The sequence below is a fragment of the Bombina bombina genome, chromosome 8 (genome assembly GCF_027579735.1).
Source record: "Bombina bombina isolate aBomBom1 chromosome 8, aBomBom1.pri, whole genome shotgun sequence".
Classification (NCBI taxonomy): Eukaryota; Metazoa; Chordata; class Amphibia; order Anura; family Bombinatoridae; genus Bombina; species Bombina bombina.
Window position 1 is genome coordinate 83,806,822 of NC_069506.1, and position 72,089 is coordinate 83,878,910.

Here is a 72,089-nt window from a genome sequence, read left to right on the forward strand (position 1 = left end):
CGCCGCCTCCAGGGCGGCGGATTGAAAACCAGGTACGCTGGGCCGAAAAAGTGCAGAGCGTACCTGCTAGTTCTTTGATAACTAGCAAAAGTAGTCAGATTGTAACATAGTAACATAGTAACATAGTAGATAAGGTTGAAAAAAGACTGAAGTCCATCGAGTTCAACCTATACAAATCTAAAATACTTACAAAAAGCTCCAGTTAAGCTTAAATAACCCCATTAAAATGTGACCCATTTAATACTAGCAATCATATCCATGAATTTTGTTTGTATACAGAAATGTATCCAGACTATTTTTAAATGTATCTATGGTATTGGCATTCACTACCTCCTTTGGTAATGAGTTCCACAATTTTATTGCTCTTACAGTGAAAAAACGTTTCCGTTGCAGGAGATTAAATCTCCTTTCCTCCAACCTTAAATTATGACCTCTTGTCAGAAACAATTTTCTTGGAATAAACAGAGCTTCTGCCATCTCTGTATATGGGCCTTGAATATATTTATATAAAGTAATCATGTCACCTCTCAAGCGCCTTTTTTCTAAAGAAAACAGACCCAGTTTGGCTAGCCTCTCCTCATAGGTTAATTTCTCCAATCCCCTTATTAGCTTTGTGGCCCTTCTCTGAACTTTTTCTAGTTCTGCAATATCTTTTTTAGCAATTGGTCCCCAGAACTGCACTCCAAACTCAAGGTGAGGTCTTACCAGGGCTTTATATAATGACAGAATTATGCTTTCCTCCCTTGAATCAATGCCTCTTTTAATACATGCTAGTATCTTATTAGCCTTTGAAGCCGCTGCCCTGCATTGTGCACCCATCTTTAGCTTGTTATCTATTACTACTCCCAAATCCCTTTTCCTCCTGTGTTTGGCTAAGTCTTGTCCCATTTAAAAAATACGTAGCCTGCTTATTTTTACTTCCAAAATGTAGAACCTTGCATTTTTCCGTATTAAATCTCATTTTCCATTCACTTGCCCATAGTTCTAATTTTAGCAAATTCCTTTGTAAAGAGAGTTCGTCCTGCTCTGACCTTATGACCTTACTTAACTTAGTATCATCTGCAAAAATAGAGATGTCGCTATTTAATCCTTGCTCCAAGTCATTTATAAAAATATTAAAAAGAACAGGGCCCAGTACTGATCCCTGGGGGACGCCACTGATTACCTTTGTCCAATCTGAGTATGATCCATTTACTACTACTCGTTGCTCCCTATCTTTTATCCAGTTATTTATCCATGAGCTAACATTTTCAGCTATTCCCAGTCCCTTAATTTTGTGCATTAATCTCTCATGTGGCACTGTATCAAATGCCTTTGCAAAATCTAAGTATATCACATCAACTGATTCCCCTTTATCTATATTTTTACTTACTTCCTCGTAGAATCTAATTAGATTAGTTTGACATGATCTATTTCTCCTAAAGCCATGCTGATTAGAACTCATAATCTTGTTTACACGAATATGCTCATCAATATAATCCCTTATAATCCCTTCAAATATCTTACCCACTATTGATGTCAGACTAACTGGTCTATAGCTTCCTGGATCATCCCTGCTTCCCTTTTTGAAGAGTGGCACCACATCAGCTTTACGCCAATCCTGGGGTACCATGCCTGAGGATAATGAGTCTTGAAAAATTAAGAGTAAAGGTTTGTCTATAACAGTGCTAAATTCCCTTAACACCCTTGGGTGTATTCCATCTGGGCCTGGAGTTTTATTTACCTTAATATTTTCCAGTTTTTTCCTGATATCCTCTAAACAAAACCCTTTAGTGGTATGGACTGGCATGTTCTATTCTGTTCCAAAGTATCATTCAATGGTTCCTCTCTTGTGTATACTGAAGAAAAAAAACTGGTTTAGTACCTCAGCCTTCTCCCTGTCATTATTTATCATGCTACCCTCCATGCATTTTAATGTACCTATATTATCCTTCTTAGATTTTTTGCTATTTATGTACTTAAAGAACCTTTTAGGGTTAGACTTAGAATCCTTGGCAATTAATTTTTCATTTTCAATTTTGGCTAATTTGATTGCTTTTTTTTCATGCTTTGTTACATTCCTTATAAATGTTGTATGCTGAGTCTATTTTCTTTTAATAATTTAAATGCCCTACGTTTTTTCCTAATTTCTCTTAACACAATTTTTATTTAGCCATAACGCTTTGTTTTTTTATTTTTATTTTATAACATATGGTATGTGTTGATATGTATATTTATTTAACACATTTTTAAATATTATCCATTTTTTCTCTGTATTTTTATTAGAAAATACATTGTCCCAATTTATATTATTTAATGATTTCCTTAAATCGTTGAATTTTGCTTTCTTGAAATTAAAAGTCTTAGTTAAGCTTTAAAACACTGCATATGAAAAGAGATTTCAAATGTGACCATGTTATGATCACTGTTACCCAAATGTTCTTTAACTTCTATGTTTTGATATTATATCTGTATATCATATCATATATACGCTTATTTAATCCTATATTCCTGTATGCTATACCATATATAAAGGACCATTTTGTTATTATATGTCCTTTTTAATAGTAATTCTACTAACAACATATTTATTTTGTTGCATCATGTCCGATGCTACATAGGTATATCAGCCTATAAAATATCCAATAGAGAAAAGATCACTAATTCCAATTACATTTTATCTAATGCTATATGAGCATATATAGATATCTTAAAGCAACAGGTCTAACCTTAATGTAATTCTTTAATGGTAATTTTGTGTATATTCAAAGGAAATGACAATATAGGAAGTACATAGTAAGTTTTTATGTCTTTAAAGGTAGCTTGCAAATTCTAGTTTTCATTGAGGCCTCTAGGATATAATGTCTTAAATGTGTACATCCATTTTGTCTCTTTTTGTAGGAGACACTTGTCATTGTCTCCTCCTCTTCCTGACATAATACCCCTATCAATACCCACAAATCTCAAAATTTCAAGGTTTGAATCATGGCACTCCAAGAAATGTCTTGCCACACTTGTGTCCCTTTGGGAGGTTATGTCATCTCTGTGTTCTGTTATACGGTCTTTGATTTGTCTTTTCGTTTTTACCTACGTAGAATTTTTGGACAGGAACAAGAGAGGAGATAAACCACACCAAAAGAATCACAGTTAGTAAAGTGTTTAATCTTAAAATCTCTTTCCCCCTGTATTGAATGTTTTGGTCTTAATCATAAATGGACAATAAACGCATCTTCCGCATGGAGAGTTGCCTTTTATTTTATGGGAACTAAGCCAATTTCCCATATGGGGAGATCTTACATAATTACTTGTTACCAATGTGTCTTTAAGATTTTGTGCCCTTTGGCTGTCATCTGGGGGTATGTTCCTACTGCTTCTTTTATCCTTTCATCTTGAATTAAATAGTGCCAATTCTTTTTAAAAATAGACCTCAGTGTTTCCCACTGACAATTAAATTTACTTATAAACCTAATTGTTTGGTTTTCATTTCCCAAGAATTTATTTTCCTTATATAAAAGCTTATTTCTTTGTGTGTTTCTTTCTCTTATTTGTGCTTTTTTTATGCACTTTTTTGAATACCCTCTTCTCAAAAATCTGTTTTGCATCAAATCAGCATGTTCTTCAAATTTTCTGTCTACGGCGCAATTCCTCCTAAGTCTCATAAATTGGTCCAGTTGGGACCACTAGCTGGATGACCACTGGAGGCTTCAAGAATACTTTTGTGGCTGTATCCGCTCTGAAGTTTTTTGTGATAAGCATAGTCCCTTGTTTCTTAATCTTAATATCCAAGAAATTTAACTCACTCTCATTTATTTCAGATGTTAAAAAGATATTTCTATCATTCTAATTTAGTTTTTCAATAAATTCCTTTAGGATATCCACCGGGCCATCCCACAGAAGCAGGATGCCGTCCACATACCAAACCCATAGATACACATACTTCTCTACAATGTCACCATGTTTATCAAAAACATCTGCTAATTCCCATGCACCCAAGTGTAGGCAAGCATATGTGGGGGCACAAACCGCTCCCATTGTGGTTCCTTTAAGTTGTTGATATATCTGATTGTCAAACATGAAAACATTGTGGGTCAGAACAAATCTCAACAATTCAATGACAAATTCTGTGTGTTTTGAATATGGTTCACCTCTTGTCTCCAAAAAATGTCTGGCTGCCCCAATTCCTATATCATGAGGACTTGAGGCATACAGACTCTCTACATCAAGTGAGGCCAAAACTGTTGTACTTGAAACCGTTAGACAGTCCAATTTTCTTAACCCCTTAATGACGCATGTCGTACAGGGTACGTCACACACAAACTGGTCTTTAAAGACCAGCGACGTACCCTGTACGTCGTTAAGGGTTTCAAGCGTCTGGAAGCGATCATGATCGCTTCCAGCTGCTTTCAAGATATTGCAGTTATGCCTCGATATTTGAGGCATCACTGCAATACCTTTTTTGGCACACTCCGATGCAGAGAGGGCCACTCTGTGGCCCTCTCTGCATCAGCCAACGATGGTGCCAATCGTTGGTGGGTGGGAGCCATTTCAGGGAGGTGGGAGCCATTTCAGGGAGGTGGGAGCCATTTCAGGGAGGTGGGTGGGTGGCCCATCGCTGGGGAACTTCCTTCTGGCCAGCAGATATGTCGGGTGCGTGCAGGAGGTGAGAGACGGAGTGCGCGCACGTGTGCACCCGTGATCTAGCAGAGGACCATTTAAAATTTCAAAGTGCTGGGCAGTGGGAGAGAGGGTGTTGGGTGGCAGAGGAGGAGGGGGGTTACTTTCAAAAAGCGATCTGGAGGGGGGAGGGTATGGAGGGGAGCAGCTACACTACAAAAAAAGTGAGTGTTTTTTTATAAAAAAATGACATTTTATTGGCAAAAATCGTGGGGAATAGTTAGTGGGTGGGGGAGGGTTAGGAGAGCTCTTTGGTGGGGATCAGGGAGTTTGGGGGCTAAGGGGGGATCCTACACAACAGAATATGATTTTTTTTTAAAATAAAATAAAATAAATAAAAACCTTTTATTTTAGTACTGGCAAACTTTCTGCCAGTACTTAAGATGGCGGGGACAATTGTGGGGTGGGGAAGGGAAGAGAGCTGTTTGGGAGGGATCAGGGGGTGGGATGTGTCAGGTGGGGAGGCTGATCTCTACATTAAAGCTAAAATTAAACCCTGCAAGTTCCCTACAAGCTACCTAATTAACCCCGTCACTACAGGGCATAATACAAGGTGTGGTGCGCAGTCGGCATTTAGCGGCCTTCTAATTACCAAAAAGTAATGCCAAAGCCATATATGTCTGCTATTTCTGAACAAAGGGAATCCCAGAGAAGCATTTACAACCATGTGTGCCATAATTGCACAAGCTGCTTGTAAATAATTTCAGTGAGAAACCCAAAGTTAGTGAAAAAGTAAACGATTTTTTTTTATTTGATCGCATTTGGCGGTGAAATAGTGGCATGAAATATATCAAAATGGGCCTAAATCAATACTTTGGGTTGTCTACTACACTACCCTAAAGCTAAAATTAACCCTAGAAGCTCCCTACATGCTCCCTAATTAACCCCTTCACTGCTGGGCATAATACACGTGTGGTGCGCAGTGGCATTTAGCGGCCTTCTAATTACCAAAAATCAATGCCAAAGCCATATATGTCTGCTATCTCTAAACAAAGGGGATCCCAGAGAAACATTTAAAACCATTTGTTCCATAATTGCACAAATTGTTTGTAATAATTTCAGTGAGAATCCTAAAGTTTGTGGAATAATTTGTGAAAAAGTGAAAAATATTTTTTATTTGATCGCAATTTGGCGGTGAAATGGTGGCATGAAATATACCAAAATTGGCCTAGATCAATACTTTGGGATGTCTTCTAAAAAAAAATATATACATGTCAAGGGATATTCAGGGATTCCTAAAAGATATCAGTGTCCCCAATGTAACTAACGCTGATTTTGAAAAAAAAGTGGTTTGGAAATAGCAAAGTGCTACTTATATTTATGGCCTTATAACTTGCAAAAAAAGCAAAGAACATGTAAACATTGGGTATTTCTAAACTCAGGACAAAAATTTAGAAACTATTTAGCATGGGTGTTTTTTGGTGGTTGTAGATGTGTAACAGATTTTGGGTCAAAGTTGGAAAAAGTGCATTTTTTTCCCCATTTTTTCCTAACATTTTATCATTTTTTTTATAGTAAATTATAAGATATGATGAAAATAATGGTATCTTTAGAAAGTCCATTTAATGGAGAGAAAAACGTGTGTGGCTACAGTAAATGAGTAAGAGGAAAATTACAGCTAAACACAAACACCGCAGAAATATAAAAATAGCCCTGGTCCTTAAGGGAAAGAAATTGAAAAATGGCCTTGTCCTTAAGGGTTAACAGATCTAGGTATCTTTCACATATGAAACCTCTTTGTAGAGGTAACAATGTAAAACAAAGAAGAGGAGGAGTTTTACTCTTTAAAAGACTAAAACACAGTTTGATGGACAGGCCCTGATGAAAGCCCTTTTTTCGCAAAGGATTCTGGGGAGAAACATACGATGGCTGTTTTGCGTTTAATTGTGAAGTACTCCACATGAATGCAGTTTCCACAAGGAGTAACTCACAGAGCTGAAGAAAAAGTTTGCTGCTGTGAAGTGGAGCAACACGGAACAACAGGTCTGGCAAGACTACGCTGAAAGCGTTTGGGACACAGAGGTACAGGCTAAGCAGTGTGGTTTTTTGAAATCTTGGAGAAATACTGCAGGTAGCGGAACAAAACCTAAAGTGTGGCAAAGGAAGGGGGCTGGAGGCTTCAGGTAATATCATACCATGTTAGAAGAACTATTACGGTAAATTCCTGTGAAGCCCAGTTGCGGAAGGTAATGGGTCCCCCTATTATTATATATGCACCATAAGGCTTAAGAAGCATTGTAATAAGTAAGTGGAGCATACATATGCTAATTCCTGCTTATTAACCTGCTGGCCTGCTTACCATACTAACGCTTTTACTGACATAATTGTTTGGAGACCTATTCTGACTTCATCAACATACAGCTATTACTTGACACCACTATATTAATTACTTTTTGGAAATGGACAGTTTGCATGGTACCATAAAATTATATATTTTTTATTATCTTTGCAAAGATTTTTTCTTAACGTAACAGCGCTGTTCTTTCCTAGTCATTGTGGCCACATATTATATTTTGTGATTAGGTATAGATTTCAGTGCCTATTTGTAGTGTGTTTCAGTATGTATGTTGAATGACTGCAGTATGTGGGGTACTTGATACTTTGTGTGTATATATATATATATATATATATATATATATATATATATATTTGTTCAGCTTTACCTATATTTGCTTAATTTGTTTCAGTTCTGGAATTGGAACTGTGTTATAATAAATATGTGCTTTATATAAATTTAAAGAGTGCTGGTATTCCTTGTCTTTTAGAGGCCTAATATCAGATTGAGGCCTCCTCTTCTTTTCTTATAGTAATTTTGAATAGTAGAATCCATACCCTTATATTTCCCTGCTAATATGCGTAACATTTTTGGATCTCCAATTTGTAGATCTGGTCTTTTATGAACTTTACAGTAAACCTCATGAAAATCTAGTGCAAAATGCAAAATGGGTCTTCATTTGGCTTGGGGGCACGATTGTTTCTAGAAATTATGTATCAGTAGTGTCTATATTAGTAAGATCTAAAATTTGATTACTGCGTTCCTCCTTGTCAGCCCAATATCCATACTCTAGCTGGATTTCTAATGAGTTACTGTAGTGGGGGGGGGGGGGGGGGAAACCAGATTTTAAGAAGCTGACATGCAGTGTGGTAATCAAGGCTATACTGGGTACAGTGACGTGCAGTGAGGTCAGAGACTGGTGAGGCACTAGATATGATACGATGGAGAAACACATGTACAGAGGGCCGCAAGTACCCCCAACAGGGCAGGTTTAAATGATACTATGAGATAACAGAAAACAGGAGCGCTAAAAAGCTAAAGGTGTCTCTAAACGTGAATATAATTAAACCAGGTGTATCCTGCAAATAAAGTGCTATCAAAAACAAAAACTAAATGAATTCAAAATGCTGTTCATTAATGGTGTGTATATACAGTAGAAAACGAAATACTTAATATTTCAAGTTACAAAGGGTATCCCTTTAAACAGTACACTAGTGTTCTTAGAATGTATAAAATATTGAGGGTGAAAAAAGAGACCAAATCTTACATTTAAAAAGGGGCTATGCCAATGTAATATACTTCATAAAACATAAAAGAATGATATTAGACAATTCTCTTAAAATTATATAAATGCATAAAAACTAACGGACGTCTCCGTTAAAAATGAAAATAAAACTCAGGTTGCCACCACATAAAAATATATATAGAGGAAGATCCGTTATTGTGGGCCAATGGAACTAATAACAGTTCAAGTTGGAAAGATATCAGGAGTAAATTCCAAAGTTCAATACTCTAAGTTAGCGATCAACTGCAGGCTTACCCCCACACTGTGTGTGTTCTGAAGTCTCTGTGTTCAAAGTTACCGCCGTAGCGGGGTGACGTCAACTTTATGGGCGCTGTCCTGGATCGGCCTCCTGATTGGTCCTTTATCGGAGCGGCTTGAAAAGGTAACTGAAATTTCCGCTACCAAAGTATCTGCTCTTAAGTGTATACCAACACGCAAGATACCTTTGAAGGAGTGATGTGTGAAAGAATTAGCTCTGTCCAATCCTCAAACTGAGGAGCTCTGATTTTTCTCTGCGGAAAAGTTCCGTGCAGTAGTACCCTTGTCGGATTCTGTCGACCTTGCTTGCCAATAATGTCAGTCTCTGCCGGTCCAGCTGACAATTGCAGATTCTTTGTTATATCAAGGGTAACGACTTCCAACAGCAATGCACACTCACAAGTGTAGCTCCAGCTTAGAATGTGAATAAATAACTATAGTTGTGACTTCATCAACGCGTTTCTCCCTATACAGGGCTTTTTCAAGATGAGTTAGTCACAGCAAATGCACCCTTTTAAAGGTGTATCCCAAATTTCATTGGTCCAAAGTTAATTGGTAGTTTACTAAAGGTGGAATTTTATCTTGAATTGCAAAAAGAATTTCTCTTCAATATTTAAGGTGGTATTGGCAAACCTGATTAGTGGGGCAACCAATCCTATGCGGTATATTTCATAATATTAAATAAATAATTTAATATAAGAATTAAAAAATGTGAAAAATGAAAAATAAATAAGTATACTGAATTATTACTAAAATAATATGTTAACATAGTTTACTAGCAGCATAACTGTAATATGTCATGATTTGACACTTAAGTAAATGCAATATACACGTATGATATAGAGATAAAACAGATAAATATAGGGGACTTAAAATTAGTGATATCTTAGTCTAACCGGTAACGACATTAGCTGGTCTAATAAAAAAGGGGAGATATCCAACTCAGAGTTTAGACCTGCCGGATATAATGTGTCATACTTATATATAAATTCAGCCTCTTTCAGTTTTAAAAATTTTTCTATGTTCCCTCCTCTCCAATTTTGTTTAATATGCATTATCGCCCAATATTTTAAATCTTTTGTATTCCCATTATGTGTATGTTTAAAATGTTTGTACAGAATAGTGTCTTCAACTCCTTTCTCAATGCATAAGAGATGTTCCCTTATTCTATCTCTTATCATTCTTTTAGTCTCTCCAAAATACACCAGATTACATGTGCATTTGATAACATAGACTACCCCTTTTGTTGAGCACCTAATACATTCCTTAATGATAATTTCATCTCCTGACTTGTGCAAATGTATAGTACTTCTTTTGTCGCTATGCTTGCACGCCTTGCAGGAGTAACAGGGAAAAAAACGGATATCTTTTCTCCATATCCGTTTTTTTCCCCTGTTACTCCTGCAAGGCGTTGCAAGCATAGCGACAAAAGAAGTACTATACATTTGCACAAGTCAGGAGATGAAATTATCATTAAGGAATGTATTAGGTGCTCAACAAAAGGGGTAGTCTATGTTATCAAATGCACATGTAATCTGGTGTATTTTGGAGAGACTAAAAGAATGATAAGAGATAGAATAAGGGAACATCTCTTATGCATTGAGAAAGGAGTTGAAGACACTAATCTGTACAAACATTTTAAACATACACATAATGGGAATACAAAAGATTTAAAATATTGGGCGATAATGCATATTAAACAAAATTGGAGAGGAGGGAACATAGAAAAAATTTTAAAACTGAAAGAGGCTGAATTTATATATAAGTATGACACATTATATCCGGCAGGTCTAAACTCTGAGTTGGATATCTCCCTTTTTTATTAGACTAGCTAATGTCGTTACCGGTTAGACTAAGATATCACTAATTTTAAGTCCCCTATATTTATCTGTTTTATCTCTATATCATACGTGTATATTGCATTTACTTAAGTGTCAAATCATGACATATTACAGTTATGCTGCTAGTAAACTATGTTAACATATTATTTTAGTAATAATTCAGTATACTTATTTATTTTTCATTTTTCACATTTTTTAATTCTTATATTAAATTATTTATTTAATATTATGAAATATACCGCATAGGATTGGTTGCCCCACTAATCAGGTTTGCCAATACCACCTTAAATATTGAAGAGAAATTCTTTTTGCAATTCAAGATAAAATTCCACCTTTAGTAAACTACCAATTAACTTTGGACCAATGAAATTTGGGATACACCTTTAAAAGGGTGCATTTGCTGTGACTAACTCATCTTGAAAAAGGCCCTGTATAGGGAGAAATGCGTTGATGAAGTCACAACTATAGTTATTTATTCACATTCTAAGCTGGAGCTACACTTGTGAGTGTGCATTGCTGTTGGAAGTCGTTACCCTTGATATAACAAAGAATCTGCAATTGTCAGCTGGACCGGCAGAGACTGACATTATTGGCAAGCAAGGTCGACAGAATCCGACAAGGGGTACTACTGCACGGAACTTTTCCGCAGAGAAAAATCAGAGCTCCTCAGGTTTGAGGATTGGACAGAGCTAATTCTTTCACACATCACTCCTTCAAAGGTATCTTGCGGTGTTGGTATACACTTAAGAGCAGATACTTTGGTAGCGGAAATTTCAGTTACCTTTTCAAGCCGCTCCAATAAAGGACCAATCAGGAGGCCGATCCAGGACAGCGCCCATAAAGTTGACGTCACCCCGCTACGGCGGTAACTTTGAACACAGAGACTTCAGAACACACACAGTGTGGGGGTAAGCCTGCAGTTGATCGCTAACTTAGAGTATTGAACTTTGGAATTTACTCCTGATATCTTTCCAACTTGAACTGTTATTAGTTCCATTGGCCCACAATAACGGATCTTCCTCTATATATATTTTTATGTGGTGGCAACCTGAGTTTTATTTTCATTTTTAACGGAGACGTCCGTTAGTTTTATGCATTTATATAATTTTAAGAGAATTGTCTAATATCATTCTTTATGTTTTATGAAGTATATTAAATTGGCATAGCCCCTTTTAAATGTAAGATTTGGTCTCTTTTTTCACCCTCAGTATTTTATACATTCTAAGAACACTAGTGTACTGTTTAAAGGGATACCCTTTGTAACTTGAAATATTAAGTATTTCGTTTTCTACTGTATATACACACCATTAATGAACAGCATTTTGAATTCATTTAGTTTTTGTTTTTGATAGCACTTTATTTGCAGGATACACCTGGTTTAATTATATTCACGTTTAGAGACACCTTTAGCTTTTTAGCGCTCCTGTTTTCTGTTATCTCATAGTACTATTTTCTGGCCTATATTAGGGACTTTTAGGTCTTTTCAGGAGTTTGGTGTATCACCCTGCGCTCATATTTAACCTTTTATTTTATATATGAACTATCAGGTTTAAATGATAGCTGAACCAGTGCACAGGTGACATAATCAGGTGATGGGTGAGAGCAAGTTAGTAACCACTGAGTTACTGATCAGCTGATTACTTCACCTGTGCACTGATTCAGCTATAATGAAAACCTGGCCTGTTGGGGTACTTGAGGACCATTATTGAGAAACACTGCACTAAAGCACTAGCTCATCGGAAATGTATTGATTACCTGGAGAATAAAGCACACATACTCTGCTCACTGACACCCACACACACTCTGCTCACATACACACTCACACAATTCTGTGGCACAGTGCCAGTTACTAAGCAATTAGAATGATACACAATCTCTTCTATACTCACTACTGTATTGTAAAAATAGAAATAATTCAAGTTTTACACAAAGGACAAGTTATCAATACTACCAACACAGCTGCTGCTGCAATATGGTGTTCAAGAAACGCATGTGCACATCCCACTTAGGTATGCTCTTCAACAAAGGACACCAAAGGATACCAAAATAATGAAGTACATAATAATAAAAGTAAAATAGAAAGTTTATTTATTTATTTTTTGTGTGCAATTTTTATCTGAATGATGGAAATGTAATTATGACTTTCAACTTGAAAGCTGCATGCACTTTTTATTTACCTATTATTTACCTACACCTAGTTATATACAGCTCAGTTGTACAGTGCTGATCATACTGCCAGTGTTATATACATACAGCTAGTTATATACAGCTCAGTTGTACAGTGCTGATCATACTGTCAGTGATATTTACCTACAGCTAGTTATATACAGCTCAGTTGTACAGTGCTGATCATACTATCAGTTTTATTATTTACCTACAGCTAGTTATATACAGCTCAGTTGTACAGTGCTGATCATACTGTCAGTGTTATTATTTACCTACAGCTAGTTATATACAGCTCAGTTGTACAGTGCTGATCATACTGCCAGTGTTATATACATACAGCTAGTTATATACAGCTCAGTTGTACAGTGCTGATCATACTGTCAGTGTTATTATTTACCTACAGCTAGTTATATACAGCTCAGTTGTACAGAGCTGATCATTCTGTCAGTATTATTTACCTACATCTAGTTATATACAGCTCAGTTGTACAGCTGCTGTAGGTAAATAATACTGAAAGTATGATCAGCACTGTACAACTGAGCTGTATATAACTAGCTGTAGGTAAATAATAACACTGACAGTATGATTAGCACTGTACAACTGAACTGTATATAACTAGCTGTAGGTAAATAATAACACTGGCAGTACGATCAGCACTGTACAACTGAGCTGTATTTAACTAGCTGTAGGTAAATAACACTGACAGTATGATCAGCACTGTACAACTGAGCTGTATATAACTAGCTGTATGTATATAACACTGACAATATGATTAGCACTGTACAACTGAGCTGTATATAACTAGCTGTAGGTAAATAACACTGACAGTATGATCAGCTCTGTACAACTGAGCTGTATATAACTAGCTGTAGGTAAATAACACTGACAGTATGATCAGCACTGTACAACTGAGCTGTATATAACTAGCTGTATGTATATAACACTGACAGTATGATTAGCACTGTACAACTGAGCTGTATATAACTAGCTGTAGGTAAATAATAACACTGACAGTATGATCAGCTCTGTACAACTGAACTGTATATAACTAGCTGTAGGTAAATAATAACACTGACAGTATGATCAGCACTGTACAACTGATCTGTATATAACTAGCTGTAGGTAAATAATAACACTGACAGTATGATCAGCACTGTACAACTGATCTGGATATAACTAGCTGTAGATAAATAATAACACTGACAGTATGATCAGCACTGTACAACTGATCTGTATATAACTAGCTGTCCCAGTCCCAGACAGACTCCCAGTCCCACATTATGAACAGTTCAACTTCAAAATTTATTTATTTAAGTTAACCAGTAAGTGTTCTGGTCGTTTCCTTCCTTACCTGGCTGAGAATAAGAATCCGGGTCGTCACGGTCACACTGTCAGACAGACACAACAACCGACTCGAGATGACTGTCACTGACTCCTCTCTGACTGTCACTACACCGGGTCCACCACCCACGTGGCACCGGCTCCGCTCCTCCGTCGTCCTCCTCTCTGTCCCACTGGTGTCCCTGAGTGAGACGAGTCACTCCTCTTCAGTCTCCTCCACTCCCAGTCCACTCCAGCCAGGCACTGGCAGCACCTCCTCCGTGACCACAGACAGCCACAACAGTGACAGTCTGTCACTACAAGTGGACACTTTAGGCAGCACAGCATGGGCACGCAGAGCCAGAGACTCTCTCAGCTCTCCCTCCACTGAGTCTTCCAACCGCCACTCTGACTCGATCTGTCAGCGAGCGCAATGGTCACATGGCCCACACCTGTCAATTAGCAGCCCAGCAGGCACGCCTCCCCGCAGTGCTGCTGAATGCTGTGATTGGCTGAAGTGACCGAGCTCATCATGGAGGCAGTTTTGAGAACCGCCTCCATTGAGCTTGTAGTAGGGCCCCGCGAGTCACCACTGGGTGGCGCAGCTCTAAGTGAGCTTTAGATCCATTGTTGCGCAATTAATGGAGGGCAGCGGGCCGGCTCACTGCCTCCTAATTGCGCAACAATGGACGTAATGAAAATGAATGAGAGTAATCGCCATGGGGGTGAGGAGGGGTACCCTTGGGGACGAGCTAATAACAAACATTTTATTTTTTTAATAAATATAAATTAAAATCTTTTTTCCCTCATTGGACAGGGGAGGCACTGCCTCCCCCTGCCTCCTATTACTGCATGTCACTGACTGGGTAACAAATTGCTCAAAGGTAACTAAATTATCTACAATATGTGCATTTGAATTAAAGGGTGGAATAAGTGTTTTGATTTCATGAGCATAAATTTATATGGGTCCTTTGCTGAAGAGGTAGGTGTGGGGAAGTTATGTGTTCTGGTATGTGTTTTTGGGCTAGCTTTAGATCTAGTAAAAAGTGGACGTTGCAATTTATCCTGGCTATTTGTATTAATGGTGTGTGACATTGTGCTTCTTCTCCCCCTGTTGCAGTGTAAATAGGAAAGGGTGTAAAATGTCTAAGACGCTCTTCTTCTAATTTTTGTGTCAAAGTTACTATTGTGTGTCCTCTTTGTACAAATTGTTCCCCTAGACTTTCTATATCTTCTTTACATAAATGGCATGTGGGACAAATGTCTAGATCTGCAATAGAAATATTTACAGGCATTACTACTGCTGTGGTAAAAACTTTCCTCTTTTCTAAAGCACACTTATATTGTAAAACAAGCTGAGCAAGATTAGCAATATATTATTTTCTTTTATTCAGCACAAATTTTCCTATTTTGTTATTAGCCTTCTCAAATTGCTGCAGCAACTCATCTAGCAAATCTAATTCACTTAAACCATCTTTCCATACATATTCAACAGTTGAATCATCAGCAAAATTATTAATAGCTTCCATCTTACCTTATAACGACTGGTCCAGTAATCTTGTCCTTGTACGGCCCTCTCCAGATCCCTCACGTCTGAGTCCTGCTGCAAGTGCAGCTGCTTGTATTGGGCTCCACAAGCTCTTGTAATCAAAAAAAAAAAAACTGGAACGCTAACCTGCCTGGCTTCGCCAATGTGAAAAACCCCCCTAAATACTGGGATATGACTGAAACCTGTCAGGCTTTTCCTTTAAAAACAAACTATCGACTAGATTATGAGTTGTGCGTTAGGCTTTAAAAGCAGCGTTGGCCAGTCCTAACGCTGCTTTTTAACGCCCCACTGGTATTACGAGTCATGCAGGTACAGGTGTACCGCTCACTTTTTTGGCCAGACTTGGAAATACCGCAAATCCACTTACGTAAAATTGGGTATTCTCTTTTTTCAATGGGACTTGCATAGCGCCGGTATTACGAGTCTGACAAAAAGTGAGCTGTAGACCCTCTCCTGTCAAGACTGGTACCCGCATTTTAAAGTCAGTAGTTAAGGAGTTTTACACTACAAGACCGTAGCATAAAACTCTTAACTAAAGTGCTAAAAAATACACTAACACCCATAAACTACCTATTAACCCCTAAACCGAGGGCCCTCCCACATCGCATACACTAAAATACATTTTTTAACCCCTAATCTGCCGAACCGGACATCGCCGCCACTATAATATATACATTTACCCCTAAACCGCCGCACTCCCACCTTGGCAAACATTAGTTAAATATTATTAACCCCTAATCTGCCGTCCCTAACATCGCCGACACCTGCCTACATTTATTAACCCTAATCTGCCGCCCCCCCAACGTCGCCGCCACTATACTAAAGTTATTAACCTCTAAATCTAAGTCTAACCCTAACCCCCCCTAACTTAAATATAATTAAAAGAAATCTAAATAAAAATTAGTATCATTAACTAAATTATTCCTATTTAAAACTAAATACTTACCTATAAAATAAACCCTAAGATAGCTACAATATAACTAATAATTACATTGGCCTCTATTTAACAAGGTCTGGTGGACCTGATACGCTCTCCGTATTCAGCATTGGACCAGCAGCTCACAAGGGCTGCTGGTGCAATGCTGCCCCCTGCAGACTCGTGGGCCAATGGGCCACCAGCAGGGGGTGTCAATTTCCGGCGATGTCTGTCCGCCTGCTCAGAGCAGGCGGACAGGTTATGGAGCAGCGGTCTTTGTGACCGCTGCTTCATAACTGCTGTTTCTGGTGAGTCTGAAGACTCGCCAGACACGCAGGCCGTCAAGCTCCTTTCGGAGCTTGATAGATAGGCCCCATTGTATCTTGCTTAGGGTTTATTTTTATTTTACAGGCAAGTTTGTATTTATTTTAACTAGGTAGAATAGTTACTAAATATTTATTAACTATTTAATAAATACCTAGCTAAAATAAATACAAATTTACCTGTAAAATAAAACCTAACCTAAGTTACACTAACACCTAACACTACACTATAATTACATTATTTCCCTAAATTAAATACAATTAAATACAATTAAATAAAATGAGCTAAAGTACAAAAAAACAAACACTAAATTACAGAAAATAATAAACAAATGACAAGATTTTTAAACTAATTACACCTAATCTAATCAAAACAACCCCCCCCCCAAAAAAAATAAAAAAGTCCTACCCTACACTAAATTACAAATAGCCCTTAAAAGGGTATTTTGCTGGGCATCAGCTCTTTTACCTGTAAAAAAAAACTACAAATCCCCCCCAAAATAACCAACCCTACTCTAAAACCCACCCAATACCCCCTTAAAAAAAAACTAACACTAACCCCTTGAAGATCTCCTTACCGGGAGAAGTCTTCATCCAACCGGGCCGAAGTCCTCAACGAAGCCGGGAGAAGTCTTCATCCAAGCCGGGGGCGAAGTGGTCCTCCAGACGGGCAGAAGTCTTCATCCAGATGGCATCTTCTATCTTCATCCATCCGGCGCGGAGCGGGTCCATCTTCAAGACATCCGATGCGGAGCATCCTCTTCATCCGACAGCTAACACTGAATGAAGGGTTCTTTAAATGACGTCATCCAAGATGGTGTCCCTTCAATTCCGATTGGCTGATAGAATTCTATCAGCAAATCAGAATTAAGGTAGAAAAAAAATCCTATTGGCTGATGCAATGAGCCAATAGGATTAAAGTTCAATCCTATTGGCTTATCCAATCAGCCAATAGGATTGAGCTGGCATTCTATTGGCTGTTCCAATCAGCCAATAGAATGCGAGCTCAATCCTATTGGCTGATTGCATCAGCCAATAGGATTTTTTTTACCTTAATTCCGATTGGCTGATAGAATTCTGGATGATGTAATTTAAAGGAACCTTCATTCAGTTTTAGCCGTCAGATGAAGAGGATGCTCCGCGTCTGATGTCTTGAAGATGGACCCGCTCCGCGCCGGATGGATGAAGATAGAAGATGCCATCTGGATGAAGACTTCTGCCCCGTCTGGAGGACTACTTCGCCCGGCTTGGATGAAGACTTCTCCCGGCTTCATTGAGGACTTTGGCCTGGTTGGATGAAGACTTCTCCTGGTAAGGTGATCTTCAAGGGGTTAGTGTTAGGTTTTTTAAGGGGGTATTGGGTGGGTTTTAGAGTAGGGTTGGTTGTGTGGGTGGTGTGTTTTAATGTTAAGGGGGATTTGTAGTTTTTTTTACAGGTAAAAGCTGATTACTTTGGGGCAATGCCCCGCAAAAGGCCATTTTAAGGGCTATTTGTAATTTGTTGTAGGGTAGGGCTTTTTTATTTTGGGGGGGGCTTTTTATTTTGTTAGGGGGATTAGATTAGGTGTAATTAGTTTAAAAATCTTGTAATTTGTTTACTATTTTCTGTAATTTAGTGTTTTTTTATTGTACTTTAGATAATTTAATTTAATTGTATTTCATTTAGGGAAATAATTTAATTGTAGTGTAGTGTTAGGTGTAATTGTAACTTAGGTTAGGTTTTATTTTACAGGTACTTTTGCATTTATTTTAACTAGGTAGTTATTAAATAGTTAATAACTATTTAATAACTATTGTACCTAGTTAAAATAAATACAAACTTGCCTGTAAAATAAAAATAAACCCTAAGCTAGATACAATGTAACTATTAGTTATATTGTAGCTAGCTTAGGGTTTATTTTATAGGTAAGTATTTAGTTTTAAAAAGGAATAATTAAGTTAATTATAGTAATTTTTATTTATATTTATTTTAATTATATTTAAGTTAGGGGGTGTTAGGGTTAGACTTAGGTTTAGGGGTTAATAACTTTAATATAGTGGCGGCGACGTTGGGTGCGACAGATTAGGGGTTAATAAATGTAGGTATGTGGCATCGATGTTAGGGCCGGCAGATGCGAGGCGGCGGTTTAGGGGTTAATATATTTATTATAGTGGCGGTGATGTCCGGTTCGGCAGATTAGGGGTTAAAAAAATTATTTTAGTGTTTGCGATGTGGGGGGTCCTCAGTTTAGGTGTTAATAGGTAGTTTATGGGTGTTAGTGTACTTTTTAGCACTTTAGTTAAGAGTTTTATGCTACGGCGTTGTAGTGTAAAACTCTTAACTACTGACTTTAAAATGCGGTACCAGGCTTGACAGGAGAGGGTGTACCGCTCACATTTTGTCAGACTCGTAATACCGGTGCTATGCAAGTCCCATTGAAAAAAAGAGGATACGCAATTTACGTAAGTGGATTTGCGGTATTTCCAAGTCTGGACAAAACAGTGAGCGGTACACCTGTACCTGCAAGACTTGTAATACCAGCGGGTATTAAAAAGCAGCGTTAGGACCGGCCAGCGCTGCTTTTTAAGCCTAACGCACAACTCGTAATCTAGCCGTTAGGGTTTATTTTACAGGTAAGTATTTAGTTTTAAATAGGAATAATTTAGTTAATGATATGAATTTTATTTAGATTTATTTAAATTATATTTAAGTTAGGGGGGTTAGGGTTATACTTAGGTTTAGGGGTTAATAAATTTAGAATAGTGGCGGCAACGTTGGGGGTGGCAGATTAGGGGTTAATAAATATAATGTAGGTGTCGGCAATGTTGGGGGCAGCAGATTAGGGTTAATAAGTATAATGTAGGTGGCGGCGATGTCTGGAGTGGCAGATTAGGGGTTAATAGTTATAATGTAGGTGTCGCGATGTCGGGGGCGGCAGATAAATTTAGAATAGTGGCGGCGACATTGGGGGTGGCAGATTAGGGGTTAATAAATATAATGTAGGTGTCGGCAATGTTGGGGGGCAGCAGATTAGGGTTAATAAGTATAATGTAGGTGCGGCGATGCCTGGAGCGGCAGATTAGGGTTAATAGATATAATGTAGGTGTCGGCGATGTCGGGGGAGGCAGATTAGGGGTTAATAAGTGTAAGATTACGGGTGTTTAGACTTGGGGTTCATGTTAGGTGTGTACATGTGTCATGTTAGGTGTGTACATTGGTGTGTACATGTGTCATGTGTGTGTATGTGTATGTTGTGTGTCTGCATGTACATACATGCAGACACACAACATACACATACACACACATGACACATGTACACACCAATGTACACACCTAACATGGACACATGTACACACCTAACATGAACCCCAAGTCTAAACACCCGTAATCTTATGCTGTGTGTGTGCATGTTTATTTGTATACTCTGTGTGCTGTGTGTTGCTGTGTATTTGAGACTGTATTCTGTGTAGTGTGTGCTCTGTGTGTGCATATTTGTATATGCTCTGCTGTTTGTGTGTCAGGATTTGGGGACAGGACATCTGGCTTCCAGTCTTAGTCAGTGCTAAATTGCTAAGTATTTAAATATATATATTTATGACACAGTATTTACAGGATTTTTTTTATATGTAGAGGAGTAGATATGTTGTTTATTTAAAATTTCATTTATATTTCATCAGTCTCGTGATTTTTTTAAAGCCACTCCCCATCCCTGCTCCTGCACACCACATATTACTAGGAAATCATGTACATTTTACACACAAAAATCACAAAAGGTTATGTAGAAAAACACAAAAATATATCAAAACTGCATTAGTTACTGAAGCTAGATTGGTTTGTCCAGAAAGTTGAAATATCTAAAAGTAATCTGAACACCCTTCTTAAAAACATATGGCATAGTATATTCAAACTTGTCCTATTGATGGGCTAAACATCAAGCAAGTGTATAACCGGCTAACCCGGGCCCTCTAGTGTCCAGTCCACAGAAATACCATATTATAGTTATAGTAAGAATCAAGCTTATCAATATTATTATTATACTTTATTTATAAAGCACCAACATATTCCACAGTGATGTCCATGGGTACAAGTGATATAAGTAAAACAATGATACAATACTTGTAAGAAAAGACAACATTTGACAAATACATAAGAAATTAGGGCCCTTTTCCCGTGGGAATTTACAATCTAGAAGGGTAGGGGGTGAGAAACAGGAGGTGAGGACTGCAAGGGTGAGAATGATGTTAATACAGAGTTGGATGAAGGCAATTATTCGGTTGGGGGAATTCCTTTGTTGCGGAGTTGGGTGGTAGGGTTCCCTAAACAAAAATGTCTTTAGAGAGGGTTTAAAAGGAAGATTAGGGGAAAGTCTGACAGTGTATTGGTGCAGCACAAGAGAAGTTCTGCAGTCTAGCATGGGAGGAGGTGATGGTAGAAGATGTAAATAGCAGGTCATTGTTGGACCTTAGGGGGCGGGCTGGAGTATATTTGTTGATTAGTGAGGACAGGTAGTGGGGAGCTGTGTTGGTAAAGGCTTTGTAGATTAGGGTGAGACTTTTTAATTTAATTCTGCTGTGAATGAGGAGCCAGTGAAGGGACTCACATAGAGGTGAAGCAGATACAGAGCAGTAGGAAAGATGGATTAGCCCTGGCAGAGCCATTTAGGATTAAATGAAGGGGGGAGAACTGGGGAGGAAGGAAGGCCAGTTAGTAGGTTTATTGCAGTAGTCAAATCAGGAAATTACAAGAGAGTGGATTAATTGCTTAGTGGTGTCAGCACTCAGAAATGGACACATTTTGGAAATATTACGTAGGTGGTTTGCAACAGGATAAAATAGCAATTGGATGTGGGGGCAGAAGGACAGATTAGAGTCAAGTGTAATTCTGAGGCAGTGTGTTTGGGGTGATAGGGAGATAGTGATACCACTGACAGTGATAGAAAAGTCAGAAATCCGAGTAGAGCTAGAAGGGGGATTAGAAGGAGCTCAGTCTTGGACATGCTAATATTTAGGTGGTGAGAGTCCATCCAGGAAGAAATGCCAGATAAGCAGTCACTGATGTATGAAAGGACAGAGGGAGGAGAGGTAGATCTGAGTGTCATCAACATAGAGGTGATATTTGAAGCCATAGCTGCTATATGTATACCCAGTGAAGAAGAATAAATGGAAAAGAGTAGAGGACCAAGGACAGAGCCTTTGAGGTACTCCAACTGACAGAGGCATTGAATAGGAGGAGGAGTAATACCGTATTTGTCTTTTAGAAACACAAATTTTAGCTAGACTGCTGCTTTTCTCACTATGCAGGGCTCTGCATATGAAGTAGAGACCCCTACATTACAATATTGGGTTAAAAAAAAATCCAAAGATTTTGTGTGTTTCTCTCCATGCTGGTGAGTTTTTGATAATCAGGCCATTAGAGATAACAACTGAAAATAAACATTTATTACTTATTTCTCCTACCCTCAACTGGGAGTGTGCTGGATAGATATATGTACATAGTATTTCTATAGACAAGACTTAAAGGGACAGTAATCACCAAAAATGTTATTGTTTAAAAAGATAGATAATCCCTTTATTTACCATTCCCCAGTTTTGCACAACTAATACTGTTATATTAATATACTTTTTACCTCTGTGATTACCTTGTATCTAAGCCTTTGCAGACTGCACCCTTATCACAGATCTTTTGACAGATCTGCATTTCAGGCAATTAGTACTGACTCTTAAATAACTCCACGGCATGAGCACAATGTTATATATAAGGCTCACATGAATTAACGCCCTCTGTGAAAAACTGTCAAATGCATTCAGATAAGAGGCGGCCTTCAAGGGCATCTAAATTAGCTTATGAGTCTACCTAGGTTTAGCATTCAACTAAGAATACCAAGAGAATAAAGCAAATTTGTTGATAAAAGTAAATTGAAAAGTTGTTTAAAATGACATGCTCTATATGAATCATGAAAGTTAAATTTGGACTTTCCTGTCCCTTTAAGTATATACATTTTCAGTTATAGGTGGTGATTAGGGATGAGCAAATGTACTGAATGTGTCATTCATTTGGTAGAACGAATAGTCCTGTGGACATTCGTTTTGGACAATCGAATGTTGATAAGAATGAAAATCCATTAAAATGCTGTAATTGAATGTTACTTTCATTTTTCAAATGTTCCTTATTAGATCAAATATTCACATTTAAAATTTCGAATGTAACATTCAATTTAACAAATACTATTCAGAAGTTCAATAGCTCATGTGGTAGGGAATTTAGTAAACTGATACATAATAGATACAAATATATAAATTTAAATGTTTCTATTTTGAATATTACATTTAAAGAGAGCCTTAGAAAAACTATTAAAAATATATCCAATCGAATTTTTCAAATTCGAATATTGCATATTTCAAATACATTTTTAGAAAAATTCTAATTGAATATTACATTTAAAAAAGGCATTAGAAATACTATTTACATTAAACAAATGTTAGAATGTTGTACAAACATTCAAAATTCGAAACAAACAAACGTGTTAAAATTTGTTTCATTTTTTGAATATTGCAAAACATTCACCCATCCCTAGTGGTAATACCACATTCAGCTATTTCAAATGCCAAAATAAAAGTAAAGGAACCATTTGTAAATAATTGAATACACTTCAGCAAGTAAAATGGTTAACTGGAAACAAATAAAAGGCAAACATTTTACAGTACACTTTCTAGTCTAAATATAACAAAAAAAATGTATTTTCATAACATTTTTATGTGTATTGTTATGCAAACTAGAAAGCAATAATTTACTTCAGGTCTCAAAAAGCGCTTAATTTTACAATGGTAATTTGGAAAGATCCCTGTGCTCTCCCTTAAAAGTTGGGATCACTACAAAATGTTTCAACTGCATTCAGATATTCTGGTTACATTTTTAACTATTCCCTTGTAATAACAAATTGTTAGCAAGAGCAAGAAAATGTACTCTGTACTGTAGATTGTGCTTCACCTGTAATCTAGCTCAGTGCATTTATTTGTAACATTATAGAAGCGCCTAGATCATTTGCCTCTCTTGCTAGCTGAATTATTAACCCCTTAATGACCGGACCATTTTTCAATTTTCTTACCCTTAATGACAATGGCTATTTTTACATTTCTGCAGTGTTTGTGTTTAGCTGTAATTTTCCTCTTACTCATTTACTGTACCCATACATATTATATACCGTTTTTTCTCGCCATTAAATGGACTTTCTAAGGATACCATTATTTTCATCATATCTTATAATTTCCTATAAAAAAAATATAAAATATGAGGAAAAAATTGAAAAAAACACACTTTTTCTAACTTTGACCCCCAAAATCTGTTACACATCTACAATCACCAAAAAACACCTATGCTAAATAGTTTCTAAATTTTGTCCTGAGTTTAGAAATACCCAATGTTTACATGTTCTTTTACTTTTTTTGCAAGTTATAGGGCCATAAATACAAGTAGCACTTTGCTATTTCCAAACAACTTTTTTTCAAAATTAGCGCTAGTTACATTGGAACCCTGATATCTGTCAGGAATACCTGAATATCCCTTGACATGTATATATTTTTTTTTAGAAGACAACCCAAAGTATTGATCTAGGCCCATTTTGGTATATTTCATGCCACCATTTCACCGCCAAATGTCATCAAAATAAAAAAAAAAGTTCACTTTTTCACAAATTTTGTCACAAACTTTAGGTTTCCCACTGAAATTATTTACAAACAGCTTCTGCAATTAAGGCACAAATGGTTGTAAATGCTTCTTTGGGATCCCCTTTGTTCAGAAATAGCAGACTTATATGGCTTTGGGGTTGCTTTTTGGTAAGTAGAAGGCCGCTAAATGCTGCTGCGCACCACACGTAAATTATGCCCAGCAGTTAAGGGGTTAAATTAGGTAGCTTGTAGGGAGCTTGCAGGGTTAATTTTAGCTTTAGGGTAGAGATCAGCCTCCCACCTGACACATCCCACCCCCTGATCCCTCCCAAACAGTTCTCTTCCCTCCCCCACCCCACAATTGTCCCCGCCATCTTAAGTACTGGCAGAAAGTCTGCCAGTACTAAATAAAAGGAGTTTTTATTTTTTTTAATAAAAAAAAATAAAATGTTTTAGCTGTGATGGACTCCTGCCTTAGCCCCAACCTCCATGATCCCCCCCCCCAGCAATCTAACCCTCTCCCCTACCTAATTGCCGCCAACTTGGGTACTGGCAGCTGTCTGCCAGTACCCAATTTGCCCCCCAAAAAAGTGTTTTTATTATTATTTTTTATTACTAATTTAATTTTTTCTGTAGTGTAGCAGCCCCCCACAATACCCCAACCCCCTCCCCCTCCCAGATCCTCATATATATATATTTTCCCCCCTCTTCCCACTCATTGGTGTCAGTGTGGGTAGGTGATCGCGCGCGTGCGCGCGCACACCCGCGCACGCACACGCACGCGCATGCGCGCCCCCCGCACGCTCCCGGCACCCGGCGTGCACATTGCACTTACAGGAGCCGGATGCCGGGTAGCGATGGGCCGCCCACTCCGCCTCCCTGTTGCGCTCCCACCCCACCAACGAACCGGCCGCATCGCTACCGGTGCAGAGAGGGCCACAGAGTGGCTCTCTCTGCATCGGATGCTTTCTAAGGGTATTGCAGGATGCCTCAATATCGAGGCATCACTGCAATACCCTGAGAGCTGCTGGAAGCGATTGCGATCGCTTCCAGCACTCTCTTAGACAAGTGACGTACCAGGTACGTCCATTGTCACTAACTGCAAGTTTTTGCAGGACGTACCTGGTACGTCACTTGTCATTAAGGGGTTAAAGGGCCATAATACCCAAATGTTTAAACACTTGAAAGTGATGCAGTATAGCTGTAAAAAGCTGACTACAAAATATCTCCTGAACATCTCTATGTAAAAAAGAAAGATATTTTACCTCAAAAGTTCCTCAGTAGCCACATCCCATTGTAAATGATTTCTAAGCAGCATTTTAGTGTGTCTGTCCTGGGACAGCTTAGGGGATGAGCCTCATGAACTCTCATATTATTTCACCAATCAGGTAAAGGAAGCTTACTATGAAATCTCATGAGAGTTAAGTCAAATCTCATGACATCAGAGTAAGAGTTCATGACCTCAGCACTGCTGATGCTGATTGGCTGCTGTTCATTTCTTCTTTTTTTTTTTAATTTTTACCTGCAGCTGGGAGCAGGTGAAGTATAACTTTTTACACAGAACTTACTCTGCTGAGCTGAGGTGATTGTGAGGTAAAATATCTTCCTTTTTTACATAGAGATGCTCAGCTGATATTTTCCTATCAGCTTTTTACAGTTATACTGCATCAGTTTCAAGTGATTTAGCATATGAGTATTATGTCCCTTGAATGCTCCATTCACTCCTGTCATTGAAGGTAAAAAACAAGGTAATAGAGTAGTTTGTCAATCTTGAAATGGTGATCTTTATTTGTGTTAGTCTAAAATGTTATGCTGAATTTGTAACAACTGATAGAACATTCCAGCTAATACTACTTCTAGTAAAAGCTATAGCTGTTTTAGTGTACTTAAAGGGACATGAAACCCATTTTTTTTATTTCAATATTAAGAAAAAGCATGCAATTTTAAATAACTTTCAAATGTTCTTCTATTATCTGATTTGCTTTATTATCTTGATATCCTTTGTTGAAAAGCATATCTAAATAGGATCAGTAGCTGCTGATTGGTGGTTGCACAGAGATGCCTTGTGCGATTGGCTCACCTCAACAAATGATATCTAAAGAATGAAGCAAATTAGATAATAGAAGTAAATGTGATTGTTGTTTAAAATTGTATTCTCTATCTGAATCATGAAAGAAACATTTTGGGTTTCATGTCCCTTTAAGTATGCTCTGTGCACCAGCACTTTAAGTACAGCACTTACTTAGAGAACCTAAGGTGCTTCTGGTAATAATTAAATTTGCATTATTACTGACATGTTACAATCTCTACTCGCTCCCTGAGCTTATGCTTCACATGAAAGTGATGGTAAATCTGAGCATTTAAAAAACTGCTAGGATTTACCATCACTAAAAATAAATAGGACTTTCAGTGATAACTTTTTTAAAAAGTACGCTAAACTTATCCTTTCTGTTCTGTGGCTGCCTCCTCACTAAACTCAGCGGCTCCGGCCGCCCACGGTACAGCAATCTTTTTTTTAAATTTTTTTTTAATTTGTATCAATTCAGTATTTTTTAATTTTGTTTCGTTGCATTCGGATTGATTTGTTATATAGCAGTCATTAGTTTCGGATGCATTCGGAAGTTCATTTTGTTCGGATTAATTTGTTATGTTACGTTGATTCGGATGGTTCCAAACAACACAAAAGGAATTATTTTACTGTTCTATCTCACTATATTTAATTGTAATATATCTCTATTCCTTTTTTTTAATAATAAATATGGAATGGCAAAGGAATTGTGATTAGTCCAGAAAGTCAGACTATTGCGCCATGGCCATTCAAATAAAACAAATGAATCCAAACTAATTTCGGATGTTTCGTTACAAATAAATTCAGATTAGTTTTGTTTCGTTACTAGGGTGATTCAGAGATTCGGATACATCTGAATCACCTGAATTTTGTCCACATTTCGATTCAGAAAGAAACAAATTGCACATGTCTACCTCTAAGCCAATACCCATGCTAGCATACAGAACAGTGCACGGCTATTGGTTTAGAGGTGGAAACGTAACTCATTGAAAAAAGAGTGCTGTGTGGTGGGCAGCCGAACCGCTGAGTTTAGGGAGGAGGCAGCAGAACAGAAAGGTTGCGATTAATACACTTTTTTTTGAAAAGTGATCACTATTTGTTTTTAGAGATGCTAAAGGGATAGAAAAGTCAAAATTACACTTGCACAATGTAAATAGAGCATGTAATTTTAAGATTTTTAAATTCACTTCAATTTTCAAATGTGCTTTGTTCTTTTTGTATCCTTGTTGAAAAAGAATACACACATATCTTAAACTAGTGGGAACTAGCTGCTGATTGGCTCCTGCAAACAGTTGTCTCTTGTGATTGGCTAACTAGATGTGTTCATCTAGCTGCCAGTAGTGCAAACGATAATGAGAATTAAGCCAATTTGATAACAGAAGTAAATTGGAAAATTGTATGTTCTATCGAAATCATGAAAGAAAATGTTGGGGTTTCCCGTCCCTTTAAATCATAGCATTTTTAAAATGCTAGGATTTACCATCACTTGTAGATATGTTTCTATCCACAGGTGTAATTCATCCGTGCGCAGTTTAATTTTAACCAGGAGGCTCCTTTGAGTTTACTTTAAGGGCACGATTGTCACTGCCCCTAGTCGTAGCTAGGTGGCAATCATTAAAGACAAATAGAACAGGAAGTGCAGAGTCAAATGAAAGTCAGTGTTAGAAATCTAGCTTAGCTTAGAAAGCACAGTGCAAAGATGGGTGTTGGGCTTGTTCTGCTTGTACTTGTTTTAGCAATTTTCTTTTCAGTTTGCTTTTTGGTGTTTGCTGGTGTCATCTATTTTGAAATATCTAATTCACAGATTCCTCCTGGGGTTGCAAATCCAGGAAAACTTCGAATCATTCATGGCATAATGATTGGAATTGCTGTTGTGGTAAGTGCATATTATGCATGAAGAAAATCTGCTAATCCTTTATAGTGAAACACTCTTCTGATTTGTGCAGTTTGAGAAATTCATCTAAAAAAACTAATTTGTGTTATATTCATTTATTTTTATATTAATTGTACTTTGTGTTGTTTTTTCTATTGTATATAATTATGTATTATACGCTCATTATTTATGATTTTAGAAAACATTTTACACCTTTTTTGTTTTTTTAAATCAAATCTTTCTTGTTATGAACATCTGATTCACTTTAAGTATTTAACCCTTATGCAGTCATTTGACATTTATGACATTGCATATTAAACATAATTATTGTAAAAGCTTCTTCACACTGCAAAATAAAGAACCATATTGCTGCTAAGCACAATATTATTTACAGAGCATATTTTATCACACTGTTTTAAACAAACCTACTTAAAGGGACATGAAAGTCAAAATTAAAGTTTCATTATTCATATGCAATTTTAAGTCTTCTCAATTTGCCTATTTTCAAATTTACTTTGTTCCTTAACCATACCTAGGTATGCTTAGGAGCAGCAATGTACTACTGGGAGCTAGATGGCGATCGGTGGCTACACACATGTGTTTAGCTATGTCTCGGTAGTGCATTGCTGCTCTGGAGTTAGCTTTAACTATGTGTTTAACTGCATTGCAAAAAAAAAATGCTGTTTTAGAAATTTAAGGTTAATTTTTGTAAATATAAAATTACTTACTCTATCTTTAAATTTTCTCAGGATGCCCCCCCCTTAAACTTTACTTTCTACAGTCACAATGCTGCACAGCTCCTTCCATGTACAATCTGATTAGCTGCAAGAAGCAAAGCTTTAAGTAAATATTGGAGCCTGAGTGAGGAGGCAGTATGAGAACACCCAGAAAACAATAAAACTTAAAGTGATAGTAAGTTCTAGCATTTCTGAAACACTAGGATTTACCAGTGCAACAAATAAAGGGGACTTTCAGTCATGAAGTTTAACATACTTCACGCTGAAAGTTCCTTTATTTTTCTGCAGCACTGAGCGCCTCTGGCGGCCCACAGCAGACCACTATTTATCACTAAGGTAATTTTAGCCAATAGGAGTGCGGGCCAGTTGGCATTATGCCGGATGGCTAAGATCACCTCAGTGATAAAATAGTGTTCTGCTGTGAGAGGCCTGAAGGCGCTCTGCGCGGCGAATGCTGCAAAGAAATAAAGGAACTTTCAGCATGAAGTGTGTAATACTTTATGACTTAAAGTCCCCTTTATTTCCTCCATTGGTAAATCTTAGTGTTTCACAAACTCTAGAATTTACTATCGCTTTAAAGGGACATAAACCCCAATTTATCTTTCATTATTGAGATAGAACATACAATTTTAAACAACTTTCCAATTTACTTATATTACCAATTGTTATCCTTTGTTGAAAAGCAGGAAGGTAAGTTAAAGAGTGTGCATGTGCCTGCAGCATTAGATGACAGCACTATTTCCTGTAATGTAGTGTTGCAGACATATAGATATCTCTTCAACAAAGAATAACACGAGAAGGAAGCAAATTTGATAATAAAAGTAAATTGGAACTTTTTTTTAAAACTATTTTCTGAATTATGAAAGAAACATTTGGGATTCATGTCCCTTTTAAAAACATCAAGTTGTTATCTGCTAATATTGGTAAATTTTTGGTTCTTGCATAGTGGCTAGAAAAGCTGTGTGCACAGTTTGTCTAATGCAGTAGAACCCGTAAAACTAGATTGGCAAAGGTGGTTTCTTGCTGGCTTTTACTTTTCTAAGTTTATGTCCTGCAAGCATGGGGACCAGCAGAAACTTCTCCCAATTAGTGGCTAAACAAAATATAGAAATAAATGCTCTGAACATAATAATATCAATGACAAGAAGTAATCTTGCTGTCCAAGGCTACATTTCCTATTAGTATTTATTTACTGTACTGTCTGTATAGTGCTGCAGACTTCAGTTGGCACATTACTTATAAAGGAAATAATAATGCGCTGCAGGCAAATTGTCATAATTACTTTGGTTGAGAACAAGTTAATAACTATGTTTACTAATCAGCTAAATAATGAATTGTACTCCAGTTCAGATATCCTGAAAATCTGGCCTGTTAGGAAGGCCTGAAGACAGGTTTGAAAACCCTTGATCTACACTATTTATTTATTCATTTAAATTATGGTGGAGATAAAAGCAAGAGATTAAAATCTTCCATTTCATAAAAGTAAAGCAACATAATTATTGCACAGACAAATAGCATATCTAGGCAAGTATCACCGTTTGCTTTTACCCAGAAAAACCCAGTATACGCTGTTACCAGTCCGCCTCCTCGAAGATGGGCCCCCAGTGCCAGAACAAAAAGGGCCCAACGTCTGTTCAAGAGGAGCTGGATTTTCAAAACAATGAATACAACTTTTAGGGTTAGTTAGGGATTTTTTGGGGTGTTTTTTTATGTTTTTTATTTTTAAGAATAAACTTTTTATATTTTTGCTTTTATTTTCTAGGCTGGATTTTTTTTTAGGTAGAATTTGTTATTTTGGGGGGTGGGGGTCTTGTAATTTGATTTTATTTGTAAAAGAGTTGAAATATCTTTAGATTAATGCCCTACAAAATCTTGTAATTTTATTTTAGTGATAGTGTTAGGGTTTAGGTTTTTTTGTTTTGTTTTGGGTGGGTTTTTTATTTTATGGGGCATGCAGATTAATGTTAGGTATAATGTTTTTTTTATTTTGGATACTGTAGTTTATTATTTTTTGTAACTTAGGGGGTTTGGTTTAGAGGTGGAGTTGTGGTGGTTTAGGGTTAATATTTTTTTTTTTTAAGTAACTTAGGGGTTTTAGTTTAGAGGGGGGATAAGGTGTTAGGTAGAGTAGGGTTAGTTTGCCTTGGGGGTTGTGGTGGTTTAGAGTTAATAGTGTAGGGTACTTTTGGTGGGTATGTGGTGGTATAGGGGTTAATCGTATAGATACTTGCGTTGGGTATGTGGTGGTTTAGATCTTTGTTAGTGTAGTATTAGTTTGCGAAAAGTGGGGTACATTGGTTTAGGGGTATTAGGATTAGTGGTTAGGTTCTATTGCAAAGGATCCTTTATTATACATACAGATGTTGGGGATATCAGTTCAGGGGTGGCAGTGTCAGAGAGGGCTGTTTTGCCTAGTATAGTGAACAGTCCTTTAGTCGGGGAAAAGGAGCATACTATGGTGGGCAGTCCTTCAGACATGGTAGAGGGGCATACTATAGTAACAGTCCTTCGGTCATGGAGGGGCATACAAGTCAGGGACTGAGGCAGATGTTGGTGGTAGGAGACTCTATTATTAGGAAGGTTGATAGGGTATTTTGTCATCCAGACCCTTTAAATAGAACAATTTGCTGTCTTCCAGAGCTTGTGTTAGGCATATTGTGGAGTGTATTGATAGATTGTTAGAGGGATATGGGTCTGATCCTGCAGTCATGGTACATATTGGTGCTAATGAAGGCATCAGCGGGAGACGAAGAGTCCTAAAAAAAGGTTTAACTAAGACTTTTAAATTTAAGAAAGCAAAATTCAATGATTTAAGGAATTTATTATATAACATACATTAAGACAAAGTATTCTCTAATAAAAAAATACAGAGGATAAATGCATAACATTTAAAACTTTCTTACATAAATATACATATCAACAAATACCATATGGTTATAAAAATAAAAAATCCAAGCCAATGTGGTTAAAAAAATGTGTTAAGAGAAAGTAAGAAAAAACGTAGGACATTTTAAATTATTCAAAGAAAATACTACAGACTCAACATACCATATTTATAAGGAATGTAACAATGCATGCAAAAAAAAACAATCAAATTAGCCAAAATTGAAAATGAAAAATTAATTGCAAAGGATTCTAAGTCTAACCCTAAAAGGTTCTTTAAGTACATAAATAGCAAAAAATCTAAGAAGGACATTAAAATGCGTGGAGTGTAGCATGATTAACAGTGACAGGGAGAAGGCTAAGGTACTAAACCAGTTCTTTTCTTCAGTGCACACAAGAGAGGAACCAATGGAGGATACTTTGGAACAAACTAGAACATGCCAGCACAAACCATTAACTGGGTTATGTATAGAGGATATCAGGAAAAAACTGGATAATATTAGGTAAATAAAACTCCAGGGCCAGATGGAATTCACCCAATGGTTTAAGGGAATTTAGCACTGTTATAGACAAACCTCTACTCTTAATTTTTCTCAAGACTCATTATACTCAGGCATTGTCCCCCAGGATTGGTGTAAAGCTGATGTGGTGCCACTCTATAAAGGGACGCAGGGATGATCCAGGTAGCTATAGACCAGTTTGTCTGACATCAATAGTGGGGAAGACGCTGGTCATTATGTCCTGGGCTTCTCTCTGCCACAATCTTGCTAAAAATTGTGAGATTGCGCTATTTCTGCATGCTCCACGAGTGGGGCACTGCAGAAATAGATTTGCAGAGTTACCAATGCAGAGAGGGCCACTCTGTGGCTCTCTCTGCATCTGACAGCAGTGGTCCGATCGTTGGTGTGTGGGAGCAATAGCAAGGAGGCGGGTGGGCGTGCCATCGCAGGTGCTTGTGTCCAGATCATGTCCGTAATCGTGCACGGAGGCGGGGGGCGGGGCTCGGGAGCGTGTGTGTGCGTGCAAGCGCACGGTGCTCAAATACTTCATGTGAGTGTACCTGAAGGAGGGAGAGGGGAAAGGGATCTGGGAGGGGGATAGGTTATTGATTACTTTATATAAATATATTGAAGGCCCATATACAGAGATGGCAAAAGCTCTGTTTATTTCAAGAAAATTCTTTGTGACAAGAGGTCACAATTTAAGGTTGGAGGAAAGGAGATTTAATCTCCTGCAACAGAAAATTTTTTTCACTGTAAGAGCAATATAATTGTGGAACTCATTACCAAAGGAGGTAGTGAATGCAGATAGCAGCATCTCCGAGAGGTATTTACTATCCATGCCATTGGTCGGCGATGCTGGCTATAGACAACACCAGCATTGACACCCATATTGGCGATGTAACATAGTAGAAAAAAGACCGAAGTCCATCGAGTTCAACCTATACAAATATAAAATACTTACAAAAAGCTCCAGTTAAACTTAAATAATCCCACTAAAAGGTGACCCATTTAATACAAGCAATCATAGATACAGTTAAAAATTGTTAGGATACATTTCTGTCTAGAAACAAAATTCATGGATATGATTGCTTGTATTAAATGGGTCACCTTTTAGTGGGATTATTTAAGCTTAACTGGAGCTTTTTGTAAGTATTTTTTATTTGTATAGGTTGAACTCTTCTGTCTTTTTTCTACTATGTTACATCGCCAATATGGGTGTCGATGCTGGTGTTGTCTATAGCCAGCATCGCCGACCAATGGCATGGATAGTAAACACCTCTCGGTGATGCTGCTATGTCTGCTTGGAATATTTTGACAGACTCGCTCGATATAGCGGCGGATCTTTTTGAATATTTTGCTGCCTCGTAGCACTTTTGATAATCGGGGGCTTATGGTTAAGTTTAGATACTGAAATTGTCTTGCATTCTAGAAATCATCTCAATATGTTAGCTTGGCATGGAACTCTGTGGCTCTGGGAATCAGATATGAGGACTTAGTATTTATTTGTTTGCATAATGTGACACCAACCTGAATCTCCTGCTCTTTACATTACAACAGCAGTGCAGAATAATAAAGCACCTATTTTAGTTAATTGGCATACGTGAATCCCCCTGCAGATTAGTATGGATAGCACAATATTTAAAATCATGTGAATAATCTGTGCAATTTACTTGTTGTACTAGTTGTTTTCAGGAGAGCATAGTGGGCGGGTCTAAGTAAATCATTGGGGCATGGTCACTACTCCTGTAACCTGCTAATTTGATTGATCTGCTGAATATTGTCCCTGGGAATATTTTTAAAATATTGGCAACTATGCACCACTGACACGCAGAACAATATCTAAGATACCAACTCCCAGAAACATCTGCTACTGCTGCTACAGAGCATGCACTTATTTATTTGATCTTTTGCTTCTACTTAGCATGCTCAAATATATCAAATATATCAGAATAAGGCAACTTAAACCTTTTGTAGTTTTACAAGCACTGTTTTTGTGATTAGTACAGTGTTTTTTTCTGTAAATAACTTAGGATAATATCCTTATCTCTTTACATTTGAAGACTTAATGGGACATAAGGCATTTTGAAATTATAAAATAGTTATGCATAGTAAAAACATTGCAATATTTTTCTGCTCCCTTTGTCTGTAACTATAAAAATGTGGGTTTTCTAATTCTGAGAACTGGAAATGCACACTGCAAATTTCACAATCCTTATGCATCTGTTCCTGATTGGCCTCAGCAGAGGTGATAAAATACTGCAAAACAATGCAGCTTTTTAAAGCTTGTTTCCTCAGGAATATTTCTGGATAGGCTTTTCAAAATAAATACTATTAATTGGAGTATAACCGAAAAAAACAACTGCAGGTGTTTACACACACTTTGTTAGTATGTTGCAATACTGAAAAAAGGAAGTTGTGTAATTCAATTAACTTCCCATTTTCTAAATTTCCAGTGACTATGTCTGTGCATAAAACTGGCAATTTTCAAAGAAATTAGTTCATCCAATTCAAAGTCACAAGAACCTGAAAAACTATTGTGTGTGTGTATACAAACATACATACATACATACATACATACATACATACATACATACTGTACATACATACATACATACTGTACATACATACATACATACATACATACTCTACATACATAATGGTACAAATACCCAAAATCCAAACTATTCAGAAAGCCAAACCTTTTCCGGTCCCAAGCAGATTGGACAACACATTTTCTACCTGTATGTATAATTTGCAGTTTTTCCCACTTTGAACTTGTTTAGCTACTATCTTGATACTAAACTATACCAAGACATGAAATTGTAGTTACAGATTATTAATTAACCAGAGATGCAACTAAATTAAAATGAAGTTTAACCTGCTCTCAGTAGATACTGAAATTGTCATGGTCATGTTGTTCCTAAGGATTCACTTTATGGATTCTTGCAGAGATTACTGACTTGAAAAGATTACTTCAGCAATATTATTGTATCCTATATTTTTTTCTCCTTGCCTTTTCATTCTACTTAAAGGGACATTACTGTAAGTACTTTGATTATAGCTAACTTAAAATATGTATTAAAGACAATGTAAAAAAGATCAAACCAGTGTTCGCCACAGAAAATGTTGCCAGTCAGGGGGCATTATGAAATAGCTGGGTGGGGGGCAGTGTAATACTTTGCAATATTCTAATATTTTCTGTTACTTATAAATGTTACTCAAGCTACCAAAATCACAATTTAATTGCATGATGTAACACAAATTGATGTATTGATTTGTGCAGCAAACACTGAAAATTGATTAATATTAGCTAATTTTATAGCCGGGTTGTTAGTAGTATCAACCAGGTGATGTGCCCATTCAATAGGTCCTGAGAAGAACACTAGAAAGAATACTAGTTGTTAGGCTGTATTTAACCCCTTAACGACTGAGGATGTGCAAGGTACGTCCTACAAAAAAACATCCGTTAACGACCACAGACGTACCTAGCATGTCCTCAGTCAAAATGAGCGCTGGAAACGATCACTTCCAGCCGCTCTAAGGGTATTGCAGTGATGCTTCGATATTGAGGCATTATGCAATACCCTCCGGTCACTAACCGATGCAGAGAGGGCCACTCCAATTGGCCACACCAATGATTGGCCAGCGATGGTGCCGATCATTGGTGGCGAGGGAGGTGGGTGGGCGGCCCATTGCTGGAGGAGGGCGGGAGTAGGTGGGACTGCTACCCTACAGAAAAAATAAAAAAATAGAGCGGCAGTGAGGGGGAAGGAGGGAGAGGGGGCTCCTATGTTGGAAAGGGTGGAAAAGCAATGGGGGAGGGTAATGAGGGGGGCAGCTACACTACACAAAATAATGTTTTTTTAATGTTTTTTTTTTTTTTTTAAACTACAGCAAACTGGGTATTGGCAGACGGCTGCCAGTACATAAGATGGTGGCTAATAGGTAGAGGGGGGAGGGTTATAGAGCTGTTTGGGGGTGATCAGGGAGGTTGGGGGGGAAGGGAGGATCCTACACTGCAGAAAATATATTAATATATATATATATATATATATATATATATATATATATATATATATATATATATATATATATATATATATATATAATATAAAGCCTTTTATTTTCATACTGGCAGATCTTCTGCCAGTACTTAAGATGGGGGTGACCATTGGGGGGTGGGGGAGAGAGGAGAGCTGTTTGAGAGAGACCAGGGAGGGATCAGGGGGTGGGATGTGTCAGGTGGGAGGGTAATCTATACACTAAATCTAAAATAAACCTTACAAGATACCTAACTAACCCCTTTACTGCTAGGCATAATACAAGTGTGGTGCGCAGCTGCAATTAGCGGACTTCTAATTACCAAACGGAAATGCCAAAGCAATATATGTCTATTTCTGAACAAAGGGGATCCCAGAGAAGTAATTACAATCATTTTTGAGCCAGGATTGCACAAGCTGCAGTGAGAAACCTAAAGTTTGTGAAAAAGTTAAACGATTTTTTTATTTGATCTCATTTAGCGGTGAAATGGGGGCATGAAATATACCAAAATGGGTTGTCTGCTAAAAAAAATATATATAGTTTTGATAGGTAAATATAAAAAAAGGCTCTATCTGTTTAAATGGAGTGATAGCGAAAATGCTAAAATTACTCTGGTATTTTGGAAAAGTTGTAGTCTGAAATGAATTGCCTCCTTTAAGGGGGTAATAATTTATTTTTATAGTAAATTATATGATATGATGAATATAATGGTATCTTTAGAAAGTCCATTTAATGGCGAGAAAAACTATACATATAATGTTAAAGGACCAGTCAACACAGCACAAAACCAAAATAAATATACAGCCACATAGATAATTAAGTATATAATGTATAATGCATTCAAAATAAAAACTTAGATAGTAAAATTATTATAAAACTTACTTTTCTCCTGTCTGTTTTACCAATTGTTCTGAGGCTTGACCACCTCCCACGCCTAGAGGAGGATGGGCTCACTGTGAGTGACAAGTTTTGTCTTCCAATCCAAGATTAGCCTATTTGCATTTTTTTTACCCATTGTGTGCATGTGAGCGTGCACGTGACCCCCTGCACGTACACGTGACCCCCCCTCGGGTGTGCATTATTGTCTTTATAATTTACAAGCAGGCACAGCATGAAAGGGAGCAACTGAAGAGCTTTTAGAGCAGGAGTGTCCTTTGAAAGTGCCAATCTTTATCAGCCACCAAACAGCAGCTCTCTCCCAGTGCCTTACTGCTCTTCAACAAAGGAACCAAAGAGAATAAGGCAACATTGACAATACTTGAAAGTGTCCTTTGTTGAAGAGCAGTAATGCCCTACTACTAAAATCCAATCTTTATCAGCCACCAAACAGCAGCTCTCTCCCGTGCCTTACTGCTCTTCAACAAAGGAACCAAAGAGAATAAGGCAACATTGACAAAACTTGAAAGTGTCCTTTGTTGAAGAGCAGTAATGACCTACTACTAAAATCCAATCTTTATCAGCCACCAAACAGCAGCTCTCTCCCAGTGTCTTACTGCTCTTCAACAAAGGATGCTTACAAGTTTTTCCTAATTTCCCTCATTCTCTAATTGTCCTTTTTTGAAGAGCTGTAATGCACAACTGGCTTTCAGCTATCTCCCAGTAATGTATTACTTCTCTTCAACAAAGGAACCAAAGAGAATAAGGCAAAATTGACAATACTTGAAAGTGCCCTTTGTTGAAGAGCAGTAATGCCCTACTACTAAAATCCAATCTTTATCAGCCACCAAACAGCAGCTCTCTCCCAGTGCCTTACTGCTCTTCAACAAAGGAACCAAAGAGAATAAGGCAACATTGACAATACTTGAAAGTGTCCTTTGTTGAAGAGTAGTAATGCCCTACTACTAAAATCCAATCTTCATCAGCCACCAAACAGCAGCTCTCTCCCAGTGCCTTACTGCTCTTCAACAAAGGATGTGCAGTTACTTTGCATTATTATTAATTGCTATCATTTTAGTTTTATTTATTTTTTTATTAATTGCCTTGATTAAATTATTTATTTCTATTCCACATCTAAGTGTAATAGGATCTAGAGCAGCACCAAATTACAGTGGTGACAGTGCACAAGCTTTTATGTGCACTGCTTCACCAAAGAAGCATGGTCCTGATGTGCTGGTGATGCATGACGTCACACCACTTCCGGTTTCGGCACTTCCGGTTTTTGCCACTACCGGTTTTGCATGCGCATTGAAAGGAAAATGCATAAACGTATATGCATTTTCCATTTGTGAACCACATCCATGTGACCATGGAGGACAGGGAAAGCAGCAAAAAGTTTAAAACAATCGTTTATGGAGCCTGCTTGCAGTTAATTTAAAAGGTACAGCTCAACATAATTATTTTTTTAGGCAGAATTGATTTGTAATGGTGCCCTGTTTTGTTGACTGGTCCTTTAAGAAAATTGAAAAACGGTCTGGTCACTAAGAGGTTAAGGGCTCCATGAACTAAGCAGCGTAAGCTGCTTTTGAGCCCTTGCACGGCCTGCTTCCTACAATTTAAGAAGCAGCTGTCATTTGACCTCTGAGGTGATGGATTGAAATCACAATTGACAGACTCTCTTCTCTTGTAGGAGAAGAGGACAGCATTACACACTTTATTGCAAAGCCGTGCAGACAGTAAAGTTGTCAATAAGGAGCCAGCCCATTTTTGATTTAGCACCCTGGATAGCACTTGCTGATTGGTGGCTAAATGTAGCCACAAATCAGCAAGCGCAATCCAGGTGCTGAACCAAAAATTGGCCGGCTCCTAAGCTTACATTCCTGCTTTTCAAATAAATAAAAAATGATAATAGGAGTAAATTCGAAAGTTGCTTAAAATTAACACCAGGAATCGCATAGGAGTGGAGCTTGGTGGCTTGCTTCTGTTCAACTATTTTGGGAGTTCCAGACCTGAAAAAACACTGGATCTTACCTTAAAGGATACAAATACCCGAAGGTCCGGAGTCATCATAAGGCATTGCCTTGTTGTTTATTTCTTCAAGACGTTTTGAAAGTTTGTGACATTGTCCATCAGACAATATTAGTGTTAACCGCAACTGTTTATTGCTTCGGTTTTGCGGTAGCTTCTTTTTTCATCCGGATCACCTCCGTTTTTAAACCTGGGTAGCATTTACATATATATTAGCCATTTTGGTGTTTGAATCTCTGACTGCAGCAAAGATATTGACTTTTATTTATAACTATAGAACATTTGAGCTGATTGCTTTTAACTTTGTATGTTTATGTAAATTATTAAATGTGTACTTCCTACAGACTTTCATTCCTATAGTTTGTTAGGACCTGCCTTACAGGCGCCCGCAATAGTTGTCTGTTTGATTTAAAGGGTACAACATTTTTCCAGTATTCTAATAGATATTCACTGACAAGTATAATGTCAGTCAATATGAAGTAAATGTATGCACGCAGAAATAATGTTATTGACAATGGAAATTTGAACTCCTATATTAATTTCAGCTGAGTTTAGATATTTAAGGGTTAAATACCAGCACAGAGAGGACCCTTATGTAAAAGTAAAAAACAAAAGAAAAGTCCTAGGACTACAATTTATATTTAACAGTAAGAAAAATGAAATCCCCCAACAGTAACTCACTGCAATCTTTAGGTGTTTCTCAGTAAAAATGATCCTCAGAGGCATCAGTGACTTCTAATAATGGATTCATACATTATGTGCATCTTCGGAACCAAGAGAATACTATTACTATGATTAAAAAATGTCTAATAACTTAGGTTTGATAAACATGGCTGCCAGAAGTGCCTTATAAATGGCTCCTAGCACCCAGGAAAGTGCCCTGGCTGTGTTTGTGGAAGAAGAAATGATTAGGACTTATAGCTGCATCGCTGTCCCTAACTGTTACTTGTGACACGTGGATTACTACTACAAATAGCCCTTTAAAAGGACATGAAACCCCAAGATTTTCTTTCATGTTTTAGATAGAGAATACAATTTTAAAGAGCTTCCTAATTTACTTCTATTATCTAATCTGTTTCATTCTCTTGATATAATTTGTTGAAGGAGCAGTAATGCACTACTGGTTTCTAACTGAACACATGGGTGAGCCAATGGCAATTGGTGTGTGTGTATATATGTATATGTGTGTGTATGTGTGTGTGCATGGCAGAAATAGCACAGCCATCTAGTGCTTTTGAAAATGGATAATATTGTTGCAAAACTGCTCCCATTTAGTGCTCCAGAAATGGGACGGCTCCTTAGCATACGTCCATGCTTTTCAAAAACATACAAAAAGAACGAAGAAAATTTGATAATAGAAGTAAATTGTTTAAAATTGTATTCTTTATCTGAATCATGAAAGAAAATGGCTTCAAGAAGAAAAGCTAAGTATTTTAACAAAACGGGTGAAATGTAAACTTTCATGAGTGAAATTGCCCCTGTTTTTAATTCACTTTAGTATTCACTAAATGCCTTGAACACATAGTGTTGGATTATTATTATTATTATTATTATTATTATTATTATTATTTTTAAAGTATTATTATTTACCAAACACTTAACATATTCATCTTTTTTTTTTTCTTTTCTAAAATTTCAGGGAAAGATATTACAAAACTTTGGAATTTGCAATCAGATTGGTTTTACTCGATACGTCCGGGAAAAACTGTTGAATCCAAATCTAGGAGAGGATCCTAAACTTTTCATTAAAGACTTAAAATTTGATGGCATTCCTGTGCGACTTTACCAGCCAAAAACCCCATGTGCTGGTGGCAGGAAAGGATTCTTATTCTTTCATGGAGGAGGATGGATGTTTGGAAGCATTGGTAAGAGACTCACTTTTATCTAGCTTACTTACATTTTTTTTTTCCAGAAATGTAACTAGACTATACTACCCTAAAAAGTAATATCAAACTCAGCATTAAAGTTCCGAAATTTAAACTATGAAAGAATAATAATATTCAGCCATCTAATAATGTCTTCAAAGGGGATATTGTGTAACACCCCAGTCCTTGAGAAAATACCAAAGCCACACCTCTGAGTCTCCACAAACTTTACTGGCTCTCTTATTCTTATTTCTCCTATTTTTTTATTTTTTATCATGAAATATAGGACAGCTTTTTCAGGCCTTGGAAAGATTTTGGAGACACTTTTGTCTTCAGTTCTGTATACCCATCTTCCAACAGTCCATCATGGAGGCTGTTTTGAGAACCGCCTCTATTGGAGCTTGTATGGGGCCAGCTGGGTGGTGCTATCTCTAAGTGAGCAGTGAGAACTAATTCAGATCCATGTTGCACAATTAATAGAGGGCAGCGGACTGGCTCACTGCCTCCTTATTGCGCAACTTCCAACTTAAGTTTAGAAACCCATTAGGATCAAGGCTTGTGCTCAAGCCAGTCCTGTTTCCATTTCCAGGGGATTCTCTTGAGTGTCCCTTTCTACTGAAGAGAACATTAAGCCTGTTTCAGCAGTGGTAGCCCAGATCTTGTCATAATCCTCTAAACCCAGTTTGTATGGATAAGCCATCCAAAGAGGCTATTTCAGGAGACCTACATGTTCCTTTGAAGCCAGCTGTTGCTATTGCAAGTTTTTTACATATATCTCCAAGATGCCTGTTTTAATTTTTATACTCACCTAGGGGTGGATTTATTAAAGTATCATGTCCGCCGCACATCGATAAATGCCGACAGCATCGATAAATGCCGACAGCATATGCTGTGAACTGCTTGTGCAATGCCGCCCCCTGCAGATTATCTGCCAATTGGCCACTAGCAAGGGGTGTCAATCAGCCCGATCGTAAAGGATCGGGCGGATTGAAGTCTGCAGCCTCAGAGGCAGCAGATCAGTTATGGAGCAGCAGTCTTTAGACCGCTGCTTCATAAATGCTGTTTCCAGCGAGCCTGAAGGCTCGCGCGAAACAGGGGCATCAAGCTCCATTTGGAGCTTGATAATTCGGCCCCCTTGTCTCTAACAGACAAATGGAGGCTTTGTAGCACCTCAAGACACTGCTCTTGCTCTAACACAAACACTTTGCCTGGTCCACAAGTGGGAACTCTTACTTGTACCTGGTACAAATGTGGATGACGTGCTCAGTGTGCCTGTAAACATCCCGTGGGGGCCAAGTGGTTATCATCCAGGCAGCTAAACAGAGCTTATGGGAGCTGGATGGATGAGGCGAGTGAGTATTCAGATTCCTCAATCTCCGCTCACTAAAGCTCTACAAACTCCTAAATATAAGCACTTTTAAACACACATTACACTTATAATAGGCTATCAAAAAGACCACCTAAGATGACTTGTTTTAAAGCCCCTTTTAAAGTAAAGTTCCTATATGACTTTTAATAGACCATTTAATAGATCATTGTAGTGATCACCTGGCATGAATAAATGTGCATTCATTTTAATAGAGACTTATTGGAGCCCCTATGTGCAGATCAAAGTTTCATAAGTATACTATAAACATACAAACATGCACACTATTGTGTATACTCTTGTTCCTCCTGAGTGCCTCTTTCTGCTGAAGAGAACATTATGTTTCATCAGTGCTAGCCCAGATCTTTTTTATAATCTCCTAAACCCAAGGGGACTCTTTCAATAGAACTACCTGTTCTTTTTAAGCCACCTGTTGGCACTGCCAGTTTATTTTCCACCCATATCCCCAAGATGCCTGTTTTTAATTTTTATACTCCCCCTGTCTCTATTTACCTTCATTACAAATGTTTTCTAAGACACTGATAGCTCCTCTTCCTAAGACACAAACACTTTGCCTGGTTCACAAATGGGAACAACTACTTTTGTCCCTGGTAAGGATATTTAACGCCTTAAGCATGGATGATCAATGTTGCATAAGTATAATGAAAACACACACACAATTGTGTATAATCTTGTTGTTGTTTTTTTAAAATAAAAATGTATTTTTGAAAATTAGGTTACATTCTGACTGATCTGAGCATGAGCAAATAATTTCAGATGTTTTATGACATCAGGCTATATAAACGTTTTTGTAGAGACCTCCTCCTCCTTATTGGGCTGTGACAGGAAGTAATGTACCCTGCACAAATGTAGTGTAAAAAAAAAAAGAAATATGGGTAAAATCCATTTAAAATGATGAATAATAATATTGCAATTATTACTATTAAAGGGATAAGAAACCCACATTTTTTCTTTCATGGTTCAGATAGAGCAGCAATTTTAAAAAAAATTTATAATTTACTCCTATTCATTTTTTTCGTTCTCTTGGTATCTATTTGGAAAAGCAGCAATGTAAGCTAAGGAGCCAGCCCATTTTTGGTTCAGAACCTGGGTAGCGCTTGCTGATTGGTGGCTAAAAGTCTCTATCATATCGCCAGGTTCCCTTCTCTCCTCCAAGCTATTCATGTTCAGATCATTGTGCATTTTTTGTAAGTTTTATTTTTTAGACCATGTGCTATTTTAGTAGTGCTTCTTTGAACAGATGTAAATGACAAACATGGCATAATTGCTTGGACAAATTGAGAGGAGGATCCTCAGAGACCAATAAGCTGTAATTTATTTTTCTTTCTTAATGTGTTCCCAAAGACATTTTCTACCAGGTGCATATTATTAAAGGGACATTAAACCCCAAATATTTATTTCATTATTCAGAAAGAGAATACAATTTAAAAAAACTTTCCAATGTACTTCTTTTATCAAATTTTCTTCCTTCTCATGATATTCTTTGTTGAAGAGATACCTAGGTAGGTAGTTTGCACGTACCTGAAGCACTACATGACAGGAAATAGTGCTGCCATCTAGTGCTCCTGCTAATGTATAACATTTTAACAAAACTGCTGCCATATAGGGCTGCAGACACATGCACACTTCTAAGCTTACATCCTTGCTTTTCAACAAAGGATAACAAGAAAACTAAGAATATTTGATAATTGGAATGTAGTTTCAAATTGTGTGCTCTATCTGAATCGTGAAAGAAATTGGATTTTATGTTCCTTTTTAAATGTATAGGAAATTGTTCCCGGCTCACCCCGCAGAACAATAGGTAGTAGGTTCAATGAGCAAACCAAGGGGCCGATTTATCATGGCCTGAATGGGGCCAAATATCCCTGCCAAATTACGCGGTGCTGTAGCACAAGTATACAATACAAAATTAAACCTACAGCAATGTGCATTTAATAATATCTTGCTAGTATGACAAATTATTGGAAATGTGTTAAGGGGAAACTAGTTTTACAGCACAGTGACCCTTTTAATTAACAGTCTAGTAAAGGCACTTTAGATTAATACATGTGCCCTAGGTGTAGGAAAACTTTCAAGTGGAAACAAAAAGGAGGAGGAACGATGATAAATGCAAATAAATGAACTATCGCGCCTGTGCTAACTTGCGCAGGCATTACAAGTTGAAAATAAACGAATCCACCCAAGCGCAAACGAAATTTGTGTTGGCACGACTGAAGTCCTTGTGTAAAGGGTTAGAGCTAAATAATAAGTTGCACCAGACACAACATAATTATATTAAAATATACTTCATCTGATTTAAAAATGATTCATAGAAATATTCATAAAAAATAAGGGTCAAAAGGTATCTGGTATTTTACAAGGTGTATGTGTGTGTGTGTACATATAATATAATATACTATATCTATATATAGATATTATATATGTGTGTGTATATATAAACACACAGAGAAAGTCCAGCACTCACTTGCAAGCTCTCAGCTAAGATTAAAAGCAAATCTGGACGAGTTAGTTACCGCATCTGGCCAAATGGGACAAGCCCAGGTACCACGTCAAGGTCTCTCCCAAAACCTGGGTCCCTAATACAGGCATACAAATGCAAGCTCTCAATCAAACAAACTGGGAACAAGTCAAGGGTTCAGAGACTCATGTAATCACCCTAGACATACAAAACAGGAAGGGGACTGCACTCTGACTGGATTCTGTTTGGCTTTCATTGAGAGAGGCTCCTGCGAGAGCCGAAACGTTTGGTATTTAGCCTTTCCTTGCTGAATAAAGGCAATTGAGGAAATCCTGTGTCTGACTGCTTTTTTGGATATCCCAGGATTTATGGCTGCCAGCTGTGGGCAACATCCAGTGATCATGTGTATATATGTGTGTGTGTGTTTGTATATGTGTATATATATATATATATATATATATATATATATATATATCTGAACACAAAACTTGCACTCTGGTCTTTTCTTGAAAAAATCCTTTACTGTGAAAGTAGTGACGTCTCAGGGACAAAGTCAGGTCTGAGGAAGGGGATACTTTGAAACCCAAAACGTCACTACTTTCACAATAAAGGATTTTTTCAAGAAAAGACCAGAGAGTGCAAGTTTTGTGTTCATCAGATATTTATTTGTACTAGCACCTTGGCAGTTGATGTACTGAGTGAGAGTGCTCTCCCTTGTTACTGTATGTGTATGTGTATATGTGTGTATGTATATGTGTGTGTGTGTGTGTGTGTGTGTGTGTGTATATATATATATATATATATATATATAACGACTTACAGCTCAGCCCTCCAAATGGTCAACAGCCTGGGTGCAAGGATAATAGTGCATATGTAGACAAAAGATGCACTCACAGGACTTTCACAAGAAAAACAATTTAATGTTGGAACGTTTTCGGGGTTCACAACCCCTTCATCAGCATGCAAACAAGACATAAATCAAACCTTTTATAGTGTGTATAATCACAAACAAACACAAACCTTATGCCCTCCAAAGTGCGCCAAAATTTCGAGTGTGGAACGCATATTGCGTTCCACCGTGAAAGCCGAGACCGGAAGTTGTGATACGTCACTTCCGGTTTACGGCAATAATAGAAAATCAATATGCATTAAAATCGCAAAGCAAAATAACTTAATTGAGCCTAAGTTAATCTTCATGTACATTTCGTGAGGTAAAACTAGACAGTACAAGTGTGCATGAGCTTGTCATGCCATACAATGATCAAGACAATCGTGTATATGTGTGTGCACAAATCATCATAGAGACGGTTGTCATAGTAACAGTAAACAATGCTGCTGAGTGAAAAAGTGTTAGCAGCAATGTGAAATAAAAGGGGGGACACACCATCATAGTATGTGCATAATAAAATAAGATAATATTGAACTAAAAACAACCATTAGTTATACAAGCTTATCACTAATGGATAAAAGTAACATATGAGAATTGTTGCAGAGCTAAAACTAGTAACACTGTAGCATATTAGTAATAGATACAGAGAGGGTCATATAGAGAATCGTATATGAAGAATCATAAGTGGCACGCTAAAAAGCATCTGCTCGTAAGATAGCCACATTATTAACAGCATTTGATCCAAGAGTGTGAATTTTTGGATACCACTAGTGGCATATGGTTGGATATATGACAAAGGGGTATCCATCAATCTCAGGTCAGGGTGGCAGTATCCATTTATACACAATACCTATAAATACATGGTGGAGCACATATATCTAAGATCAGCCTACAATAATGTATAGAATGAGAAACACCTGCGTACAAATTGTGGGCTTACACATGCTTTGTGTGCCCACTCAAGTCCAGCCATGGTGGGCATCAATTTTGGAGTAGACTGTCCAACAAGCAACAGTGATGTACCAAGGAGGTATGTGTATTGAAGATGTTCCATTATGCCCACAGGATGGGTGATAGGTGCAAAGGCGGGTAATAGAAATAGAAAGGCCAGGCTTTCACTAAAGGAGATGCGAGCAAAATGCTACCACTCCATAGTGCTGTAAGTAACAAGCCCTCCTCCCCTAAAAGGAAAAGTGAAGCCTGGAACTAAACGGAGCCACAGTGCCCCTAAATCATACCCCCAGTATGTGGCACTACCCATCAGGGTCATACGAGGGTCTTAAAGTCTGGCATGGTGTTCAACCCTCCAGGTTGTATCGTGCCCAATCTAAACATCCACTGGGCCTCACACTTGAGGAGTAGTTTATTCCGGTCTCCACCCCGGTCCAAGGGTGGTATATGGTCAATCAAAATGTAGCGAATCGAGGAAACAGCGTGGCCTTTGTTGGCACAATGGCGTGCCACAGGCTGTTCAGAATCACTGTGTTTCAATGCAGTTCTTATAGCATGCCGGTGGTTTGCCATGCGCTCGTGTAATGTGCCAGGCATTTTACCCACATAAAAACACGAGCATGGACAAAATAACAAGTACACTACGTGTGTAGTGGTAAACGTAATGGAGTGTTTAATAGTGAACCTCCGGTTGGTGTGGGGATGATGGAATGTTCTAATGCCTACTAAACCGTTGCAAGTCGTGCAACCCAAACACTGATAGGAGCCCTTGATGTTTCGTGTGGTACCAGATGTGTAACATTGTTTTGGTTCCGTTTTCATTAAAAGGTCCTTGAGGTTGGTGCCCCTCTTGAAACCTACCATAGGTTGTAAATGCTGCGTGAATGATAGTTTCGGGTCAGAGGACATTATGGGCCAATGTTGGTGCAGAATTTGGCCTGTGTTCTTGGTTGCTGGAGTAAACGTAGTGGACATGATTAATTTGTTACTCGTGTCCCTCTTGGGTGTAGGTGCAATTAATTTGGTTTGTGTTAATGTAGACACAGCCGCCATGGTATCCTGGATCACTGACACTTTGTAACCCCTGTCATGGAATCTCTCACCCACTCCCAACAACTGGGAGACCCCAGTGGTGGCATTAGAGTTATTGCGCATGGTTCTAATGAACTGTGATTTCACTATACCTTTCAGAAGGGCTGGGGGATGGCAGCTGCCTGCCCTCAATATAGAGTTTCAGTCGGTATGTTTATGATATAAAGTAGTGCAGAGACTATCTATATTCTTGAAAACTGTCAAGTCAAGGAATTTAATGGACTGATTGTTGGCCGTCATTTTAAATCTCACGTTACTCGTAGTGGTGTTGTAAAACCCAAACCAATCATGGAGTTCCTCCAGGCCCCCTCGCCATACCATGAAAATGTAATCTATATATCTGTAATAACAGATAATAGATGGATTGGAAACATTCCACAAATGTGCATTTTCAAATTGAGACATATAAATGTTGGAGTATGAGGGGGCCATGGAGGAACCCATGGCCGTGCCAGCTGTTTGCAAATAAAATTTGCTTTCAAACCGAAAGTAGTTTTTGTACAAACAGTATTCAATCAAGGACAATAGGTATTCCACTGGGGGGCCTTCATATAGGGGATTATCTGTAATGTGTTCTTGTACAGCCCTAAGACCCTCTAAGTGGGGGATAATGGTATACAGACTGTTGACGTCCTGGCTGACAAGTAAATCATCCTGCTGGACGTCAACAGTCCGTATTTTACGAATAAAGTCGTTAGTATCTATGATGTATGAACGTATTTCCCTCACCACTGGTTGCAATAACACATCCAGAAATTGTGCTATAGGTTGAGTCAATGAGTGTCTAGCCGACACAATGGGGCGGCCTGGTGGATGGTCCAAGGTCTTGTGGATCTTCGGGATTGAATACAAAATGGGTATCTTAGGATGTACAGTGGTACAAAAATCACGAATGTGTTCGGACAGAAAGCCCTGTTCGAAACCCAAGGTGATGAGACCATCCAGCTGCAATTTAAATATCCTAGTGGGGTCATTAGGTAACTGTGTGTAAGTTAGGGAATCAGTCAGTTGTGCCAGGATGTCAGATCTATAGTCGCTGTAATTTAACGATGGCCCCGCCCTTATCGGCGGGCCTGATGATAATAGAGGGATCATCCTGTAGTGTCTTAATGGCATTGCGTTCATCCCTGGAAAGATTGTGTTTCCATAGGGAATTAGTTCTAGCAGTATCCAAATCCTGGGTAACTAGTCTGAGAAATGTTTTTGTACTCGGACTGCTGTTAACTGGTTCAAAGGTACTTGGCAGTTTACACTTAAGTTCCACCTGAGACTTGGAGGTGGTAGATGTGGTATTTTGAAAGAATTCCCTAATCTTCAGTGATTTGTTCAATTTGTACAGGTCTAATTTAAGGTCAAATTCAGACATAGTCGTACTAGGCACAAATGATAACCCTTTGTTGAGAACTTTACGTTCACTTTCAGTAAGGTTATGTGTGCTCAAATTGATGATTATGTCCTCTGTCGTGGGTGTCTGGGGGGTCTGTGTCTGATGCCCCGCCCACCTAATATGGGGTCTGTTATGCCGCCCCCTCCCCAGGAGCGGATAGTAACCCCTAAAAAATGGCTTGGTGTGGAATGTAATCTAGATTCGTGGGTGGAAAATTGATTTTGGTGCCTGTGTGAACCAGGTGGAGTAAAGGAAGTGTTTGAGGGGTTCCTTTCAGTGTCAGTGGAATCACCCCCACTAGTGTCAACAGTGTCAAAGTGAACCCGTCTGTTTCTCTGTCTCCTCCTAGTTTTATTGTCTTGTGAGGATGTTAACTATTTATATACTTTCCCCTGGGTGTAATCGTGATTGACAGTTTCCAGCTTCCTATTTTTGAATGTGATTAAATCACTCTGATATTTGTCTATCTGAGATTTAATTTTGGATAGCCAGTTTTCTTGAGGATCACTAGTGAGTGTGGTGTTGTGTATGTTTTCAAAGGTTTGTATTTCAATTTTAACCTTACTCAGGATTACTGTAACCTCTTCAATAACGAGTAATATTAAATACAGAGAACACTTGTTTAGTATGAAACACCATTTCTTTCTAAACTCTGGGTTATCTCGCTTAATAGTGGGCACATTGTGAACCCTAAATCCCCGTGGGATGTGGCCTGTCCTATAATAATCTGACAGATAACTTCCGTGCAATGTAAGATCAACTTACCTTTTTTTTTAACTTAAGTAGACTATGATATAAATTAACTGGGGTCTCACCAATAGTTTTGGAGATGGGTGCGAATAGAATCCGGATGGCGTCATCTGGGGTATATGACACAGTGCCGGTCTGTGCTGCCACGATCTGGCAAGTTAAATCTTCAACCTGAGTGTCCAGATCTGTGGGGATGGCTTCCTCCTGTATCGGTTGTGTAGACATACTGCAGTGAATAAATAGTAAGCAACAAAGGAAAAGTCAGTTCACAGCAAGGTGGATGTTACCAGGTTAGCACACAGCAACAAAGCCCAAAAGAAAGCGCTGGAGATGTAGGTGAAGCAGGTCAAAGTTAAGGGGGTTCCACTGGTCACAAAATAATACAAAACGACTTCCAGTTCATTAGAACCATGCGCAATAACTCTAATGCCACCACTGGGGTCTCCCAGTTGTTGGGAGTGGGTGAGAGATTCCGTGACAGAGGTTACAAAGTGTCAGTGATCCAGGATACCATGGCGGCTGTGTCTACATTAACACAAACCGAATTAATTGCACCTACACCCAAGAGGGACACGAGTAACAAATTAATCATGTCCACTAGGTTTACTCCAGCAATCAAGAACACAGGCCAAATTCTGCACCAACATTGGCCCATAATGTCCTCTGACCCGAAACTACCATTCACTCAGCATTTACAACCTATGGTAGGTTTCAAGAGGGGCACCAACCTCAAGGACCTTTTAATGAAAACGGACCCGAAACAATGTTACACATCTGGTACCACACGAAACATCAAGGGCTCCTATCGGTGTTTGGGTTGCACCACTGGCAACAGTTTAGTAGGCACTAGAACATTCCATCATCCCCACACCAACCGGAGGTTCACTATTAAACACTCCATTACGTGTACCACTACAAACGTAGTGTACTTGTTATTTTGTCCATGCTCATGTTTTTATGTGGGTAAAACGTCTGGCACATTACGCAAGCGCATGGCAAACCACCGGCATGCTATAAGAACTGCATTGAAACACGGTGATTCTGAACAGCCTGTGGCACGCCATTGTGCCAACAAAGGCCACGCTGTTTCCTCAATTCGCTGCATTTTGAATGACCATATACCACCCTTGTACCGGGGTGGATACCGGAATAAACTACTCCTCAAGTGTGAGGCCCAGTGGATGTTTAGATTGGGCACGATAGAACCTGGAGGGTTGAACACCATGCCAGACTTTAAGACCCTCGTATGACCCTGATGGGTAGTGCCACATACTGGGGGTATGATTTAGGGGCCCTGTGGCTCCGTTTAGTTCCAGGCTTCACTTTTCCTTTTAGGGGAGGGAGAGCTTGTTACTTACGGCACTATGGAGTGGTAGCATTTTGCTTGCATCTCCTTTAGTGGAAGCCTGGCCTTTCTATTTCTATTACCTGTCTTTGCACCTATCACCCATCCTGTGGGCATAATGGAACATCTTCAATACACATACCTCCTTGGTATATCACTGTTGCTTGTTGGACAGTCTACTCCAAAATTGATGACCACCATGGCTGGACTTGAGTGGGCACACAAAGCATGTGTAAGCCCACAATTTGTACGCAGGTGTTTCTCATTCTATACATTATTGTAGGCTGACCTTAGATATATGTGCCCCACCATGTATTTATAAATGCATAAATGGATACTGCCACCCTGACCTGAGATTGATGGATACCCCTTTGTCATATATCCAACCATATGCCACTAGTGGTATCCAAAAATTCACACTCCTGGATCAAATGCTGTTAATAATGTGGCTATCTTACGAGCAGATACTTTTTAGCGTGCCACTTATGATTTTTCATATACGATTCTCTATATGACCCTCTCTGTATCTATTACTAATATGCTACAGCGTTACTAGTTTTAGCTCCGCAACAATTCTCATATGTTACTTTTATCCATTAGTGATAAGCTTGTATAACTAATGATTGTTTTTAGTTCAATATTATCTTATTTTATTATGCACATACTATGATGGTGTGTCCCCCCTTTTATTTCACATTGCTGCTAACACTTTTTCACTCAGCAGCGTTGTTTACTGTTACTATGACAACCGTCTCTACACGATTGTCTTGATCATTGTATGGCATGACAAGCTCATGCACACTTGTACTGTCTAGTTTTACCTCACAAAATGTACATGAAGATTAACTTAGGCTCAATTAAGTTATTTTGCTTTGCGATTTTAATGCATATTGATTTTCTATTATTGCCGTAAACCGGAAGTGACGTATCACAACTTCCGGTCTCAGCTTATGTCTTGTTTGCATGCTGATGAAGGGGTTGTGAACCCCGAAAACGTTCCAACATTTAAATTGTTTTTCTTGTGAAAGTCCTGTGAGTGCATCTTTTGTCTACATATATATATATATATATATATATATATATATATATATATATATATATATATATATATTCTTTTATGTGAAGAGCATTGGAATGTAAAATATTCATAACTACCCTTAGGTTAGTACTGTAGGTTTAACGTGGTATCCGGTTACCGAGCAAGCCATTAGAGTCTATGTGGAGAAGTTAGCGTAGTTGCAATATCCATGGAGAGAAGAAGTTAGCGTAGGGCAATATCCAAAGTCCTGAAGTTAGTGTGTCTGCTTTTTACTTCCAACTTGTAATATGCAAGCTAACCCGTGGGCGTTAATACAAGTGAAAGTGCTAAATGGTGTGCCACTTGGTGCAGTAGAAGTGATAGTCAAAATATTAATATTTGCATTGTGGATACTTTTCAGAATCCTATGACTGTTTATGCCGCTACATAGCAAAGGAATCGGAATTGGTTCTTGTCTCAGTTGGGTATGTATACTTGTTGTTGTGTGTTTTTTTAAATTTATTTATTCATTCATTTAGAGGGACAGTATACTCCTTTTTTTTTTAAAGTGTTTAATAAATATAGATAATGCCCTTACTACCCATTCCCTAGCTCTGCATAAACATTGTTATATTAATATACTTTATAATCTCTCTAAGATTGCCTGTTTCTAAGCCCCTGTTGGCCACCTCTTATTTCAGTGTTTTTTGCTATATACAGTCTCCCACAAAGTGAGTAGACCCCTAACATTTTTGTAAATATTTTAGATCTTTTTATGTGACAGCACTGAAGAAATGACACTTTGCTACAATGTAAAGTAGTGAGTGTACAGCCTGTATAACAGTGCAAATTTGCTGTCCCCTTAAATAACTCAACACACATCCATTAATGTCTAAGCCGTTGGCAACAAAAGTGAGTACACCCCTAAGTGTAAATGTCCAAAATAAGCCCAAAGTGTCAATATTTTGTGTAGCCACCATTATTTTCCAGCATGGCCTTAACCCTCTTGGGCATGGAGTTCACCAGAGCATCACAGGTCCTCTTCCACTCCTCCATGACGACATCACAGAGCTGGTGGATGTTAGAGACCTTGTGCTCCCCCACCTTCCATTTGAGGAAGGAGACATGCTTGGTCAGTCCATCACCTTTACCCTCAGCTTCTTTAACAAGGCAGTGGTCGTTATCATGTTGGAATACTGCCCTGCGGCCAAGTCTCCAAAGGGAAGGGATCATGCTCTGTTCAGTATGTCGCAGTACATGTTGGCATTTATGGTTCCCTCAATGAACTGTAGCTCCCCAGTGCCAGCAGCACTCATGCAGGCCCAGACCATGACACTCCCACCACCATGCTTGACTGTAGGGAAGACACACTTGTCTTTGAACTCCTCATCTGGTTGCCGCCACAAATGCTTGACACCATCTGAACAAAATAAGTTTATCTTGATCTCATCGGACCACAGGACATGGTTCCAGTAATCCATGTCCTTAGTCTGCTTGTCTTCAGCAAACTGTTTGCGGGCTTTCTTGTGCATCATCTTTAGAAGAGGCTTCCTTCTGGGACGACAGCCATGCAGACCAAATTTATGCAGTGTGCGGTGTATGGTCTGAGCACTGACAGGCTGACCCCCCAACCCCTTCAACCTCTGCAGCAATGCTGGCAGCACTCATAAGTCTATTTCCCAAAGACAACCTCTTTATACGACGCTGAGCATGTGCACTATTTGGTTGACCATGGCGAGGCCTGTTCTGAGTGGAACCTGTCCTGTAAAACCGTTGTATGGTCTTGCCCACCATGCTGCATCTCAGTTGCAGGGTCTTGCCAATCTTCTTATGGCCTAGGCCATCTTTATGTAGAACAACAATTCTTTTTTTCAGATCCTCAGAGAGTTCTTTGCCATGAGGTGCCATGTTGAACTTCCAGTGACCAGTATGAGAGAGTGTGAGAGCGATAACACCAAATTTAACACACCTGCTCCCCATTCACACCTGAGACCTTGTAACACTAACGAGTCACATGACACCGGGGAGGGAAAATGGCTAATTGGGCCCAATTTGGACATTTTCACTTAGGGGTGTACTCACTTTTGTTGCCAATGGTTTAGACATTAATGGCTGTGTGTTGAGTTATTTTGGTCTGGACAGCAAATTTACACTGTTATACAGGCTGTATACTCACTACTTTACATTGTAGTAAAGTGTCATTTCTTCAGTGTTGTCACATGAAAAGATATAATAAAATATTTGCAAAAATGTGAGGGGTGTACTCACTTTTGTGGGATACTGTAGATCACTTTTTGTTTGTTTAAATTAACCAGAACAACAAACAAAATGTATTACATCCAAAACCTATGTGCAGAAAAAGATTCTCACTACACACAAAGCTAGAGTTGGTTACACCTACAATCTTTGGTATCTGTCTTCATTGTCACACCCTTTATATTTCTAACAGCAATACTACAGCAGCAATATTGTGGGTGGAGGTCTTGCATATACTGAGATTTTGTTACAATTGACATTATGCTGCCAGAATGTGGCAGGCCAGGGTTTTTAAACTCCAGTCATCCCTAACAGGCAAGATTTTGAGGATATCAGAACTGGAGCACAGGGGAAATAATCAGCTGAATTGTAAACATGGTTATTTTACCTGGTCTTCTCCAAGGTAATCTTGAAAATCTGGCCTGTTAGGACTGGTTTGAGAGCCCTTGGTATGCATTTGAATAATGACCCTGGGGAGATCTCCCTAAGGGTGATAGGGGAAACCAGACATGGATTCCTTGCCCATTGAAGCTTAGAGGAATATTACTGCACCTCACTGACGAGGCCCATAGGAGGACAAAACAATCATCTGTGGTTGTCGTGTTCCTTGTTCAAAGGAGAATTGCCTGGTATTTCAGGGCTGGACTGACCTTACTTGGCTGGGTCAAACTGATATGCTTCAGGAAATTTTTCCTTTAAGAAAAGCAGAACTGGGCTAAAAGAGGCTGCTCCTAGGTGGTGACTTGACATAGAACAAGCTATTGAGCTGTTGTTCATTCCTGGTAGAGCACTTCTCTCTTTGTAAGCCCTTGGTATAGGTCACACAATATCCATTCTTCGGATGTGACATTGTGGCAACCCCTGTTGGTGTGAAATGAAGATGGATAATCTTTTAATTGTGAATAAATATTTAAAGGGAAATTAAACTTTCATGATTCAGATAAAGTATGTAATTTTTAACAACTTTTTAATTTACTTGTGTTAATAAACTTACTTTATTTTCTTGGTATCCTATGTTGAAGAGTAAACCTAGTTACGCTCAGGAGTAGTAATTTACCACTGGGAGCTGGCTGGTGATTGGTTGCTGCACAAATCCATTTTGTCATTTGCTCACCCATGTGCTCAGCTAGCTCCCAGCAGTGTATTGCTGATCATGATCCCACCTAGGTTTACCCTTTAACAAAGGATACCAATATAATGAAACAAATTTACAAAGTTCTATGAGTAGACAGTGACTTAAACAATAGGAGGAAATGAGCTGATGAAAAAAACAGCATATTTTTTCTCTTCTTAAAAAATAAACAGACAAAAGTGTATTACACATGAATTAAATTGCATAGTTTCTGATGCAAACAAGGTCTTTACAGGAATATGATACCCAAATGTTGAAGCTCTTGAAGGTGATTCAGCAAAGTTGTAAAAAGCTGACTAGAAAATATCTATATTTTAAAAAAGGTAGATATTTTACCTAAAAATGTCCTCAGTAGGAACATCCCATTACGTTAACTACCTTCCCAGATATACCTATTAGCTGAATACCCCCACTTCAGCTTAGTTCCAACCTTAGCTCATTTTTACCATACATTAAATAATGACAGACACAAATTTGGCGTTAGAAAAGGTCACATTTTTATTAAATTCAAATCTAATTATAAATGAGCGATCCTCAACCTCTAGGATAATAACATATCCGTAATCAAATTAGGATTTTGAATTGATAACACATTTCTATGCAACAGCATCACAAGAGAACTGGGCGGCCCCACGTAACCAAGAAGCGTGACCGTGCGCAACTCAGGGGCGTCATTTGGCAAGTAACAGGTCGAGAGGTCTGCAGACCAGGAGGGCCTGTGGGTTTGATCAACAGACCAATACCCCCCACCCCCGTACCCTACACACCTCCCTCCATTACCGCCTTACCCACGTGCCAGGCCGCCCACTTCCCTCATCAGAAATATATAACTAGTTAATACACCATGACTTTTCTATGCCGTCCACCAGCTCTCACCGACAGACCAGTAGCTGATTTCCTGCTTCGTGGCGAAAAAACCCTTAAGGGGCGCTACACGGGTGGTCTTATTCTGAGTGGCGGAAACACCACAGCATCTGCCCTTAGCCGTGTCGCTTGTGATCGCTCTTGCACGTGACCTCTTCCTTGGGCTAGACTTTGATGTTTCGAGGGAGGGAGGGAAAAAGTAAATAATTATTTCTGAGCTCAACCATTATGCAAGCACTTATATAGGCAGTTAATCCCTTTTCCTCCTGCCCTAACCCCCCTTCCCCTCCTGGGCAATCCCTGAGCTAGCCTATTCAGGGAAACTGATAGTTGCAGCTCACCTGAAACTGCCCTTCCCCTTTCTTTTGTCCTGGCTATACCTATGTGAGACATAAGAATCCAAACACAACCCCCACCCTTATTCTTCCCAGTAAGTAAAGTAAATATTCCTTAAACTGTCCCCATCCCAATTGGTCAGTACACTTTGCTAAACATTCATTCTCAGTTTAAGGAAGTTTACAATGAAATCTCACAAGATGTTTTTTCTAACATGCAGCTGACAATAACTGAATGATAACTGTTTACAGAGTACTTACTATTGCGACCTAAAGACATCTTGAGGTAAAATATCTTGTTTTTTTACATAGAGATGTTCAGGTGATTTTTTTTTTCTTGTAGATTTTTTTACAGCTATGCTGAATCACTTTTCAAGTGATTTAGCATATAGGTTTTATGTCCCTTTTAATGTTCCTTAAGTGTCACTTTATTTGTAATAAAGCTTGCCTACATTCCAGTGAAGCATCTCCTTAACTGATTAATAGATTTGTATGATATACATTTCTTTTTTTTTAATTATTGAAATTGTGTTAAACCACCTTTTTCTACTGTAGCAAATAAATTATTTTATTAACTATAAATTTTGTATTCCAATTTAAACAAGAATGTATATATTAATATTACAGGTATCGTCTGACTCCAGAACATAGGTACCCAGCAGCGTATGAAGATTGCCTTAATGCAGCAATTCATTTTTTAAGGACAGCTGAAGAGTATGGGGTTGATTCCTCTTCTATTATCATAGGTGGTGACAGTGCTGGTGGTAATCTTACTGCTGCTGTTTGTCAAACTCTTGTGCACCGAAAGGACCTTTTAAAACCATTGGCACAAGTATTAATATACCCAGCAGTCCAAATGCTTGACCTAAATTTGCCCTCATATCAGCAAAACTGTGCTGTTCCAGTTTTATATAGGGAACGTGCTGCATTCTACATGTTGAACTATATTGGCAATGATGTGTCTGTTATGGAAGATGTGCTAGATGGAGATCATGTTCCTGTTGATAAGAAACTTCAGTACAGGAAGTGGCTGAGCGCTGATAATATTCCAGATGAATTTAAAGCCAGAGGCTATAAACCTCAGATTATGTCTTCTCATGATGATGAGGTCTATGAAGTAGTCAAAAGTGTTTTTGATACAGCATGTTCCCCTCTGTTGGCTGATGACTCAATAGTTTGCCTTCTTCCAAAGACCTACATATTGACATGCGAGTTTGATGTGCTTCGCGATGATGGGTTACTATATAAAAAACGCCTGGAAGACAATGGAGTTTCGGTTACCTGGTACCATGTTAAAGATGGGTTTCATGGTATAGTCAGTTTTTTTGACAATGGCAGACTTACATTTGCATCAGGAAAGCAAGCAGTTGATAATATTGTCAGCTTTATAAGAGAGGCCTGAATCTGCTTTTGTAGGTTAACATAGTAAATTGAATATATTGTAGCATACAAAAGGAATTAGAATGATGTCAAATATATCTGGGTGCTATTTGCCCATTCTTGCATTCTGCTTTGAAACAACTCTCTAATCATACACTTTTTCATTTAAAAAAATGTATCAGCCCACTTCTTTAAATAATTGTCTTGTGTGTGTTTGTATATGTAAGTATGAAATAAATGTGTGTTGTTTAATTGATGGGTTAGTCATATAAAACTTGCAGAATATCAAGGCCTGACAAAAAAAAAAAATGTAGTCTTCAAATTATAAGAATACTGGTGTTTTGTAAAAAATTAAACAGAATTTGTTATTTTCAAAATAAATAAGATTACTGTATCCCTTCCCAAACCTAAAAAAATTCTAAAGGGACAGTAAACACATTCACCTAGATTACGAGTTTTGTCGGTAAAGCTGTGCGTGGCTAACGAGCAGTTTTCCGTCACCGCTCACCTACAATAACGCTGGTATTACGTTTTTTTTAAAACCCGGCGTTAGCCGCAGAAAAGTGAGAGAAAAGCAAAATTTTGCTCCACATCTCACCTCAATACCAGCGCCCCTTACAGTAGCGGTGAGCTGGCAAAACGTGCTCGTGCATGATTTCCCCATAGGAATCAATGGGCAGAGCCAGCTGAAAAAAAACCTAACACCTGCAAAAAAGCAGCGTTCAGCTCCTAACGTAGCCCCATTGATTCCTATGGGGAAATAAAATGTATGTCTACACCTAACATGAACCCCGAGTATAAACACCCCTAATCTTACACTTATTAACCCCTAATCTGCCGCCCCCGACATCGCCGACACCTGCATTATAATTATTAACCCCTAATCTGCCACCCCCAATGTCGCCGCCACTAAAATAAAGTTATTAACCCCTAAACCGCCATACTCCCGCATCGCAAACACTAGTTAAATTTTATTAACCCCTAATCTGCCGTCTCTAACAGCGCCGCCACCTAACTACACTTATTAACCCCTAATCTGCCGCCACCAACGTCGCCGCCACTATAATAAATATATTAACCCCTAAACCTAAGTCTAACCCTAACCCTAACACACCCCTAATTTAAATATAATTTAAAATAATCTAAATAAAATAACTTTAATTACCTAAATTATTCCTATTTAAAACTAAATACTTAACTATAAAATAAACCCTGATAGCTACAATATAACTAATAGTTACATTGTATCTATCTTATGGTTTATTTTTATTTTTCAGGCAACTTTGTATTTATTTTAACTAGGTACAATAGTTATTAAATAGTTATTAACTATTTTATAGCTACCTAGCTAAAATAAAGACAAATTTACCTGTAAAATAAAAATAAACCTAAGTTCCACTAACACCTAACACTATACTATAATTAAATTAATTCCCTAAACTAACTACAATTAAATACAATTAAATACAATTATCTAAATTACAAAAAAAACAAACACTAAATTACAGAAAATAATAAAATAATTACAATTTTTTTTAAACTAATTACACCTAATCTAACCCCCCTAATAAAATAAAAAAGCCCCCCAAAATAATAAAAATCCCTACCCTATACTAAATTACAAATAGCCCTTAAAAGGGCCTTTTGCGGGGCATTGCCCCAAGTAATCAGCTCTTTTACCTGTAAAAAAAAATACAATACCCCCCAACATTAAAACCCACCACCCACACACCCAACCCTACTCTAAAACCCACCCAATCCCCTCTTAAAAAATCCTAACACTAACCCCTTGAAGATCACCCTACCTTGAGACGTTTTCACCCAACCGGGCAGAAGTGGTCCTCCAGATGGGCAGAAGTCTTCATCCTATCCGGGCAGAAGAGGTCCTCCAGATGGCCCAGAAGTCTTCATCCAGACAGCATCTTCTATCTTCATCCATCCAGAGCGGAGCGGGTCCATCTTCAAGACATCCGACGCGGAGCATCCTCTTCCTTCCGACGACTAACACTAAATGATGGTACCTTTAAGTGACGTCATCCAAGATGGCGTCCCTTCAATTCCGATTGGCTGATATAATTCTATCAGCCAATCGGAATTAAGGTAGAAAAAATACTTTTGGCTGATGCAATCAGCCAATAGGATTGAATTTCAATCCTATTGGCTGATCCAATCAGCCAATAGAATGCCAGCTCAATCCTATTGGCTGATTGCATCAGCCAATAGGATTTTTTCTACCTTAATTCCGATTGGCTGATAGAATTCTATCAGCCAATGGGAATTGAAGGGACGCCATCTTGGATGACGTCACTTAAAGGTACCATCATTTAGTGTTAGTCATCGGAAGGAAGAGGATGCTCCGTGTCAGATGTCTTGAAGATGGACCCGCTCCGCTCCGGATGGATGAAGATAGAGGATGCCGTCTGGATGAAGACTTCTGGCCGTCTGGAGGACCTCTTCTGCCCGGATAGGATGAAGACTTCTGCCCATCTGGAGGACCACTTCTGCCCGGTTGAGTGAAGACGTCTCATTTAGGGGGTGTTAGGTTAGGGGGTGTTAGGTTAGGGGGCTTAGTAATTTATTTATTTGCGTTGTGGGCTTTGGCTGTTTATGGGTTAATACTTTAATATGTAGTTTGCGATGTTGGGGTTGGCAGATTTAGGGTGATCTTCAAGGGGTTAGTGTTAGGTTTTATTAAGGGGGATTGGGTGGGTTTTAGAGTAGGGTTGGGTGTGTGAGTGGTGGGTTTTAATGTTGGGTGTGGTATTGTACTTTTTTTTTTTCAGGCAAAAGAGCTGATTACTTTGGGGCAATGCCCCACAAAAGGCCCTTTTAAGGGCTATTTGTAATTTAGTATAGAGTAGGGATTTTTTATTATTTTGGGGGGCTTTTTATTTTATTAGGGGGATTAGATTAGGTGTAATTAGTTTAAAAAAATTGTAATTATTTTATTATTTTCTGTAATTTAGTGTTTGTTTTTTTCGTAATTTAGATAATTGTATTTAATTGTAGTTAGTTTAGGGAATTAATTTAATTATAGTATAGTGTTAGGTGTTAGTTTAACAGGTTTATTTTTATTTTATAGGTAAATTTGTCTTTATTTTAGCTAGGTATTTATAAAATAGTTAATATCTATTTAATAACTATTGTACCTAGTTAAAATTAATACAAAGTTGCCTGAAAAATAAAAATAAACCCTAAGATAGATACAATGTAACTATTAGTTATATTGTAGCTAGCTTAGGGTTTATTTTACAGGTAAGTATTTAGTTTTAAATAGGAATAATTTAGGTAATTAAAGTTATTTTATTTAGATTATTTTAAATTATATTTAAGTTAGGGGGGTGTTAGGGTTAGACTTAGGTTTAGGGGTTAATACATTTAATATAGTTGCGGCGATGTTGGGGGCGGCAGATTAGGGGTTAATAAATGTAGGTAGGTGTGGGCAATGTTAGGGATGGCAGATTAGGGGTTAATAAAATGTAACTAATGTTTGCGATGCGGGAGTGCGGCGGTTTAGGGGTTAATATATTTATTAAAGTGGCTGGCGATGTCCAGTCCGCAGATTAGGGGGGTTAAAAATTTTATTTAAGTGTTTGCGATGTGGGAGGGGGCCTCGGTTTAGGGGTTAATAGGTAGTTTATGGGTGTTAGTGTACTTTTTAGCACCTTAGTTAAGAGTTTTATGTTACGGCGTTAGCCCATAAAACTCTTAACTACTGACTTTTAAATGCGGTAGGAGTCTTGACAGGAGAGGCTGTACCGCTCACTTTTTTCCAAGACTCATAATACCGGTGTTAGGCAAATCCCATTAAAAAGATAGGATACGCAATTGACGTAAGTCGATTTGCGGTATGTTCGAGTCGCGGAAAAAAAGTGAGCGGTACACCTGTACCTGCAAGACTCGTAACACCAGCGTTAGGAAAAAAGCAGCGTTGGGACCTCTCAACGTTGCTTTTTAAGGCTAACGCAAAACTCGTAAACTAGGCCATTGAGATTTCAATATAAAAGGTATATATTGTCCTAGTGACGTCACTTCGGTCTCCTGGTTCACACAGCGGATGCCGGAGCTGCTCCTTGAGTTGTAACAACGCTTATCAAGTACTTTTTGTTTACAGACCTACAAATATATAATTGAGACTAGGACAATATATACCGGTAAAACCAGACATTCACCAGTTAAGAAATATCAAGACAACACTGAGATTAGTCTGTACTCTTTATAGCAAAGAAGAAAAAAACTGGACAACAAATTGGCAAACACACGATATTAAGATAATCTAAAAGTATTTATTAAAGCATTATTTTATGCATTTGCAGTACAAAATAAACCAATCATCCTATTATATAAAAGGCCAAGTGTGTTTGTCTGAAGCTGTCATGCGCAGTACAGACAGCACGAGGACAAACACACCTGGCCTTTGAGTCCCTGCTCCTGCTGGTGATCTGATTTGCACCACGGTAGGAGTGGGCGTGGCCGGACGTGAGCGGGGGGCGTGGCCTGGGCGGGCCGGGGGCATGACCTGGCGTGATTGGTCGTGAAGGGGGCGTGGTCTGGCGTGAAGGGGGCGTGGCCGGGCGCAGTCGCACGTTGGAAGATAGGAGAGAGATAGAGAGAGGGGAGAGAGAGAGAGAGAGGGGAGAGAGAGAGAGAGGGGGAGAGAGATAGAGAGGGGGGAGAAAGAGAGGGGGAGAGAGACAGCAAAAGACAGGGGGGAGAAAGAGAGGGGGAGAGACAGCAAAAGACAGGGGGGAGAGAGACAGTAAAAGAGAGGGGGGAGAGAGACAGCAAAAGAGAGAAGGGGAAGAGACAGAGGGGGAGAGAGACAGCAAAAGAGAGGGGGGGGGGAGACAGCAAAAGAGAGGGGGGAGAGACAGCAAAATAGAGGGGGGGAGAGAGACAGCAAAAGAGAGAGGGGGAGAGAGACAGCAAAAGAGAGAGGGGGAGAGAGACAGCAAAAGAGAGGGGGAGAGAGACAGCAAAAGAGAGGGGGAGAGAGCACAAAAGAGAGGGGGGAAGAGCACAAAAGAGAGGGGGGGAGAGCGTAAAAGAGAGGGGGGAAGAGAGACAACAAAAGAGAGGGGGAGAGAGACAGCAAAAGAGAGAGGGGGAGAGAGACAGCAAAAGAGAGGGGGGAAGAGAGACAGCAAAAGAGAGAGGGGGAGAGAGACAGCAAAAGAGAGGGGGGAAGAGAGACAGCAAAAGAGAGGGGGGAGAGAGACAGCAAAAGAGAGGGGGAGAGAGAGCAAAAGAGAGGGGGGAAGAGCGCAAAAGAGAGGGAGGGGAGAGACAGCAAAAGAGAGAGGGGGAGAGAGACAGCAAAAGAGAGAGGGTGGGAGAGAGACAGCAAAAGAGAGGGGGAGAGAGACAGCAAAAGAGAGAGGGGGAGAGAGACAGCAAAAGAGAGGGGGGAGAGAGACAGCAAAAGAGAGAGAGGGGGAGAGACAGCAAAAGAGAGAGAGGGAGAGAGACAGCAAAAGAGAGGGGGAGAGAGACGGCAAAAGAGAGAGGGGGAGAGAGACGGCAAAAGAGAGAGGGGGAGAGAGACAGCAAAAGAGAGGGGGGAAGAGAGACAGCAAAAGAGAGGGGGGAAGAGAGACAGCAAAAGAGAGGGGGGATAGAGACAGCTAAAGAGAGAGGGGGAGAGAGACAGCAAAAGAGAGGGGGAGAGAGACAGCAAAAGAGAGGGGGGGGGAAGAGCGCAAAAGAGAGGGGAGAGAGAGCGCAAAAGAGAGGGGGGAGAGATACAGCAAAAGAGAGGGGAGAGAGAGACAGCAAAAGAGAGAGGGGGGAGAGAGACAGCAAAAGAGAGGGGGAGAGAGAGCACAAAAGAGAGGGGGGTAGAGCGCAAAAGAGAGGGGGGAGAGAGAGCACAAAAGAGGGGGGGAAGAGAGAGCGCAAAAGAGAAGGGGGAGAGAGAGCACAAAAGAGAGGGGGGAGAGAGCGCAAAAGACAGGGGTGGAGAGAGAGCACAAAAGAGAGGGGGGTGAGAGCGCAAAAGAGAGGGGGAGAGAGAGCGCAAAAGAGAGGCGGGAGAAAGAGCGCAAAAGAGAGGAGGAAGAGAGAGGGCAAAAGAGAGGGGGGAGAGAGAGTACAAAAGAGAGGGGGGAGAGAGAGTACAAAAGAGAGGGGGAGAGAGCGCAAAAGAGAGCGGGGGAGAGAGAGCGCAAAAGAGAGGGGGAGAGAGAGCGCAAAAGAGAGGGGGAGAGAGAGCGCAAAAGAGAGGGGGGAGAGAGAGCGCAAAAGAGAGGGGGGAGAGAGAGCGCAAAAGAGAGGGGGGAGAGAGAGCGCAAAAGAGAGGGGGGAGAGAGAAGCAAAAGAGAGGGGAGAGAGAGACAGCAAAAGAGAGGGGGGGAGAGAGACAGCAAAAGAGAGAGAGGGGGAGAGAGACAGCAAAAGAGAGAGGGGGAGAGAGACAGCAAAAGAGAGGGGGGTAGAGAGACTGCAACAGAGGGGGAGAGAGACATTTCTAACGTGCCAGAGATGGATTGGCAAAACCTCTTCAGGCCAGACCCCAGAGTTCTATCTATATCACTTACTCAATGTCGCTTAGTTGGCGTTCAGGCTTGCCTTATAATCAGGTCTCTCCTGTCTTGAATATGACCTCTGCTATCTACGACCAGGTCGTGCTGTGAGCCTCCATGAGGCTCTCTATCAGTTTGCAGTCAGCCGCTCAAGTGTTGGTGAGGAGGGTTTACACGCGGGTGGTGTGATCTGGGGATGGTGCGGCCCAAGATAATATGGCTCTGTTCAGTCGGTGACCTCAGGTGAGAGAGTCAGTCCCGATCAGATAGCTACTGTACCGCAAACTGATCACACGCTTTGGAGCGATGTGTACACCGCGGTCTGATTAGTCACTGGTTCAATGGTGGCGGGTTCCGCTCTGCGTCAGGCCTCACTACGCACCTTATCAATAAGGAGTTTCACGCTGGTCAAACAAGTCGCAGGCTTAAATTTTCGGTCCACTCAGTTCTTGGAAGCTATGGTTAAATTTATTTAAGTTCCGACATGCTGTGGGTTACATTTATCCTTTCATAATATAACTGAGGCTTCAGAGCTAACTCAGAATGCGGCCATCAGCTAATGCGGCCAAGCTCCGCCCCGAGGTATGCCTGTCTTTAATAAATAATAAACAAAACAAGCAACATTAATTACATTTTAATTTATATGGAAATATTTAAATAATATGCATCCTTCATAATAATGCATTATTTGAAATATTTAATATTTATGTGTAGGGTGTTAGCTTCTACAGTTAGTATATGGTTATGGCAGTTTAGGGGACAATGTTTAAATGATATGCATAACCATGTACAATTCATATTATTTAAAGTACTGTATATATCTTTATTTTTAAAATGGGATTAATTTAAGCTCAACTGGAGCCTTTTTGAAAGTATATTAAAGAGACAGTATACTATAAAATTGTTTTTCCCTTAATGTGTTACCAATTACTTTTTTTGCCAGCTGCAGAGTATAAAATGTATGAGAATTGGGGAGCGGAGCCTACAGCTGTAGCGGCAAGACGTGTCTTGAGGGAGCTCCTGGCTCTATTTTGGAGTTTCACCTGATAATTATATTGCCTTTCTCTAGAATTGAGTTAAATTAACAGCTAAAACCTAGCTAATTACCACTAGATTCAAGAATCTGTCAACCCTGGGAGGATCTTTCAGGATCAATCTTTGCCTATGCTCTACAGTTAGGCCTCACGGCTGCTGCGCTCACGCAGTGTTTGCCGATTTGTGGAGCCGGGGCTGCCGCATATCCCCCCCCCCTAGGAGACTGGGGTTACAAGTAGTACTATTTACTACTACAGCAAATTACTTCCTATCATGGACGCCTTGGAAGCAGTGGGCGTATGGGAGCGCAAAATGGAGACCGCGATCAAGCAATCTTACGAGCAGCTGCTAAAGGATCTCAGCATGCTACTTTTCACTGAAACAAATCACCATATCACTGTACCCACGGAGCCTACTATCTGTTGCCAGCCGAGGGACATGGATATTCCTCTTTTGCAACCGCAAGTGGGGTCGGAGCATCCACACGCTCAAATTTACAGGGCCCATACTGCTGCTGCGCCACGGGGTCTCACTGCAGGCCCGTGTGATCCGGAGTGGGAGACAGCAGACCGGGCGCAATTGCCGGCGGAGTCGAGCCCTGAGGTGAAGGCATCAGGGTCCCACACCCTAAAGAATACTCTGCAGGACGTGACCCCATCGCCAGCTTGGATACAGAGTGCCATGCTCCCAAACCTGACCATGTTAAATAGACTTCCCTCCCAAGCCGCATCATGCCTTGTGAGCACTGCCTTTATTGGGACGATTGCTATACCGGTTAATACCGTACAGACAGGTGCGGCTGATCTAGAGACACAGTGAGGAGCCTACATGGGAATGTCAGATCCGGACTACCATGCTCTGACAAACGACGCTGGAGCAGCACTAGCAGGTAATTTTTATTTGGCCACTGAATTCTTGTCGGTAACGACAAAGGGACAGCTGCTTCAACGTATAAAGTGGCAAGTATACTACGCACAGCAGATGCGATCTGGAGATCTGGCCTTGGGACACTCCTCATTGAATAAGGTAGCCTTAGATATGGACATAAAGAGTGTCTCACCTCACTTTCAGTGTCCCTCCTTCATGCATACGGGGGGTAAGATGCTTTAAACCACTAAGACTGCCTGGTACCTGGAAGGTGGGGATAGGTTAAACCACTTGGGAGGGACTGTGCTACCCTCACATTTATTAGCCACTATTGAACACTGTCGGCTAGATTTGGAGTTTGGCGGTAAAAGGGCTGTTAACGCTCCGCGGGTTTTTTTCTGGCCGCACCATAAATTTAACTCTGGTATCGAGAGTTCAAACAAATGCTGCGTTAGGCTCCAAAAAGGAGCGTAGAGCATTTTTACCGCAAATACAACTCTCGATACCAGAGTTGCTTACGGACGCGGCCGGCCTCAAAAACGTGCTCGTGCACGATTCTCCCATAGGAAACAATGGGGCTGTTTGAGCTGAAAAAAAACCTAACACCTGCAAAAAAGCAGCGTTCAGCTCCTAACGCAGCCCCATTGTTTCCTATGGGGAAACACTTCCTACGTCTGCACCTAACACTCTAACATGTACCCCGAGTCTAAACACCCCTACCCTTACACTTATTAACCCCTAATCTGCCGCCCCCGCTATCGCTGACCCCTGCATTACACTTTTAACCCCTAATCTGCCGCTCCGTAAACCGCCGCCACCTACGTTATCCCTATGTACCCCTAATCTGCTGCCCTAACATCGCCGACCCCTATGTTATATTTATTAACCCCTAATCTGCCCCCCACAACATCGCCGACACCGTACCTACACTTATTAACCCCTAATCTGCCGACCGGACCTGAGCGCTACTATAATAAAGTTATTTAACCCCTAATCCGCCTCACTAACCCTATCATAAATAGTATTAACCCCTAATCTGCCCTCCCTAACATCGCCGACACCTACCTTCAATTATTAACCCCTAATCTGCCGACCGGAGCTCACCGCTATTCTAATAAATGTATTAACCCCTAAAGCTAAGTCTAACCCTAACACTAACACCCCCCTAAGTTAAATATAATTTTTATCTAACGAAATAAATTAACTCTTATTAAATAAATGATTCCTATTTAAAGCTAAATACTTACCTGTAAAATAAATCCTAATATAGCTACAATATAAATTACATTTATATTATAGCTATTTTAGGATTAATATTTATTTTACAGGTAACTTTGTATTTATTTTAACCAGGTACAATAGCTATTAAATAGTTAAGAACTATTTAATAGTTACCTAGTTAAAATAATTACAAATTTACCTGTAAAATAAATCCTAACCTAAGTTATAATTAAACCTAACACTACCCTATCAATAAAATAATTAAATAAACTACCTACAATTACCTACAATTAACCTAACACTACACTATCAATAAATTAATTAAACACAATTGCTACAAATAAATACAATTAAATAAACTATCTAAAGTACAAAAAATAAAAAAGAACTAAGTTACAGAAAATAAAAAAATATTTACAAACATAAGAAAAATATTACAACAATTTTAAACTAATTACACCTACTCTAAGCCCCCTAATAAAATAACAAAGACCCCCAAAATAAAAAATTCCCTACCCTATTCTAAAATACAAAAATTACAAGCTCTTTTACCTTACCAGCCCTGAACAGGGCCCTTTGCGGGGCATGCCCCAAGAATTTCAGCTCTTTTGCCTGTAAAAAAAAACATACAATACCCCCCCCAACATTACAACCCACCACCCACATACCCCTAATCTAACCCAAACCCCCTTAAATAAACCTAACACTAATCCCCTGAAGATCTTCCTACCTTGTCTTCACCATCCAGGTATCACCGATCCGTCCTGGCTCCAAGATCTTCATCCAACCCAAGCGGGGGTTGGCGATCCATAATCCGGTGCTCCAAAGTCTTCCTCCTATCCGGCAAGAAGAGGACATCCGGACCGGCAAACATCTTCTCCAAGCGGCATCTTCTATGTTCTTCCATCCGATGATGACCGGCTCCATCTTCATCAGAATATTCCTACCTTAATTCCGATTGGCTGATAGAATCCTATCAGCCAATCGGAATTCGAGGGACGCCATCTTGGATGACGTCCCTTAAAGGAACCGTCATTCGTCGTCTAGTCGTCGGAAGAAGAGGATGGATCCGCGCTGGGAGGTCTTCAAGATGGAGCCGGGTCGTCATCGGATGGAAGAACATAGAAGATGCCGCTTGGAGAAGATGTTTGCCGGTCCGGATGTCCTCTTCTTGCCGGATAGGAGGAAGACTTTGGAGCACCGGATTATGGATCGCCAACCCCCGCTTGGGTTGGATGAAGATCTTGGAGCCAGGACGGATCGGTGATACCTGGATGGTGAAGACAAGGTAGGAAGATCTTCAGGGGATTAGTGTTAGGTTTATTTAAGGGGGTTTGGGTTAGATTAGGGGTATGTGGGTGGTGGGTTGTAATGTTGGGGGGGGGGTATTGTATGTTTTTTTTACAGGCAAAAGAGCTGAAATTCTTGGGGCATGCCCCGCAAAGGGCCCTGTTCAGGGCTGGTAAGGTAAAAGAGCTTGTAATTTTTGTATTTTAGAATAGGGTAGGGAATTTTTATTTTGGGGGTCTTTGTTATTTTATTAGGGGGCTTAGAGTAGGTGTAATTAGTTTAAAATTGTTGTAATATTTTTCTTATGTTTGTAAATATTTTTTTATTTTCTGTAACTTAGTTCTTTTTTATTTTTTGTACTTTAGATAGTTTATTTAATTGTATTTATTTGTAGCAATTGTGTTTAATTAATTTATTGATAGTGTAGTGTTAGGTTAATTGTAGTAATTGTAGGTAGTTTATTTAATTATTTTATTGATAGGGTAGTGTTAGGTTTAATTATATCTTAGGTTAGGATTTATTTTACAGGTAAATTTGTAATTATTTTAACTAGGTAACTATTAAATAGTTCTTAACTATTTAATAGCTATTGTACCTGGTTAAAATAAATACAAAGTTACCTGTAAAATAAATATTAATCCTAAAATTGCTATAATATAAATGTAATTTATATTGTAGCTATATTAGGATTTATTTTACAGGTAAGTATTTAGCTTTAAATAGGAATCATTTATTTAATAAGAGTTAATTTATTTAGTTAGATAAAAATTATATTTAACTTAGGGGGGTGTTAGTGTTAGGGTTAGACTTAGCTTTAGGGGTTAATACATTTATTAGAATAGCGGTGAGCTCCGGTCGGCAGATTAGGGGTTAATAATTGAAGGTAGGTGTCGGCGATGTTAGGGAGGGCAGATTAGGGGTTAATACTATTTATGATAGGGTTAGTGAGGCGGGATTAGGGGTTAATAACTTTATTATAGTAGCGCTCAGGTCCGCTCGGCAGATTAGGGGTTAATAAGTGTAGGTAGGTGTCGGCGACGTTGTGGGGGGCAGATTAGGGGTTAATAAATATAACATAGGGGTCGGCGATGTTAGGGGCAGAAGATTAGGGGTACATAGGGATAACGTAGGTGGCGGCGATTTGCGGTCGGAAGATTAGGGGTTAATTATTTTAAGTAGCTTGCGGCGACGTTGTGGGGGGCAAGTTAGGGGTTAATAAATATAATATAGGGGTCGGCGGGGTTAGGGGCAGCAGATTAGGGGTACATAAGTATAACGTAGGTGGCGGTCGGCAGATTAGGGGTTAAAAATTTTAATCGAGTGGCGGCGATGTGGGGGGAGCTCGGTTTAGGGGTACATAGGTAGTTTATGGGTGTTAGTGTAGTTTAGGGTACAGTAGTTAAGAGCTTTATGAACCGGCGTTAGCCAGAAAGCTCTTAACTCCTGCTTTTTTCAGGCGGCTGGAATCTAGTCGTTAGAGCTCTAACGCTCACTGCAGAAACGACTCTAAATACCAGCGTTAGAAAGATCCCATTGAAAAGATAGGCTACGCAAATGGCGTAGGGGGATCTGCGGTATGGAAAAGTCGCGGCTGTAAAGTGAGCGTTAGACCCTTTAATCACTGACTCCAAATACCAGCGGGCGGCCAAAACCAGCGTTAGGAGCCTCTAACGCTGGTTTTGACGGCTACCGCCGAACTCTAAATCTAGGCCTGTGACTGGAACTATATGAGTCTGAACCCATTACTATAGCCAGTTCACCTCTAGACATGTTATAGAATTTTCTAGAGTCTTTGTTTAGCATGCTATCATCTAGGTTACTTGTTATTACTTTTTATGTTTTTTCCCTCCTCTGGTGTCTTATTGAGGATAGAGACAGTAACTATGTATGAAACATAGAATAATTAAATAAGTGTTTTTAATAGAAGATGGCATCTATGTTATATAGAGGTATATTCAGCATGCTGCTTGTACTATGTTAGCTGGAAGTGAACGGCCATACTCTCACTGTAATTTAGTTAAGAAAAATAAGATGGCTCTTGTGTAAACTATATTACTCCATTATATACCTAATTTATATATCATTGTCATTATTAATAATAAGAAAAAAGGTTCACTAATATTTTTCTCCTATATTAAGATGATTGTTCATGAGTGATCTTAGTTAAATTGAGGAGATGTATTCATTTAAATAATTGAGGTTTGAAATGCTTTTGGTCATTCATTTTTATCCTAGTCTATCTGACTATATTAACCTTGAATGTATCAGTTACATGTCTCATACTTAAGTGCTTGTTTATATGATGAGTATCACAATGTGCAGGGGTCCTGCGAGTCCCCAATTATTGTTATATATTGTTTAAAATTAATAAAAATCCATTAAAAAAAAAAAAAAAAATGTATGAGAATTTGCTTTTTAAGGTTATTTGTGTATATGAATTAGCTGATTTTGTGTTTTGAACCCCTAATCTAATAAAATGGGCCGAGCTTGTAGGTATAATCACATTGTGTACATAAACATGCTTTTTTATCTTATATCTCTCCGTAAACTAATCACCAATACTTGGAGAAAACAATGGAAAATTTAAATTATATTACCTTTTCTCTTCTATACCCCACTGGGAGTGTAATTTCTTCTACTGGCTGTGTTTACACAGCTTGGCCTTAAAGGGACATTATACACTAGACTTTTCTTTGCATACATGTTTTGTAGATAATCAATTTATATAGCTCATACAGTAAAGTATATGTAAAGTTTTGCTTATTTTTAAATAACATTGTGCTGATTTTCAGAATCCTAACCAAGCC

General features: G+C 38.9%; 1 protein-coding gene across 1 annotated transcript; it reads left to right on the forward strand.

Moving 5' to 3' along the window:
• Positions 1–27,908: 27,908 nt before the first annotated feature.
• LOC128638005 (arylacetamide deacetylase-like 4) lies at positions 27,909–58,600 on the forward strand. Its single transcript, XM_053689888.1, has 4 exons — positions 27,909–28,174; positions 40,879–41,104; positions 52,803–52,866; positions 57,596–58,600. Exons 1-4 carry the CDS (start codon positions 27,998–28,000, stop codon positions 58,368–58,370), a joined length of 1,242 nt encoding a protein of 413 aa, XP_053545863.1. The 5' UTR covers positions 27,909–27,997; the 3' UTR covers positions 58,371–58,600.
• The last annotated feature ends 13,489 nt before the right edge of the window (positions 58,601–72,089 follow it).

Bases quoted from the DNA above. Each gene is read 5' to 3' on its own strand.
- LOC128638005 (XM_053689888.1), top strand. From the start codon at position 27,998: ATGGGTGTTGGGCTTGTTCTGCTTGTACTTGTTTTAGCAATTTTCTTT. The intron at 28,175-40,878 runs GTAAGTGCATAT...CTAAAATTTCAG, and splicing joins TGATTGGAATTGCTGTTGTG to GGAAAGATATTACAAAACTT. The intron at 41,105-52,802 runs GTAAGAGACTCA...GATACTTTTCAG, and splicing joins ATGGATGTTTGGAAGCATTG to AATCCTATGACTGTTTATGC.